This window comes from Neofelis nebulosa, chromosome 15, assembly GCF_028018385.1.
Source record: "Neofelis nebulosa isolate mNeoNeb1 chromosome 15, mNeoNeb1.pri, whole genome shotgun sequence".
Lineage (NCBI taxonomy): Eukaryota > Metazoa > Chordata > Mammalia > Carnivora > Felidae > Neofelis > Neofelis nebulosa.
In genome coordinates this window covers 6,307,827-6,379,345 of record NC_080796.1, presented here as the reverse complement: position 1 = coordinate 6,379,345, position 71,519 = coordinate 6,307,827, and the positions used below count along the sequence as shown (strand labels likewise).

The following is a 71,519-nucleotide window of genomic DNA, read 5'->3' as shown; positions in this document are numbered from 1 at the left end:
ATTCCTTCTGTGCCGTGTGATTGTGTGTGCATGAGTCTTGGGGTTGTTCTGTATCTCTGTATGTCACATGATTGTGAGTGTGTATGCGTGTGTGGGTGTGTGTGTGTGTTTTCTTGAGAGACTCAGAGACAGAGAGACAGAGCCACACACAGAAAGAGACAGACACAGTGAAAGAGAGGGAGAGAGAGAGACAGAGATGTGGGTTTGTCCAGAGATATGGGCCACTGACATTGGACAATGACCAATATGTACAATTCAGAGTCCTGGGAGGACTGGTGCTCGAGGGTCGGGGGGGGAAGGACCAACGTCCCAGGTGACAAACTAGGTGATGTTTCTACAGTAGAAGAAACATACTGTATCCCTTGTGTGCGGTGTAATTTTGTGTGTTGAGTCTGGGGGTTGTTCTGTATGTGGCTGTATGTGTCGGGATCGTGACAGTGTATGTCTGCGTGTGTGTGTGTTTTCTTGAGAGACGCAGAGAAAAAGCCACACAGAGAAAGAGACAGACACATTTCAAGAGAGGGTGAGAGAGAGAGAGCGACAGAGAGACAGACAGACGTGGGCTTGCCCACGAGATATGTGCCACTGACACTGAAAAATGACCAAAGTCTACATTCTCAAAAATCTCTGCATACTGCACACCTCCAGGAATACTGCTGAGCGTGGCTCTGCAGTACCATTCGGTCCATGCAGTTAACAAAAGCGTCCGTGTGCTCTCGCCCGTGTTCATATAAGGAAGAGTCCCGGAGGCGTTCTTGAGCAGCATCAAGAAGACACTGACATGTATTCTGTGTCCTTGTAGGTGTCGCTAAGGTGAAAAAGCGGCGGCCCCATCCTGATACGAGGCAGCAGGTTGGTGCTGAGGTGAGCTTGCCTGTCTTTCCCTGAGGAACACAATTGCTTTCTTAGAGGCTTTCCCATCAACCTCTGCTGTACATATGACAGTCTACATTTTCGATGATACTGTTACTTTCCCTGATGGGGACACTGGAGAGTGGTTGCCTCTTGCCAACGGTCACCTTGGTCAGGGGGACATTTACCACTGGCAGTGCCAAACCTGGTTAACAAACAGTGTCCTAGGATCTTTTCCGTCAGCAGCAATCTGTCCTGCTTGGGTGAAGAATTCCGTAGCAGGAATCCTCGGTGTTCTAGAGAGACACATCCCCAGGAGAAACAATTTCTGAAAGGCATCCCATTCATTTGCTTTGTGGCCTTTGACTCAACCGCTGTGTCCCATCTTGTATGGTCAAGACGCAAAGAGAACTGAAGAGTGGTGTAAATAGGGTATATCATGATCTCACGCTGATGGTGTTTTCTTTCCTAACATTCAGGTGGCTGTAGGAGCACAGGACAAAGGTATGTATCCTGGAAACTGTTTCTTGCTGAGAAAGTATTTAGATGGTGATGCAGGTGGGGCATTGTTGTTGTCTTCATTCTGGAGAACTACCCTAATCCCAGAGGCCTGGGGGGACGGGTGCTTGTGAGTTGGGGGAAGGACCTACATCCCAGGTGAGAAACCATATGATATTTCTACAGTAGGACAAAGATAATGTATTCCTCGAGTGAGGTGTGTTTCTGTGGGCATGAGTCCTGGGGTTGTTCTGTGGTGTGTCTGTGTGTCACGTGATTGTGACTGTGAATGTGTGTTGAGTGTGTTTTCTTGAGAGACACACAGAGTAAGCTACACAAAATGACACAGACACACTGCAAGACAGACAGACAGACAGAGAAAGATACATGTGGATTTGCCAGAGATTCTGTGTCACTGACACTGCACAATGATGAATGTCTACATTCTCACACACACCCCCTACTGCACACTTCAAGGAATACTGCTGTGCATGGCTCAGCAGTGACACTTAGTCCATGCAGGTAACCGAAGCCTCAATATGCTCTGGCCCATGTTCATATCAAGGAACAGTCCCTGAGTTATACTTGAGCAGCACCAACATGGTACTGACAGGTATTCTGGTCTTTGTAGGTGTTCCTGAGGAGGAAAGGCGCCGGCCGCATCCTGTCTTGAGTCACCAGGCTGTTGCTGAGGTGAGCTTCCTGTCTTTCCTTGAGGAACACACGTGATTTCTTAGAGTCTTGGCAATCAACATCTGTTGCAAATGTGACAATGTACCGTCGAGATGATAATGGTATTTTCCCTGTGGGGAGAAACATATGGTCAATTTCCATGGTTGTTTCTTGCCAACTGTCACCTTGGTCAGGGGCACATTTACCACTGGCAGTGCCAAACCTGGAAATAAACAACATCCTAGGATCTTTTTCGGCAGCAGCACTTTTTCCTTTTGGGTGAACAATTTTGTAGGCTGCATCCTCAGTGTTCTTTAGAGACACATCTCCAGGACAAACGACTTCGGACAGGCATATTGTCTTTCCTCTTGTGGCCTTTGACTCAAACACTGTGTCCCATCCTGAATCCCAAAGTCACCAAGCGAACCGAACAATGGTACACATACTGGACATCATGATCTCACCCTGATGGTGTTTTCTTTTCTAACATTCAGGTGGCCGTAGGAGGACGAGAAGAAGGTATGTGTCCTGGAAACTCTTTCTTGCTGAGGAAAATGTTTCCGATGAGGTGTAGGTGGGGTATTCTTGTTGTCTTCAGTCTGGAGAGTACCCGGATGTCAGAGTCCCGAGGGGACTGGTGCTTGAGTGTGGGGGGGAAAGACCGACATCCCAGGTGAAATCTATGTCCATGTTTCTATAGTATGAGAAAGACAATGTATTCCTTCTGTGCCGTGTGATTGTGTGTGCATGAGTCTTGGGGTTGTTCTGTATCTCTGTATGTCGCATGATTGTGAGTGTGTATGCGTGTGTGGGTGGGTGTGTGTGTTTTCTTGAGAGACTCAGAGACAGAGAGACAGAGCCACACACAGAAAGAGACAGACTCAGTGAAAGAGAGGGAGAGAGAGAGACAGAGATGTGGGTTGGCCCAGAGATATGGGCCACTGACATTGGACAATGACCAATATGTACAATTCAGAGTCCTGGGAGGACTGGTGCTCGAGGGTCGGGGGGGGAAGGACCAACGTCCCAGGTGACAAACTAGGTGATGTTTCTACAGTAGAAGAAACATACTGTATTCCTTGTGTGCGGTGTAATTTTGTGTGTTGAGTCTGGGGGTTGTTCTGTATGTGGCTGTATGTGTCGGGATCGTGACAGTGTATGTCTGCGTGTGTGTGTGTTTTCTTGAGAGACGCAGAGAAAAAGCCACACAGAGAAAGAGACAGACACATTTCAAGAGAGGGTGAGAGAGAGAGAGCGACAGAGAGACAGACAGACGTGGGCTTGCCCACGAGATATGTGCCACTGTCGCTGAAAAATGACCAAAGTCTACATTCTCAAAAATCTCTGCATACTGCACACCTCCAGGAATACTGCTGAGCGTGGCTCTGCAGTACCATTCGGTCCATGCAGTTAACAAAAGCGTCCGTGTGCTCTCGCCCGTGTTCATATAAGGAAGAGTCCCGGAGGCGTTCTTGAGCAGCACCAAGAAGACACTGACATGTATTCTGTGTCCTTGTAGGTGTCGCTAAGGTGAAAAAGCGGCGGCCCCATCATGATAGGAGGCAGCAGGTTGGTGCTGAGGTGAGCTTGCCTGTCTTTCCCTGAGGAACACAATTGCTTTCTTAGAGGCTTTCCCATCAACCTCTGCTGTACATATGACAGTCTACATTTTCGATGATACTGTTACTTTCCCTGATGGGGACACTGGAGAGTGGTTGCCTCTTGCCAACGGTCACCTTGGTCAGGGGGACATTTACCACTGGCAGTGCCAAACCTGGTTAACAAACAGTGTCCTAGGATCTTTTCCGTCAGCAGCAATCTGTCCTGCTTGGGTGAAGAATTCCGTAGCAGGAATCCTCGGTGTTCTAGAGAGACACATCCCCAGGAGAAACAACTTCTGACAGGCATCCCATTCATTTGCTTTGTGGCCTTTGACTCAACCGCTGTGTCCCATCTTGTATGGTCAAGACGCAAAGAGAACTGAAGAGTGGTGTAAATAGGGTATATCATGATCTCACCCTGATGGTGTTTTCTTTCCTAACATTCAGGTGGCTGTAGGAGCACAGGACAAAGGTATGTATCCTGGAAACTGTTTCTTGCTGAGAAAATATTTAGATGGTGATGCAGGTGGGGCATTGTTGTTGTCTTCATTCTGGAGAACTACCCTAATCCAAGAGGCCTGGGGGGACGGGTGCTTGTGAGTTGGGGGAAGGACCTACATCCCAGGTGAGAAACCATATGATATTTCTACAGTAGGACAAAGATAATGTATTCCTCGAGTGAGGTGTGTTTCTGTGGGCATGAGTCCTGGGGTTGTTCTGTGGTGTGTCTGTGTGTCACGTGATTGTGACTGTGAATGTGTGTTGAGTGTGTTTTCCTGAGAGACACACAGAGTAAGCTACACAAAATGACACAGACACACTGCAAGACAGACAGACAGACAGACAGAGAAAGATACATGTGGATTTGCCCAGAGAATCTGTGTCACTGACCCTGCACAATGATGAATGTCTACATTCTCACACACACCTCCTACTGCACACTTCAAGGAATACTGCTGTGCATGGCTCAGCAGTGACACTTAGTCCATGCAGGTAACCGAAGCCTCAATATGCTCTGGCCCATGTTCATATCAAGGAACAGTCCCTGAGTTATACTTGAGCAGCACCAACATGGTACTGACAGGTATTCTGGTCTTTGTAGGTGTTCCTGAGGAGGAAAGGCGCCGGCCGCATCCTGTCTTGAGTCACCAGGCTGTTGCTGAGGTGAGCTTCCTGTCTTTCCTTGAGGAACACAAGTGATTTCTTAGAGTCTTGGCAATCAACATCTGTTGCAAATGTGACAATGTACCGTCGAGATGATAATGGTATTTTCCCTGTGGGGAGAAACATATGGTCAATTTCCATGGTTGTTTCTTGCCAACTGTCCCCTTGGTCAGGGGCACATTTACCACTGGCAGTGCCAAACCTGGAAATAAACAACATCCTAGGATCTTTTTCGGCAGCAGCACTTTTTCCTTTTGGGTGAACAATTTTGTAGGCTGCATCCTCAGTGTTCTTTAGAGACACATCTCCAGGACAAACGACTTCGGACAGGCATTTTCTCTTTCCTTTTGTGGCCTTTGACTCAAACACTGTGTCCCATCCTGAATCCCAAAGACACCAAGCGAACCGAACAATGGTACACATACTGGACATCATGATCTCACCCTGATGGTGTTTTCTTTTCTAACATTCAGGTGGCCGTAGGAGCACGAGAAGAAGGTATGTGTCCTGGAAACTCTTTCTTGCTGAGGAAAATGTTTCCGATGAGGTGTAGGTGGGGTATTCTTGTTGTCTTCATTCTGGAGAGTACCCGGATGTCAGAGTCCCGAGGGGACTGGTGCTTGAGTGTGGGGGGAAAAGACCGACATCCCAGGTGAAATCTATGTCCATGTTTCTATATTATGAGAAAGACAATGTATTCCTTCTGTGCCGTGTGATTGTGTGTGCATGAGTCTTGGGGTTGTTCTGTATCTCTGTATGTCGCATGATTGTGAGTGTGTATGCGTGTGTGGGTGTGTGTGTGTGTTTTCTTGAGAGACTCAGAGACAGAGAGACAGAGCCACACACAGAAAGAGTCAGACACAGTGAAAGAGAGGGAGAGAGAGAGACAGAGATGTGGGTTGGCCCAGAGATATGGGCCACTGACATTGGACAATGACCAATATGTACAATTCAGAGTCCTGGGAGGACTGGTGCTCGAGGGTCGGGGGGGGGGAAGGACCAACGTCCCAGGTGACAAACTAGGTGATGTTTCTACAGTAGAAGAAACATACTGTATTCCTTGTGTGCGGTGTAATTTTGTGTATTGAGTCTGGGGGTTGTTCTGTATGTGGCTGTATGTGTCGGGATCGTGACAGTGTATGTCTGCGTGTGTGTGTGTTTTCTTGAGAGACGCAGAGAAAAAGCCACACAGAGAAAGAGACAGACACATTTCATGAGAGGGTGAGAGAGAGAGAGCGACAGAGAGACAGACAGACGTGGGCTTGCCCACGAGATATGTGCCACTGACACTGAAAAATGACCAAAGTCTACATTCTCAAAAATCTCTGCATACTGTACACCTCCAGGAATACTGCTGAGCGTGGCTCTGCAGTACCATTCGGTCCATGCAGTTAACAAAAGCGTCCGTGTGCTCTCGCCCGTGTTCATATAAGGAAGAGTCCCGGAGGCGTTCTTGAGCAGCATCAAGAAGACACTGACATGTATTCTGTGTCCTTGTAGGTGTCGCTAAGGTGAAAAAGCGGCGGCCCCATCCTGATAGGAGGCAGCAGGTTGGTGCTGAGGTGAGCTTGCCTGTCTTTCCCTGAGGAACACAATTGCTTTCTTAGAGGCTTTCCCATCAACCTCTGCTGTACATATGACAGTCTACATTTTCGATGATACTGTTACTTTCCCTGATGGGGACAGTGGAGAGTGGTTGCCTCTTGCCAACGGTCACCTTGGTCAGGGGGACATTTACCACTGGCAGTGCCAAAACTGGTTAACAAACAGTGTCCTAGGATCTTTTCCGTCAGCAGCAATCTGTCCTGCTTGGGTGAAGAATTCCGTAGCAGGAATCCTCGGTGTTCTAGAGAGACACATCCCCAGGAGAAACAATTTCTGAAAGGCATCCCATTCATTTGCTTTGTGGCCTTTGACTCAACCGCTGTGTCCCATCTTGTATGGTCAAGACGCAAAGAGAACTGAAGAGTGGTGTAAATAGGGTATATCATGATCTCACCCTGATGGTGTTTTCTTTCCTAACATTCAGGTGGCTGTAGGAGCACAGGACAAAGGTATGTATCCTGGAAACTGTTTCTTGCTGAGAAAGTATTTAGATGGCGATGCAGGTGGGGCATTGTTGTTGTCTTCATTCTGGAGAACTACCCTAATCCCAGAGGCCTGGGGGGACGGGTGCTTGTGAGTTGGGGGAAGGACCTACATCCCAGGTGAGAAACCATATGATATTTCTACAGTAGGACAAAGATAATGTATTCCTCGAGTGAGGTGTGTTTCTGTGGACATGAGTCCTGGGGTTGTTCTGTGGTGTGTCTGTGTGTCACGTGATTGTGACTGTGAATGTGTGTTGAGTGTGTTTTCTTGAGAGACACACAGAGTAAGCTACACAAAATGACACAGACACACTGCAAGACAGACAGACAGACAGAGAAAGATACATGTGGATTTGCCAGAGATTCTGTGTCACTGACACTGCACAATGATGAATGTCTACATTCTCACACACACCCCCTACTGCACACTTCAAGGAATACTGCTGTGCATGGCTCAGCAGTGACACTTAGTCCATGCAGGTAACCGAAGCCTCAATATGCTCTGGCCCATGTTCATATCAAGGAACAGTCCCTGAGTTATACTTGAGCAGCACCAACATGGTACTGACAGGTATTCTGGTCTTTGTAGGTGTTCCTGAGGAGGAAAGGCGCCGGCCGCATCCTGTCTTGAGTCACCAGGCTGTTGCTGAGGTGAGCTTCCTGTCTTTCCTTGAGGAACACACGTGATTTCTTAGAGTCTTGGCAATCAACATCTGTTGTAAATGTGACAATGTACCGTCGAGATGATAATGGTATTTTCCCTGTGGGGAGAAACATATGGTCAATTTCAATGGTTGTTTCTTGCCAACTGTCACCTTGGTCAGGGGCACATTTACCACTGGCAGTGCCAAACCTGGAAATAAACAACATCCTAGGATCTTTTTCGGCAGCAGCACTTTTTCCTTTTGGGTGAACAATTTTGTAGGCTGCATCCTCAGTGTTCTTTAGAGACACATCTCCAGGACAAACGACTTCGGACAGGCATATTGTCTTTCCTCTTGTGGCCTTTGACTCAAACACTGTGTCCCATCCTGAATCCCAAAGTCACCAAGCGAACCGAACAATGGTACACATACTGGACATCATGATCTCACCCTGATGGTGTTTTCTTTTCTAACATTCAGGTGGCCGTAGGAGGACGAGAAGAAGGTATGTGTCCTGGAAACTCTTTCTTGCTGAGGAAAATGTTTCCGATGAGGTGTAGGTGGGGTATTCTTGTTGTCTTCAGTCGGGATAGTACCCGGATGTCAGAGTCCCGAGGGGACTGGTGCTTGAGTGTGGGGGGGAAAGACCGACATCCCAGGTGAAATCTATGTCCATGTTTCTATAGTATGAGAAAGACAATGTATTCCTTCTGTGCCGTGTGATTGTGTGTGCATGAGTCTTGGGGTTGTTCTGTATCTCTGTATGTCGCATGATTGTGAGTGTGTATGCGTGTGTGGGTGTGTGTGTGTGTTTTCTTGAGAGACTCAGAGACAGAGAGACAGAGCCACACACAGAAAGAGACAGACTCAGTGAAAGAGAGGGAGAGAGAGAGACAGAGATGTGGGTTGGCCCAGAGATATGGGCCACTGACATTGGACAATGACCAATATGTACAATTCAGAGTCCTGGGAGGACTGGTGCTCGAGGGTCGGGGGGGGAAGGACCAACGTCCCAGGTGACAAACTAGGTGATGTTTCTACAGTAGAAGAAACATACTGTATTCCTTGTGTGCGGTGTAATTTTGTGTGTTGAGTCTGGGTTTGTTCTGTATGTGGCTGTATGTGTCGGGATCGTGACAGTGTATGTCTGCGTGTGTGTGTGTTTTCTTGAGAGACGCAGAGAAAAAGCCACACAGAGAAAGAGACAGACACATTTCAAGAGAGGGTGAGAGAGAGAGAGCGACAGAGAGACAGACAGACGTGGGCTTGCCCACGAGATATGTGCCACTGTCGCTGAAAAATGACCAAAGTCTACATTCTCAAAAATCTCTGCATACTGCACACCTCCAGGAATACTGCTGAGCGTGGCTCTGCAGTACCATTCGGTCCATGCAGTTAACAAAAGCGTCCGTGTGCTCTCGCCCGTGTTCATATAAGGAAGAGTCCCGGAGGCGTTCTTGAGCAGCACCAAGAAGACACTGACATGTATTCTGTGTCCTTGTAGGTGTCGCTAAGGTGAAAAAGCGGCGGCCCCATCATGATAGGAGGCAGCAGGTTGGTGCTGAGGTGAGCTTGCCTGTCTTTCCCTGAGGAACACAATTGCTTTCTTAGAGGCTTTCCCATCAACCTCTGCTGTACATATGACAGTCTACATTTTCGATGATACTGTTACTTTTCCTGATGGGGACAGTGGAGAGTGGTTGCCTCTTGCCAACGGTCACCTTGGTCAGGGGGACATTTACCACTGGCAGTGCCAAACCTGGTTAACAAACAGTGTCCTAGGATCTTTTCCGTCAGCAGCAATCTGTCCTGCTTGGGTGAAGAATTCCGTAGCAGGAATCCTCGGTGTTCTAGAGAGACACATCCCCAGGAGAAACAACTTCTGACAGGCATCCCATTCATTTGCTTGGTGGCCTTTGACTCAACCGCTGTGTCCCATCTTGTATGGTCAAGACGCAAAGAGAACTGAAGAGTGGTGTAAATAGGGTATATCATGATCTCACCCTGATGGTGTTTTCTTTCCTAACATTCAGGTGGCTGTAGGAGCACAGGACAAAGGTATGTATCCTGGAAACTGTTTCTTGCTGAGAAAATATTTAGATGGTGATGCAGGTGGGGCATTGTTGTTGTCTTCATTCTGGAGAACTACCCTAATCCCAGAGGCCTGGGGGGACGGGTGCTTGTGAGTTGGGGGAAGGACCTACATCCCAGGTGAGAAACCATATGATATTTCTACAGTAGGACAAAGATAATGTATTCCTCGAGTGAGGTGTGTTTCTGTGGGCATGAGTCCTGGGGTTGTTCTGTGGTGTGTCTGTGTGTCACGTGATTGTGACTGTGAATGTGTGTTGAGTGTGTTTTCCTGAGAGACACACAGAATAAGCTACACAAAATGACACAGACACACTGCAAGACAGACAGACAGACAGACAGAGAGAGAAAGATACATGTGGATTTGCCCAGAGAATCTGTGTCACTGACACTGCACAATGATGAATGTCTACATTCTCACACACACCTCCTACTGCACACTTCAAGGAATACTGCTGTGCATGGCTCAGCAGTGACACTTAGTCCATGCAGGTAACCGAAGCCTCAATATGCTCTGGCCCATGTTCATATCAAGGAACAGTCCCTGAGTTATACTTGAGCAGCACCAACATGGTACTGACAGGTATTCTGGTCTTTGTAGGTGTTCCTGAGGAGGAAAGGCGCCGGCCGCATCCTGTCTTGAGTCACCAGGCTGTTGCTGAGGTGAGCTTCCTGTCTTTCCTTGAGGAACACAAGTGATTTCTTAGAGTCTTGGCAATCAACATCTGTTGCAAATGTGACAATGTACCGTCGAGATGATAATGGTATTTTCCCTGTGGGGAGAAACATATGGTCAATTTCCATGGTTGTTTCTTGCCAACTGTCCCCTTGGTCAGGGGCACATTTACCACTGGCAGTGCCAAACCTGGAAATAAACAACATCCTAGGATCTTTTTCGGCAGCAGCACTTTTTCCTTTTGGGTGAACAATTTTGTAGGCTGCATCCTCAGTGTTCTTTAGAGACACATCTCCAGGACAAACGACTTCGGACAGGCATTTTCTCTTTCCTTTTGTGGCCTTTGACTCAAACACTGTGTCCCATCCTGAATCCCAAATTCACCAAGCGAACCGAACAACGGTACACATACTGGACATCATGATCTCACCCTGATGGTGTTTTCTTTTCTAACATTCAGGTGGCCATAGGAGCACGAGAAGAAGGTATGTGTCCTGGAAACTCTTTCTTGCTGAGGAAAATGTTTCCGATGAGGTGTAGGTGGGGTATTCTTGTTGTCTTCAGTCTGGAGAGTACCCGGATGTCAGAGTCCCGAGGGGACTGGTGCTTGAGTGTGGGGGGGAAAGACCGACATCCCAGGTGAAATCTATGTCCATGTTTCTATAGTATGAGAAAGACAATGTATTCCTTCTGTGCCGTGTGATTGTGTGTGCATGAGTCTTGGGGTTGTTCTGTATCTCTGTATGTCGCATGATTGTGAGTGTGTATGCGTGTGTGGGTGTGTGTGTGTGTGTTTTCTTGAGAGACTCAGAGACAGAGAGACAGAGCCACACACAGAAAGAGACAGACTCAGTGAAAGAGAGGGAGAGAGAGAGACAGAGATGTGGGTTGGCCCAGAGATATGGGCCACTGACATTGGACAATGACCAATATGTACAATTCAGAGTCCTGGGAGGACTGGTGCTCGAGGGTCGGGGGGGGAAGGACCAACGTCCCAGGTGACAAACTAGGTGATGTTTCTACAGTAGAAGAAACATACTGTATTCCTTGTGTGCGGTGTAATTTTGTGTGTTGAGTCTGGGGGTTGTTCTGTATGTGGCTGTATGTGTCGGGATCGTGACAGTGTATGTCTGCGTGTGTGTGTGTTTTCTTGAGAGACGCAGAGAAAAAGCCACACAGAGAAAGAGACAGACACATTTCAAGAGAGGGTGAGAGAGAGAGAGCGACAGAGAGACAGACAGACGTGGGCTTGCCCACGAGATATGTGCCACTGTCGCTGAAAAATGACCAAAGTCTACATTCTCAAAAATCTCTGCATACTGCACACCTCCAGGAATACTGCTGAGCGTGGCTCTGCAGTACCATTCGGTCCATGCAGTTAACAAAAGCGTCCGTGTGCTCTCGCCCGTGTTCATATAAGGAAGAGTCCCGGAGGCGTTCTTGAGCAGCACCAAGAAGACACTGACATGTATTCTGTGTCCTTGTAGGTGTCGCTAAGGTGAAAAAGCGGCGGCCCCATCCTGATAGGAGGCAGCAGGTTGGTGCTGAGGTGAGCTTGCCTGTCTTTCCCTGAGGAACACAATTGCTTTCTTAGAGGCTTTCCCATCAACCTCTGCTGTACATATGACAGTCTAAATTTTCGATGATACTGTTACTTTCCCTGATGGGGACAGTGGAGAGTGGTTGCCTCTTGCCAACGGTCACCTTGGTCAGGGGGACATTTACCACTGGCAGTGCCAAACCTGGTAACAAACAGTGTCCTAGGATCTTTTCCGTCAGCAGCAATCTGTCCTGCTTGGGTGAAGAATTCCGTAGCAGGAATCCTCGGTGTTCTAGAGAGACACATCCCCAGGAGAAACAACTTCTGACAGGCATCCCATTCATTTGCTTTGTGGCCTTTGACTCAGCCGCTGTGTCCCATCTTGTATGGTCAAGACGCAAAGAGAACTGAAGAGTGGTGTAAATAGGGTATATCATGATCTCACCCTGATTGTGTTTTCTTTCCTAACATTCAGGTGGCTGTAGGAGCACAGGACAAAGGTATGTATCCTGGAAACTGTTTCTTGCTGAGAAAATATTTAGATGGTGATGCAGGTGGGGCATTGTTGTTGTCTTCATTCTGGAGAACTACCCTAATCCCAGAGGCCTGGGGGGACGGGTGCTTGTGAGTTGGGGGAAGGACCTACATCCCAGGTGAGAAACCATATGATATTTCTACAGTAGGACAAAGATAATGTATTCCTCGAGTGAGGTGTGTTTCTGTGGGCATGAGTCCTGGGGTTGTTCTGTGGTGTGTCTGTGTGTCACGTGATTGTGACTGTGAATGTGTGTTGAGTGTGTTTTCTTGAGAGACACACAGAGTAAGCTACACAAAATGACACAGACACACTGCAAGACAGACAGAGAAAGATACATGTGGATTTGCCCAGAGAATCTGTGTCACTGACACTGCACAATGATGAATGTCTACATTCTCACACACACCTCCTACTGCACACTTCAAGGAATACTGCTGTGCATGGCTCAGCAGTGACACTTAGTCCATGCAGGTAACCGAAGCCTCAATATGCTCTGTCCCATGTTCATATCAAGGAACAGTCCCTGAGTTATACTTGAGCAGCACCAACATGGTACTGACAGGTATTCTGGTCTTTGTAGGTGTTCCTGAGGAGGAAAGGCGCCGGCCGCATCCTGTCTTGAGTCACCAGGCTGTTGCTGAGGTGAGCTTCCTGTCTTTCCTTGAGGAACACAAGTGATTTCTTAGAGTCTTGGCAATCAACATCTGTTGCAAATGTGACAATGTACCGTCGAGATGATAATGTTATTTTCCCTGTGGGGAGAAACATATGGTCAATTTCCATGGTTGTTTCTTGCCAACTGTCCCCTTGGTCAGGGGCACATTTACCACTGGCAGTGCCAAACCTGGAAATAAACAACATCCTAGGATCTTTTTCGGCAGCAGCACTTTTTCCTTTTGGGTGAACAATTTTGTAGGCTGCATCCTCAGTGTTCTTTAGAGACACATCTCCAGGACAAACGACTTCGGACAGGCATTTTCTCTTTCCTTTTGTGGCCTTTGACTCAAACACTGTGTCCCATCCTGAATCCCAAAGACACCAAGCGAACCGAACAATGGTACACATACTGGACATCATGATCTCACCCTGATGGTGTTTTCTTTTCTAACATTCAGGTGGCCGTAGGAGCACGAGAAGAAGGTATGTGTCCTGGAAACTCTTTCTTGCTGAGGAAAATGTTTCCGATGAGGTGTAGGTGGGGTATTCTTGTTGTCTTCAGTCTGGAGAGTACCCGGATGTCAGAGTCCCGAGGGGACTGGTGCTTGAGTGTGGGGGGAAAAGACTGACATCCCAGGTGAAATCTATGTCCATGTTTCTATATTATGAGAAAGACAATGTATTCCTTCTGTGCCGTGTGATTGTGTGTGCATGAGTCTTGGGGTTGTTCTGTATCTCTGTATGTCGCATGATTGTGAGTGTGTATGCGTGTGTGGGTGTGTGTGTGTGTTTTCTTGAGAGACTCAGAGACAGAGAGACAGAGCCACACACAGAAAGAGACAGACACAGTGAAAGAGAGGGAGAGAGAGAGACAGAGATGTGGGTTGGCCCAGAGATATGGGCCACTGACATTGGACAATGACCAATATGTACAATTCAGAGTCCTGGGAGGACTGGTGCTCGAGGGTCGGAGGGGGGAAGGACCAACGTCCCAGGTGACAAACTAGGTGATGTTTCTACAGTAGAAGAAACATACTGTATCCCTTGTGTGCGGTGTAATTTTGTGTGTTGAGTCTGGGGGTTGTTCTGTATGTGGCTGTATGTGTCGGGATCGTGACAGTGTATGTCTGCGTGTGTGTGTGTTTTCTTGAGAGACGCAGAGAAAAAGCCACACAGAGAAAGAGACAGACACATTTCAAGAGAGGGTGAGAGAGAGAGAGCGACAGAGAGACAGACAGACGTGGGCTTGCCCACGAGATATGTGCCACTGACACTGAAAAATGACCAAAGTCTACATTCTCAAAAATCTCTGCATACTGTACACCTCCAGGAATACTGCTGAGCGTGGCTCTGCAGTACCATTTGGTCCATGCAGTTAACAAAAGCGTCCGTGTGCTCTCGCCCGTGTTCATATAAGGAAGAGTCCCGGAGGCGTTCTTGAGCAGCACCAAGAAGACACTGACATGTATTCTGTGTCCTTGTAGGTGTCGCTAAGGTGAAAAAGCGGCGGCCCCATCCTGATAGGAGGCAGCAGGCTGGTGCTGAGGTGAGCTTGCCTGTCTTTCCATGAGGAACACAATTGCTTTCTTAGACGCTTTCCCATCAAACCCTGCTGTACATATGACAGTCTACATTTTTGATGATACTGTTACTTTCCCTGATGGGGACAGTGGAGAGTGGTTGCCTCTTGCCAACGGTCACCTTGGTCAGGGGGACATTTACCACTGGCAGTGCCAAACCTGGTAATAAACAGTGTCCTAGGATCTTTTTCGGCAGCAGCACTTTTCCCTGTTTCGTGAAGTATTTTGTAGGCTGCATCCTCAGTGTTCTTTAGAGACACATCTCTAGGAAAAATGACTTCTGATAGGCATCCTATTCATTTGCTTTCGTGGACTTTGACTCAATCGCTGTGTCCATCCTGTGTCCAAAGTCACCAAGAAACTGAAGAGTGTTGCACATAGTGTATATCATGATCTCACCCTGATGTTGTTTTCTTTTCTATCATCCAGGTGGCCGTAGGAACACGACAAAAAGGTATGTGTTTTGGGCCTTGTTTCTTGCTGAGGAAAATGTTTCGGAGGCGGTTTAGGTGGGATATGCTTGTTTTCTTCAGTCCGGAGAGTACCCAGATATCAGGGTCTTGGTGGAATGGTGCTTGAGTGTCGGGGGGAAAGACCGACATCCCAGGTGAAGTCTATGTCCATGTTTCTTTCGATGAGAAAGATAATGTATTCCTTCCGCTCGGTGTGATTCTTTGTGCACGAGTCTTCGGGTTGTTCTGTATGTGTCTGTATGTCGCATGACTGTCAGTGTGTATGTGTATCTCTGTGTGTTTGTGTGTTTTCCTGAGAGACTCACAGACAGAGAGACAGAGCCACACACAGAAAGAGACAGACACAATGAAGGAGAGGGAGAGTGAGAGACAGAGATGTGCGTTGGCCCAGAGATATGGGCCATTGACACAGGACAATGACCAATATCTACAATGCAGAGTCCTGGGAGGACTGGTGGAAAGACCTACATCCCAAGTGACAAACTAGGTGATGTTTCTACAGTAGAAGAAAGCAACTGTGTTTTTTGTGTGCGGTTGTAATTTTCTGTGTTGACTCTGGGGGTTGTTCTTTATGTGTGTGTGTGTCGCGGGATTGTGATTGTGTATGTTGTGTCTGTGTGTGTCCTTTGTTGAGAGACTCAGAGACAAAGCCACATACAGAAAGAGACAGACACATTGAAAGAGAGAGAGACAGAGAGAGAGAGAGAGATGTGGGTTTGCCCAAGAGATATGTGCCCCTGACACTGAAAAATGACCAAAGTGTACATTCTCAAAAATCTCTGCATACTGCACACTTGAAGGAATACTGCTGAGTGTGGCTCAGCAGTAACAGTCCCTACAGGTAACAAAAGCCTCCGTATGCTCTGGCCCATGTTCATGTAAGGAAGAGTCCCGGAGGTAATCTTGAGCAGCACCAAGAAGATACTGACATGTAATCTGTTTCCTTCTAGATGTCCGTAAGGTGGAAAAGCTGCGGGCCATTCTTCAAAGGAGGCAGCAGGCTTTTGCTGAGGTGAGTTTGCCTGTCTTACCCTGGGGAACACAAGTGCTTTCTTAAAATTATTTTTCAACGTTTTTTATTTTTTTTTGGGACAGAGAGAGACAGAGCATGAACGGGGGAGGGGCAGAGAGAGAGGGAGACATAGAATCGGAAACAGGCTCCAGGCTCCAAGCCATCAGGCCAGAGCCTGATGCGGGGGTCGAACTCACAGACTGCGAGATCTTGACCTGGCTGAAGTCGGACGCTTTACCGACTGCGCCACCCTGACGCCCCTCACAAGTGCTTTCTTAGAGTCTTTCCAATCAACTTCTGTTGTAAATACGACAATGTACATTTTAGTTGGTATTGCTACTTTCCCTGCTGGGGAGACTGGTGAGTGGGTGGCTCTTGCCATTTTTAACATTGGTCAGGGGGCATTTACCACTGGCCATGCCAAAGCTGGTAAGAAAGAGTGTTATCAGCACTTTTTCATCAGCAGCAATTTTTCCTACTTGGGTGAAGAATTTTGTACTCGGCATCCAAAGTGTTCACGAGAGACACATCCACAGGAAAAACAACTTCTGACAGGCATCCTATTCATTTGCTTTTGGGGCCCTTTGACTCAAGCACTGTGTGCCATCTAGTTTCCTAAAGTCATAGGAGAACCAAAGAGCAGTGCTATGAGTGTACATCATGATCTCACCCTGATAGTGTTTCTTCTCTCTACATTCAGGTCGTCCAGAGAGCGATGGGATATGGTAGGTATTTTGGCATCTGTCTCCTGCTGATGAAAATATCCATATGGTCAGGAATCTGGGGCAGGAATCTGGGGCATCATTCTGCAGAGCTACCCTGACTCTAGGTCCCTTGTAGGACCGAGGCTTTAGGGTGTGGAGACAAGACAGATTTCCCAGGGGAAAACCTATTTCCATGTTTACAATGTGAGAAGGCAATGTATTCACTGTGGTGTGTGTGTGTGTGTGCGCACACGCGTGTTTGAGAGAGACAGAAAATGAGGTACAGGGAAACACACAAAGAGAACGAGACACACTCATAACAGAGTGAGGTCAGAGAGAGAGAGAGAGAGAGAGAGAGAGAGAGAGAGAGAGAGAGAGAGATGTGTTTTTCCCCCGGAGATATGTGCCACTGACACCTCACAAGACGAATATCTGCATTCTCAAAAAAATCCTCATACTGCACACTTCAAGGAATAGTGCTGACGGTCGCTCAGCAGTAACATTCAGTCCATGCAGGTAACCAGAGCCTCCATATGCTCTGGCCCATGTTCATATCAAGGAACAGTCCCTGAGTTATTCTTGAGCAGCACCAACAAGGTACTGATGTGTATTCTGTGTCCTTCTAGGTGTCCCTAAGGAGAAAAAGCTGCTGGCCATTCCTGAAAGGAGGCAGCAGGCTGTTGCTGAGGTGAGCTTGCCTGTCTTTCCCTGACAAACACAATTGCTTTCTTAGAGCCTTTCCAATCAACTTCTGTTGTATATGTGACAATGTACATTTGAGATGATATTGTTACTTTTGCTGGTGGGGAGAGTGGTGAGTGGCTGCCTCTTACCAACTGTAACCCTGGTCAGGGGGATATTTACCACTGGCAGTGCCAAACCTGGTAAGAAAGAGTGTTATTGGATATTTTTCGTCAGCAGCAATTTTTCCTACATAGGTGAAGAATTTTGTAGTTGGCATCCTAATTGGTCTTGAGACACATCCCAGGGAAAAACAACTTCTGACACGCATCCTATTCATTGGGTTTTGTGGCCTTTGACTCAACCACTGTGTCCCATCTTGTATCCGAAAGTCACCAAGAGAACCAAAGAGTGGTGCAAATACCGTATATCATGATCTCACCCTGATGGTGTTTTCTTTCCTAACATTCAGGTAGCCGCAGGAGCAAGGGAAAAAGGTATGTATCCTGGACACAGTGTCTTGCTGAGGAAAATGTTAGGTGGTGATGTAGGTGGGGCATTCTTGTTGTCTTCGGTCTGGAGAGCTACCCTAATTCCAGAGTCCTGGGAGGACTGGTGCTTGAGGGTGGAGGAAGGACCGATGTCCCAGGTTAAAAACTATACGATATTTCTACAGTATGAGAAAGATAATGTATTCCTTGTGGGCGGAGTGATTTTGTGTGCATGACTCTTGGGGTTGTTCGGTATGTGTGTGTATGTCACGTGATTGTGTGTGTGTGTGTATGTTTTCTTGAGACACTCAGAGACAGACAAAAACACACACATAAAAAGACGGACACATTGAAAGACTGGGAGAGATAGATAGAGAGATGTGGGTTTGCCCTGGAGATATGTGCCACTGACATGGCACAATGACCAATGTCTACATTCTCAAAAACTCCTCATAGTGCATACTTCAAGAAATACAGCTGAGCGTGGCTCAGCAGTAAGATTCAGTCCATGAAGGTAACCTAAGCCTCCATGTGCTCCTGCCCATGTTCATATCAAGGAACAGTCCCTGTGTTATTCTTAAACAGCACCAACAAGGTACTGACGTGTATTCTGTGTCTTTCTAGGTGTCCCGAAGGAGGAAAAGGAGCGGGGCGCTCCTTTAAGGAGGCACCAGGCTGTTGGTGAGGTGAGCTTGCCTGTTTTTCCCTGAGGAACACAAGTGTGTTCTTAGGGTGTTTCTAATCAACTCTGTTGTAAATATTAACATTTACATGGTAGATGATATTCTTACTTTCCCTGGTGGGGAGAGTGGTGAGTATATGGCTCTTGCCAACTGTAACCTTGGTCAGGGGGACATTTACCACTGGCAGCGGCAAACCTGGTAACAAACAGTGTCCTAGGATCTTTTTCGTAGGCAGCAATTTTTCCAGCTTGGGTGAAGAATTTTGTAGTCGCCATCCTAAGTGGTCTTGGCAGATACATCCCAGGCGAAAAAAATCCTTTTACAGGCATACTATTCATTTGCTTTTGGGGACCTTTGACTCAAGCACTGTGTGCTATTTGGTTTCCTAAAATCAAGGGGAGAACCAAAGAGCAGTGCTATGAGTTTACATCATGATCTCACCCTGGTGTTGTTTCCTTTCTCTACATTCAGGTCAAGAGAGCAATGGAACATGGTATGTATTTTGGAATCTGTCTCCTGCTGATGCAAGAATCTATATGTTCAGGAAGCTGGAGCATTCCTGATGGCATCAGTCTGGAGAGCTACCCTGACGCCAGGGTTCTGGTAGGACAGAGGCTTGAGGGTGTGGAGAGAAGACAGATTTCCCAGGGGAAACCTATGTCCATTTTTACAGTGTGAGGAAGAAAATATAATCAGTGTGTGGTGTGTGTGTGTGTGTGTGTGGACGCACAAGTGTGTTTGAGAGAGGCAGAACCTGAGGGACAGAGAAAGAGACAGAGAAACTTACAAAGAGAATGAGACATGAGAGACAGAGACAGAGAGAGAGAGAGAGAGAGGTGTGTTTCCCCGGGAGATATGTGCCACTGACACTGCACAATGTCCGATGTTTAGTGTCTCAGCAAACTCCTCCTACTGCACACTTCAAAGATTATTGCTGAGTGAGGCTCAGCAGTCACATGCAGTCCATGCAGGTTACCAAAACCTCTGTATGGCCTGCCCCATATTCATATCACGGAACAGTCCCTGAGTTATTCTTGAGCAGCACCAACAATGTACTGACCTGTTTTCTGTGTCCTTCTAGGTGTCCCTGTGGAGAAAGAGCTGCAGTCCGTTGCAGTAAGGAGGCAAAAGACTGTTGCAGAGGTGAGCTTGCCTGTCGTTCCCTGAGACATACAAGTGCTTTCTTAGTGTCTTTCCAATCAACTTCTGTTGTAAATATGATAATGTGCATTTTAGATGATATTGTTACTTGCCCTGGTGGGGAGAGTGGGGAGTGCTTGCCTCTTGCCAACTGTAACCTTGGTCAGGGGGACATTGACCACTGGCAGTGCCAAACATGGTAAGAAACAGTGTCAAAGGATCTTTTTCGTTAGCAGCAATATTCCCTCCTTGGGGGAAGAATTTTGTACTCTGCATCTTAAGTGTTCTTTAGACACATCCCCAGGGAAAACAACATCATACAGGCATCTTATTCATTTGCTTTTGTGGCCTTTGACTCAACCACTGTGTCCCATCTTGTATCCTAAAGTCACGAAGAGAACTCAAGGGTGGTGCAAATACTGTATATCGTGATCTCACCCTGATGGTGTTTTCTTTCCTAACATTCAGGTGGCCATAGGAGCACGAGAAGAAGGTACGTATTCTGGAAACAGTTTCTTGCTGAGGAAAACGTTTAGATGTTGATGTAGGTGGGGCATTCTTGTTGTGTTCAATCTGGAGAGCTACCCTGATTCCAGAGACCTGGGACGTCTTAGGCCAAGTGGGGGGTGTGAGACCGAAGTCCTAGGTGAAAAACTATGTCCATGTTTCCACAGTATGAGAAAGAGAATGTATTCCTTGATTGCAGAGTGATGCTCTGTGCATGAGTCTTGGTGTTGTTCTGTATGTGTCTGTATGTAGTGTAACTGTGAGTGTGTGTACATGTGTACGTGTGTGTGTTTACTTGAGAGCCTCACAGACAGAGAGACAGGCACACACAGAAAGAGACAGACATATGGAAAAAAGAGAGAGAGAGAGAGATGTGAGTTTTGCCAGGTGATATGTGCCACTGACACTGCACAATGGCCAATGTCCACTTTCTCCAAAAGCTCCTCATAGCGCACACTTCAAGAAATACAGCTGAGCGTGGTCAGCAGTGACATTCAGTCCATGCAAGCAACCAAAGCCTGCATATGCTGTGGCGCATTTTCTTATCAAGGATCAGTCCCTGCGGTATTCTTGAGCATTACCGACAACATACTGTTGAGCATGTATTCTGTATGCTTCTAGGTGTCCCTAAGGAGGAAAATGTGTGGGCCATTCCTGTCAGGAGACACCAAGGTGTTGCTGAGGTGAGCCTGCCTGTCTTTGCCTATGGAAGACACGTTGATTACTTAGTGTATCTCCACTCATATTCAGTGACATAGGACTATGTACATTTTACATGATAGCATTCAATTCTGTCGTAGGGAGATTGGTGAGTGGTTGTCCCTTACCAACTGTAACTTGATCAAGAGCACATTAACCACTGGCAATGCCAATCCTGCTAAGAAACAGTGTCATATGATCTTTTCCTGAGTAGCTTTATTTCCTGCTTGGGTGAGGAATTTTGTAGTCGGCACCCTAAATGGTCTTCAGAGACACATCCCCAGTAAAGAACAACTTCTGACGGGCATGCTATTCATTTGCTATTGGGGACCTTTGACTCAAGCACTGTGTGCCATCTAGTTTCCTAAAGTCCAGAGGAGAATGAAAGCCCAGTGCAATGAGAGTTCATCATGATCTGACCCTGATGGTGTTTCTTTTCTCTACAATCAGGTGGCCGCGGGAGCAACGAAATATGGTATGTACTTTGGAATCAGTCCTCTGCTGATGAAATAATCTATGTGGTCAGGAAGTTGGGATATTCCTGCCGGCATCAGTCTGGAGAGATACCCTGACTCCAGGTTCCCTGTAGGACAGAGGCTTGAGGGTGAGGAGAAAAGACAGGTTTCCCAGGGGAAACCTGTGTACATGTTTACAGTGTGAGGAAGACAATGTATTCACTGTGTGTGTGTGTGTGTGTGTGTGTGTGTGTGTGTGTGTGTTTGTGTGTGTGTGAGTGCCTGTATGTTTGAGTCAGACAGAAACTGACAGACAGGGAAAGAGACAGGGAAACACACTAAGAGAAAGAGACACACACATTCATTAGAGAGACGGAGAGAGACACAAAGAGAGGTGTGTCCTTCCCTAGGAGATATGTGTCACTGACACTGCACAATAACCAATGTCTACATTCTCAAAAAACTCCTCAAACTGCACACTTCAAGGAATACTGCTGAGCGTGGCTCAGCAGCAACCTTCAGTCCATGCAGGTAACAAAAGCCTCCGTATGCTCTTGCCCATGTTCATATCACGGAACAGTCCCTGAGTTTTATTGAGCAGCACCAACAGTGTACTGACGTGTGTCTGTGTTCTTCTAGGTGTCCCTGAGGAGGAAAAGATGTGGGCCGTTCCTGTCAGGAGGCACCAGGCTGTTGGTGAGGTGAGCTGGCCTGTCTTCCCCTGAGGAACACAATACTTTCTTAGTGTCTTTCCAATCAACTTCTGTTCTAAATTTGACAATATACATGGTAGATGATATTGTTACTTTCCTTGGCGGGAGAGTGGTGAGTGGTTGTCTCTCGCCAACTGTTACCTTGGTGAAGGGGACATTGACCAGCGGCAGTGCCAAACCTGGTGATAAATAATGTGTTAGGATTAATTTTATCAGAAGCATTTTTCCTGCTTGGGTGAACAATTTGAGAGTCTCTATACTAAGTGAACTTGAGAGACACATCCCCCAGAATATACAACTTCTGACAGGCATCCTATTCATTTGCTTTTGTGGCCTTTGACTCAACCACTGTGTTCCCTATTGGATCCTAATATCACCAAGATCTAAAGAGTGGTGCAATCAGTGTGCCTCACCTTCTTACCCTTATGCTATTTTCTTTTCTATAGCTTCCTGTGGTCTCTGGAACCATGGAGAATGGTAGGTATTCAGGAATCAATCATGTGCTGTCTTTAGTCAGGGGAGTGCTTCTGATTTTGGGTTTCCAATGAAAGGAGGATCACAGACGTAGTGACAAAGCGATTTGTCGAAGGGTAAAACCATGTTCACGTGTTTACAGGCACTCGTGTGGCATTCAGGTAGTGAGTTTGTGTGCGTGGAGATGGGTGAGTCTCTTTGTGAACTGACGAGTGTGTGGAGTGAGCAGGTACGTGCTTGTATGTGGTCTCTGTGTGAGAAGTTTATGTTCCTCTAGATTAACATGTCCCTAAAGAGCACAGTTGCTGGTGTGAACTTTGCCATTCATAAGAAAAATCCCATCACCGAGCTTCATGTGTGTATGTCAAAGGATATAAATATGGACAATTTAAATACAGTTAGTATATTATACACCAAACATAGCTTGTTTAGGCTGAAAAAAGTCCTATTAATAGCCAGGAAAACATTCACAGGATTCTGAAAGGGAAATATGTTTTCAGAATCCATAGGATTCTGTGAATCATGACTTCAGTTCAAGGTAGACCTCAACTCTGAGGAGGCTGTTGCATTGCCTTCAGGGCACCTGGATCGATCCTGATTAAGGAGAAGGAGCCCTCATGGTATCTAATTGGCCTCTGAGGAAAGGAAGCTTATGGAAGTGATGAATCATGGAGGGGTTGGCACGGGCTGTGGGGATGGGGGCTGGACGGGGAGACGAGGCCCTTTAACCCCCAATTCCTAGTACTTTCTCTCACGCCTCTACTTTCTGAGGCAGACCCTGAATTTCTAGGCTGAGGTTGTCATCAGTAATAATTTCAGTCCTTGCTCCTGATCCTCCTTGTGTGGGGCACCCGCCAGTGCTGAGACTAGAGTGATCCCAGAGTCCTTGCTCCATCATACTTCAGCAGTAAAGAGATAATTGCCCCAGGGTTACTGCCTTCCTGCCCCTCCTATCCTTTCCAAAAAGGAGATTCAAGGAGCCTGAGAAGGGAATCCTCCCCCTCTTAGCTGGAGGGCTGGGGCAGGTGGCCCCTGGTGCAGGCGTGTGCCACACCCAGTTCTGGAGGGCATCTGAGAAGAGGATCCTCCAGCTTCTAGAAATCCTTTCTCTCAAGATCTTGGTATCCCAGGGGTGTGGAAGTTAATGCCTGCTGTGTGTGGTCAAATGCAGGAATGAAACCAGCAGCCAGGCTCTAAGGGCCCTTGCTCCTTCAAATACTTCAGCTTGAAAGGGTGAGAGCACGGTCCAAGGTCTTGGACTAGATGTTAAGCGGGAAATATTGATGGGTTGCAGAGGGAAGACATGAAGGACATCCAGGCTATGTGAGGGTGGGAGGGGACACCACGGTGGCAGGATTATTTGAATCAGTGTAGCATCAGCACCTGGGCCCAGCCTTGTCCTCACCGAGGATGACATTTGGGCTCCTTCTGGGTGGGATGAGGCAGGACGAGCCGGCATGCCGGGTGAGAGCACCGTATGGACATCTTCCTAAAAGCCTGGGGAGAGGGGCGTCCTTCCTGTGCCAGCCTCTTCTCCATCTACCAGACTCTTTCATTGGTGGACACTGGGGAGGAGCAGACAATGGAGTCAGGTCTCCTGTTCTCCCACCTGGGACACGCCAGCAGGGATGGAACCAGGGTCAGGCCAGACACAAGTACGTTTCCAGGCCTGATCCACCTGGGCCAGGAGGGACCAGTTTTCACTTTTCACCTGCTTCTGGCCGTCACCTGACAGCCAGTCCTTGTCTACACACTGTTGGCCAAGGGTTGTCTGGCTGGAAACACATTCATACAAAAGGGATCTCATCCCATGTGACCAGGGCAGCTGTAGAACATTCTAGTTGCAGGGGAGGTGAGAGGGGCACAGGCTCCAGTGCACAGGGAGCTCAGCAAAGTGGTGGGGGCTGATCCCAGAGTGGAGGTGGTCCTTGCTGTGCTCTTTCCTGGCCCGAGGACATCCGTGTGAGAGTTTGTCTGAAAGGTATGGGAACTGACAGGTCCAAATACTGTCTCTGACCTTCCTTCCACTCATGGGCACAGGAGCCATAGCTCTGGATGGTCACTGCAAGGGCACCGACAGTCTCTCCGTCATTGCTCGTCCCCCAGGGGCTCAGCCCTAGGCAGCCCATGTTTGGCCCCAATAAACGCCTGCTGTTCACAGCCTTGGGCTGGGAACTCGTTTAGGGGTGGAAAGGTCCCTCCTCAGCTCACCCAGGCCTGTTGGGCCCCACACTATGCTAGCTGTCTGCCCAGGCACTGGTCCAGATCAGAATGAGAAGGGTGGGCTCCTGAAGACAGTGAGGTGCTCCCCCTCTGCCCTGCGGCTCTGATTACATCCAGCATGAGTGTGGGGGTGTCATGCTCTTCACTCTGTTTATAATGTGCCCCTGCTGGGATTCCCCTCAGACCTGGGTGTTGACCTTCCACCAGAAGTGTCCCCAGGGTCTCACGCAGTGGCTGCCACATATGCATGAGCCCAGGGAGAACCGACAAAGGAATGGTCAGATCAGGCCAGCAAGCTCCTCTGCAGAAACCTCCAGGACTGGGAGGTCACGTCTTCCTCATGTGTACATCCTAAAGCTGTGCTATCCAGGGCAGAAGCCACTTGCCACATAGCCATTAGCCGCACTAGCCACGTTTCTGGTGCCCGGCAGACGCAGGTTTACAACGCAGAACATTCCCACCCTCACAGAGGGTTCTTCTGGGCAGCTGCTCTGAGCCGGGCACAGGGTCTGCTCGTGGAACCCGCCAAACCCTATGTATGTCTGTAACCGTTGGAATGTCAGGTTGCACAGGTGGCACCTTCTTGTGCGGGTGAGAGCTATCATGATCCAGTGCAGCTGGGGAAGTACCAGATGAAGGGGGATCCTTTCTCTTGCTTGAAGGTTTGCAACTGTGGTCAATGCCTTGTGGAAGGGCTCTGCCTTTGCCAAGCCCAGGGAAGGTCTGAGGACCCAGAGGAAGGGCAAGTGATGCCGGCTGAGCCAGCATGGCCTCAGAGGGAGTTACAGGAATGGTGGAGCCCCTGTCTCTAATAACCTGCTTGCTCATGCTTGTGTCTCTAAAGATTGGGTGTTGGAGAGCCTGTCTGACTCTGGAACCGATGATGAATAGTCGTCAGATAGGGAACTGCACTCAGGTAGGAATCAATGGGAGAGGGTTTCTGGAAACAGCTGGCTTATACCTGCTGCTTTGTAGACTTAGAGTGGGAGGTATGAAATCAGAAAGACAAAGCAAGGATGTGCGAAGCCTTGTTTTGTTCTTTTAATATAATAGTAGCGTCTTTTAATAGAATAGATGTGTTCTCCCTCTGGGCTTCGAATGTACTCTGTCTGTAATCATCTTTTTAAATTTTTTTTTTTTAAACCAAGTTGGTTAACATATAGTGTAATAATAGTTTCAGTAATAGAATTTAATGATTTAGCACTTCCATAGAACACCCAGTGGTCATCCACACCAAGTGCCCTCCCTAATGCTCATCACCTATTTAGTACATCCCTCTACCCAACACCCTTCCAACAGTCCTCAGTGTGTGAAGAGTTAATCAAGTCACTTATGGACTGTCTTCATCTCTGTTTTTACCTTATTTTTCCTTCCATTCTCCTATGTTCATCTATTTTGTTAGATTCCACACGAGTGAAATCATATGATATTTGTCTTTCTCTGACTGACTTATATATATACACAGATATATATATAGACAGATATATATATAGACAGATATATATATCTATATAGATATATATATATACACACACACACATATATATATATATATATATATATATAGATATATAGATATAGATATATAGACAGATATATACATCTATATAGATCTATATAGATGTATATATCTATATCTTCTTTATCCATTCATCAGTCACTGGACACCTTGGCTCTTTCCATAATTTGGCTATTATTGATAGTGCCACTATAAACACTGGGATGCATGTGCCCCTTTGAATCAGCACTCCTGTATCCTTTGGATAAATATCTAATCATGCAATTGCTAGGACGTAGGGTAGCTCTCTTTTTAATTTTTTGGCAGGCCTCCATACTGTCTTCCGGAGTGGCTGCACTAGTTTGCATTCCCACCAACAGGGCAAAAGTGTTCCCCCTTCTCCGCATCCCTGCCAACATCTATTGTTACCTGCGTCGTTAATTTGAGCCATGCTGACAGGTGTGAGGTGGTATCTCATTCTGCTTTTGATTTGTATTTCTCTGATGATGACTGCTGTTGAGCCTCTTTTCATGTGTCTGTTAGCCATCTGGTTGTCTTCTTCGGAAAAACGTCTGTTCATGTCTTTTGACCATTTCTTCCCTGAATTCTTTGTTTTTTGGGTGTTGAGTTTGGTAGTTCTTTACAGATGTTGGAAACTAACCCTTTATCTGATATGTCATTTGCAAATACCTTCTCTGATTCCCTCAGTTTTGTTGGTTGTTTCTGTTGCCGTGCAGAAGCTTTTTTTTATCTTGATGAGGTCCCAAGAGTTTTGTTTTTGTTTGTTTTGTTTTTGTTCTTTGCTTTTGTTTCCTTTCTCTCCTGAAACATGCCTATTAAGACGTTGCTGTGGCTGAGGTCAAGAGGCTGTTGCCTGTTTTCTCCTCTAGGATTGTGATGGTTTTCTGTCTCACATTTAGCTCTTTCATCCATTTTGAGTTCATTTTTGTGTATAGTAGGTAAGCGGTCCCATTTCATTCTTCTGCATGTCACTATCCTGTTTTCCCAATACCATTTGCTGAAGAGACTGTCTTTTTCCATTGGATATTCTTTCCTCTTTTGTCAAACATGACTTGGCTATACACTTGTGAGTCCATTTCTGGGTTCTCTATTCTGTTCCATTCATGTATGTCTCTGTGTTTGTGCCAGTACCATACTCTCTTAGTGATTATAGCTTTGTAACATAGCTTGAGGTCTGGAATTGTGATGCTTCCATGTTTGGTTTTCTTTTTCAACATCACTTGAACTATTCGGGGTCTTCTCCAGTTCCATACATATTTTAGAATTGTGTGTTCTAGCTCTGTGGAGAATGCTAATGTTACTTGATAGGGATTGCATTGAGGCTGTAGATAGCTTTGAGGAGTATCAACATTTGAACAGTATTTTGTCTTCCAATCCATGAGCGTGGAATGTCATTCCAATTCTTTGTGTCTTCTTCAATTTCTTCATCAGCTCTCAATACTTTTTAGCGTACAGATCTTTTACCTCCTTGGATACGTTTATTCCTATGTATCTTATGGTTTGGGATGCAATTGTTAATGGGATAGATTCCTTAATTTCTCTTCCTTCTGCTTCATTATTGGTGTATAGAATGCAATTGATTTCTGTACATTGGTTTCATATCCTGTGACTTTGCTGAATTCATGTAACAGTTCTAGCAGGTGTGTTTGGTGGAGTCTTTTCTTTTTTAAATATGAAATTCATTGTCAAATTGGTTCCATACAACACCCAGGGCTCATCCCAAAAGGTGCCCTCCTCAAAGCCCATCACCCACTTTCCCCTCCCTCCCACCCTCCATCAACTCTCAGTTTATCCTCAGTTTTAAAGAGTCTCTTATGGTTTGACTCCCTCCCTAACTTTTTTTTCCTTCCCCTCCCCCATAGTCTTCTGTTACGTTTCTCAGGATCAACATAAGAGTAAAACATATGGTATCTGTCTTTCTCTGAATAACTTATTTCACTTAGCGTAACACTCTCCAGTTCCATCCACGTTGCTACAAAAGGTCATATTTCATTCTTTCTCATTGCCAAGTAGTATTCCATTGTGTATATAAACCACAGTTTCTTTATCCATTCATCAGTTGGTGGACATTTAGGCTCTTTCCATAATTTGGCTATTGTTGAAAGTGCTGCTAGAAACATTGGGGTACAAGTGCCCCTATGCATCAGCACTCCTGTATCCCTTGGGTAAATTCCTAGCAGTGTTCTTCCTGGGTCATAGGGTAGATCTATCTTTACGTTTTTGAGGAACCTCCACACTGTTTTCCAGAGTGGCTGCCCCAGTTTGCATTCCCACCAACAGTGCAAGAGGATTCCCATTTCCCCGCATCCTCTCCAGCATCTATAGTCTCTGGATGGGTTCACTTTAGCCACTCTGACTGTCGTGAGGTGATATCTCAGTGTGGTTTTGATTTGTATTTCCCTGATGAGGAGTGACATTGAGTATCTTTTCATGTGCCTGTTGGCCATCTGGATGTCTTCTTTGGAAAAGTGTCTGTTCATGTCTTCTGCCCATTTCCTCACTGGAGAATGTGTTTTTCGGGTGTGGAGTTTGGTGAGTTCTTTATGGATTTTGGAAACTAGCCCTTTGTCTGATAGGTCATTTGCAAATATCTTTTCCATTCCATCGGTTGCCTTTTAGTTTTGTTGATTGTTTCCATGCAGTGTAGAAGCTTTTCATCTTGATGAGGCCCCAATAGTTCATTTGTGCTTTTAATTCCCTTGTCTTTGGAGACGTGTCAAGGAAGAAATTGCTGCAGCTGAGAGTTCAGAGCGGTTTTTTCCTGCTTTGTCCTCTAGGGTTTTGACGGTTTCCTGTCTCACATTCAGGTCCTTTATCCATTTTGAGTTTATTTTTGTGAATGGTGTAAGACAGTTCTCTTGTTTCATTCTTCTGCATGTTGCTGTCCAGTTCTCCCAGCACCATTTGTTAAAGAGACTGTCTTTTTTCCATTGGATATTCTTTCCTGCTTTGTCAAAGATGAGTTGGCCATACATTTGTGGGTCCAATTCTGGAGTCTCTATTCTATTCCATCGGTCTATGTGTCTGTTTTCGTGCCAATACCATACTGTCTTGATGATTACAGTTTTGTAGTAGAGGCTAAAGTCTGGGATTGTGATGCCTCCCATTTTGGTTTTCTTCTTCAATATTACTTTGGCTATTCGGGGTCTTTTGTGGTTCCATACAAATTTTAGGATTGCTTGTTCTAGCTTGGAGAAGAATGCTGGTGCAATTTTGATTGGAATTGCTTTGAATATGTAGATTGCTTTGGGTAGTATTGACATTTTAACAATTTCAGTCTTCCAATCCATGAGCATGGAATGTTTTTCCAGTTCTTTGTATCGTCTTCAATTTCCTTCCTAAGCTTCCTATAGTTTTCAGCATACAGATCTTTGACACCTTTGGTTAGGTTAATTCCTAGGTATTTTATGATTCTTGGTGCCATTGTGAATGAGATCAGTCACTTTATTTGTCTTTCTGTTGCTTCATTATTAGTGTATAACAATGCAACTGATTTCTGCACATTAATTTTCTATCCTACGACTTTGCTGAATTCATGTGTCAGTTCTAGCAGACTTTTCGTGGAGTCTGTTGGGTTTTCCATGTAGAATATCATGTCATCGGCAAAAAGTGAAAGCTTGACTTCATCTTTGCCAATTTTGATGCCTTTGATTTCCTTGTGTTGTCAGATTGCTCATGGTAGCACTTCCAACACTATGTTAAACGACAGTGGTGAGAGTGGACATCCCTGTGGTGTTCCTGATCTCAGGGGGAAAGCTCTCAGTTTTTCCCCATTGAGGATGATATTAGCTGTCGGCTTTTCATAAATGGTTTTTAGGATGTTTAAGTATGTTCCTTCCGTCCCGACTTTCTCGAGGTTTTTTTATTAAGAAAGCATGCTGATTTTGTCAAATGCTTTTTCTGCGTCGATTGACAGGACCATATGGTTCGTATCTTTTCTTTTATTAATGTGATGTATCCCATTGATTGATTTGCAAATGTTGAACCAGCCCTGCAGCCCAGGAATGAATCCCACTTGATCATGGTGAATAATTATTTTTAAATGCTGTCGAATTCGATTTGCTAGTATCTTGTTGAGAATTTTTGCATCCGTATTCATCAGGGATATTGGCCTGTAGTTCTCTTTGTTTGCTGCGTCTCTGTCTGGTTTGGGAATCAAAGTGATGCTGGCTTCATAGAATGAGTCTGGAAGCTTTCCTTCCCTTTCTATATTTTGGGACAGCTTGAGAAGGATAGGTATTATCCCTGCTATAAATGTCTGATAGAATTCCCCAAGGGAAGCCATCGGGTCCTGGACTCTTATTTGTTGGGAGATTTTTGATAACTGATCCAATTTCTTCGCTGGTTATGGGTCTGTTCAAGTTTTCTATTTCTTCCTGTTTGAGTTTTGGAAGTGTGTGAGTGCTTAGGAATTTGTCCATTTCTTCCAGGTTATCCCGTTTGTTGGCCTATAATTTTTCATAGTATTCCCTGATAATTGCTTGTATTTCAGAAGGATTGGTTGCTGATCGCTTAGATTCCACCCACATCTGCCTAATTTACCCCAATAACCACCAGAAGCCTAGCAGAACAGACTCTCTGGAGCCAAGCATAGACAAGAGGCCCACGGAAGAGGGTAGGAAGGGTGGAGAGGCGGCGCGCGCTACACGGACTGGCGGGAGGGAGCCAGGGCGGTGGAGGGGCAGCCAGCCCACCCGGCAAGGCAGAGCCCCCGAGTCTGGCTTGCAAAAGCGGAGGGGCCGGATGGAGTGTGTTCTGACAGCCAGTGGGACTTAATATCTGGAATGTTATAAGTCAACTGCTGTGCTTGGAGAGCGGGAGGGAGAGTTGTTGAGCCCCGGACAACGGAGCTCAGCTTGGCGGGGAACAAAGGCGCTGGAAGTGCCGTCTCCCTCGCCCACCCCCCAGCCAAAATCCCAAAGGGAGCCGGTTCCCATCACGGAACTTGCTTGCACCGCGCAAACACCCAACGCTGTGCTCATGCGGATCCGTCCCTCCGACAGGTCTGTCTCCCTCCCGTTGCCACTAGGCCCCTCCAAAGCGGACCACCGAAGTCAAAGCGAGCTGAGCCTGCCCCTCCCGCCCCTGTGCACCTTGCAGACCCACCCCGGCTAATACGCCAGATCCCATCGAAGCAGCACCACAAGCCTGGCAGTGTGCAAGTAGCCCAGACAGAGGCCACACCACTCCACAGTGAGTCCTGCTCCTGGGAGAGGGGGAGATAAGGTACACGCCAGTCTGACTGTGGCCTCAGCGGTGGGCTGGGGGCAGACATCAGGTCTGACTGCGGCCCCGCCCACCAACTCAAGTTACTCCAGACAGCACAGAGGAAGAGCCCTGCAGTTCCGTGCCACTCCAGGGACTATCCAAAATGACCAAACGGAGGAATTCTCCTCAAAAGAAACTCCAGGAAGTAGCGACAGCTTACGAACTGATCAAAAACGATGTAAGCAATATAGCAGAAAATGAATTCAAAATAATAGCCATAAAATTAATCGCTGGGCTTGACAAAAGTATAGAGGCCAGCAGAGAATCTATTACTACAGACATCAAGGGACTAAGAAACAGTCAGGAGGAGCTAAAAAATGCTATAAATGAGCTGCAAAATAAAATGGAGGTGACTACAGCTCGGATTGAAGAGGCAGAGGAGAGAATAGGTGAATTAGAAGATAAAATTATGGAAAAAGAAGAAGCTGAGAAAAAGAGAGATAAAGAAACATGGCCACTTTGAAATGGTCTTACCACTCTGCTTCTTTGAAGAATTCTTACTTCTTTCATAATTCTTCCTGAGAAGGACACGAAGTTGGGGTCAAATTTCAAATCCCAAAGTTGGAGTTCCTTTTGTGCACTCTTATTTCTGAAAGTTAAAATGTCCACAAATCAACCCAAATGAAGTACGCAAAGGCAATGATCCACTTATAAAATTCTCCTCTAATCTAAAGATGTCTTCTATTGTCCTCTGTGCTGACATGGTACAAAGAAGGTCCCTGGTACCCTGAAATCATGATGTCTTCGCTCTCACATTTGCACAGGGTCTTAGGATCTTTCTATATCATTCTCCCCCTCCAGACTTGCCCTAACTTTGCACTGACAGAAAAAAATAGAGTTGTTCCCTCCAAGGTATCGTTTTCGTCCCAACTGTCACATTTTAGTTGGAGCATGTGAGATGCCAGGGGTTCTACGCAGTCTCCGCTTCAGGACACACACACACACAGAAAAATAACACTTACTTTTGTCCAATATTCGTGAATCTTTGTAATTCATGCTGCCTTTTTTTCTGGATCCAACCTTGTATGCACAGCCATGTCTCTCTTCACTCTGTAGTCTTTATGCAGTTCATCTGTTAGACCTTTCCAAAGACAAAGTTTAGAAAAGATATAGCTAAAGAAGCAAGAATAGTGTAAACTCTCTCGTGTAAACGAGAGAAGCCTTGACCACTGCACCTGCAAGAGGAAGAACCAGCAGAGAGAATGCAGCTCTGGGCCATATGGAGCATTATGAAACGCTGGTACTTCTACATCCTAACACCTGGGGCTCAGAAGGGGTGGACTTCTCTGAAGACTGCACAAATCTGTAGTACCTGTCAGGTAGCACAGCTCGGGAACCAGCATTATAGGCTCATGGGGCGTGTCCTGTTGGCTCTTTTTCCATTTGCCTTTGCTGACCAAAAGTGGCTGAGTTAGGGCAGTGACCACTAGACCATGTTGCTGCTCAACAGAAACAAGAAAGAACACTGCTGTAACTATCGGTGAAGCCTCAGCAGAGTCACGTAAATATGTACAGAAGTGCATTTTGGGGTCACCAACAGAGGCCTGGGGGTGTGCTGGTGATACGGTTTCCTCAAGGTTAAGAACGCATTAAAGGTTCTCTTCATATTCTCTTAGTTAGACGTCCCGCAGATGGCCTCTTTTTTTTCTCTGTCAACACACGTAGCCAAGGAGAGCGGGATGCTCACAGACATTATATTGGGGGTCATTGTACGATCCTTTCACTACATATAAGTAAACGTATGACAGACTCTTAGGATCTGTATTTCTCACTACAGCACTGTCTTAAAGATTCCTCAAACATACTTGAGCACTTTCAAGACGATTCCCAAACGGAGGGGTGGGCAACAAACCCAGTCAACTTTTTAGAGTTGCAATTCCACATCTATTCCCAACATGCCTCTTGCATCATTTCTCCTAAACTCTCAGTCCCTGCTTCCAGGAGGAAGAGATATTTGCCAAGACATCCTACCCCTGGGCTGCAATTTCCGTGCCACAAACTGCCTTTACTCTCCAACACACAGCAATGGTTCTTCATAGATCCTTCCATGCCGATCAGGAAGGTCCTCATCAGTAGGAATTTAGCCACATCAATTCTGGTTTTATCTGACTGCTAAACATCCCGAGAACTTCAAAGGAGTTCCTACCCGCGACAAAACTTCACATCCAGTGTTCATGGCTCTTTTTCTCTTAAGCTGAACTATTAGTTTTATTTCGTATGATCTCATTGCAGACTATACATGGTTTTTTTTCACCCTTAGAGTGGTCTTTAGTTATTTGAAAGACAGCTGGGATTCACCCCCATTTTCCTGGTTCTAGAGTCTTAAGGCCCAAGCTTGTGCAGGTGTCTACATGTGTGTAGAATCATGGCATCCTTTTAGGGCCTCATCTATCAAAACCTTTGGACGAGCTATTCTTCCTGTCAAAAACTTTGGGAAACACGCCTCTTATTTCCCATAGCTGCCATGCAACATCCTAGAAGGATCTCCTCCTCTAACATCAACTTCTGCACCTAAACAGGAGTTCTGTGGTCCTTCTTTGCAGCATTATGAAACCTTTTTTGAAGGCCAGGATTGTACTTTCCTTCTAAGGGCTCATCGATCGATTCCAGGATTTTTCTAGATCTCATGACAACAGGGCAACTAAATTGCCATCTGTCATTAGACTGAGTTCCCACCAGGGCATCCCAAGATGACTCAAATCGTTTCAAATATTTCAGCCCGTCTGTTTTTTTTTTTTTCTCAATTAAACCTGCTGAAACCACAGTCTTAGGTTTCTTTTACATCCAAGGCTCCTGCCTATCAACTCGTGCCAAGAAGGTAGTTTGTCTTCATGTGACAAATCCTCTAATTATTCCCAAACCCACTGCTCTGTGATGCCAGCATGTGTGAATTTACTACAACCTATATATATTTCAACTTCTATGTGCTAGTCATGGTATAAGACAGGAGAGGTATTTACAAGGAGCAAAACCAACACTGTCATGCCCTGGTGGAACTCTGTCTACAGAGAGGGGAGAGATTCATAAAATAACCACTCAAATACAGAATTCCGAATTGGGATAGATGCTATGAAATGCAAGAGCACAACAGAACAGGGGGACCCCACAGAGGCCTGAGGTTGCAGGTTGGTGTGGGGGTGGGGTGGATGTACTCTGGATACCCAGCATGGCTCTTCTCAATCAATGACATTTGAGGTCAAATTTGGAGAATGAACAAGCAAATATCAGCCAGGTATCTCCATCTACCACCTCCATCAGAGCCTAAGTCAACCCCAAAGTCCCCAATCTTCTCACACCGACTCCCCCGTTGTAGTAAATGACTCTGGCATCCACTCACTTCCTACCTCTCCCACCCTAATCCCGGTCACCATTATCATTGACCTAAAATGACTTAGCCACCTCCTCACTGATGTCTCTGCCTCCCTTTTTACCCACATACAGCCCGTTCCTTGTAATTAGACACATCTCTGTAAAATAAAATATATCACTTCATCCATCTGTATAACATCTGACAATATCTCATTTGTCTCAGTGGACAGCACTTTATACAACGTGGCCCCCACTTCATCCTCTGATTTCATATCCTACATCCAAGGATGTCCTCCCCGCAACCATGTGCACTTCTTCACAGAATAATCTAGCCTTGTTTGGGATCTGGATACATCTCGCCCATCTGGAAAGTGGGGTCTTTTCTCTTCTCCCTCATTTGCACACAGCTTGCTCCTTTCAGACATTCACATACCAGCTTCTCAGAGCTTCCCATGACCACCTACTCTGAACCACCAGACACCGTCCATAATACCTCTCAATTTTAATTATCTAGATATATCCCTCATAACCCTTAGAACAGTCTTGTCTGCCGTCTCTCTTCCTGCCGTAAGGATGCAAGTTCCTTAAGAACAGACAACTCAGTGGTCTTACCAATGTATACCCAAGATGTGTAATGGGCACTCATTAAGTGCTTTTTTGGATTGAATGAACAAGAACTAAGTATGAAGCACAAGTGAGGATAATGTAATAGCACCACCCCTTGAAGGGATGCCAGAGGGCTGTGTAGCCTTGGTGGTTCCAAGTAGCCATGGTTTGGATTCCAGTATAAAAATACAAGCTGTTCTTTAAAAAAAATATTTGTAAGTTCTTTCCATTTGTTACAGATATCTGTAATTCCTTTCTCTCATCTGCCAAAGCTAGAAAACTAATCTCCTCAACTAGTGTATCTTTGTGCACCAAGCTAAGTTTACTTATGTCTTTGTGAACAGAGATTGAGGAATCCATGAGTTCTGAGATTCAGCATACAGCTGACATCTTTCCAGATGGTAATTGGTCATTTGTTTCTTCTTTTCAAACCAAATTCTATAGGGCTCAACCTTCTATATAAGGAAAGTGGTCACATATGAAGTCTTGCCATATTTTCTACCCAATGATCCATCAACATGTTTCAAAGTACCATAGCCTCCTCTTAGGCCCACGGGAGAGGCCATACCGGAGCCATTCTAATCATGTGACATTACCCTATATATGAGGCACTCGAATGCATGGATAATACATCTGTCAAGTTACAATACCACTAAGGAGAAATTTTATAATAGATTATATATATGTTATAGGCTAATAGGTGATGTTATATTATTATAATCTAACATACAGGACTCTATATTGCACATGTATTTTTAGGAGACATATATTTGACTACATAATAAGAACAAAATGAGATTTAAATACATTGAAGGACAGGACATTTCCTACCTCCTTGTAGTAGTCTATGAAGGTGATTTCCTCACCACCTGATTTCTTAAACGTACTTCTGGGAGTCTCCTCCCAATTAATAGCATCCACTCGATAGGTTCTATTGTTATACCTGTGGAATGGTCACAACACATAGTAGTATTCCTAACATATTTATGGCATGGGATCATGTAAGAAGTGAGAAGCTTTAAATCCTACAAGAAGTTTCAGGATATATCCACTTTAGTAAATTCATATGACATATAATTCACCTACGGAAGGCTACAATCCAATGGTTTTAGTATATTCACAGAGTTGTAAATCCTATACATTTGCCTACCCACCCTATTTCACATGAATTGAATGATACAGTATGTGACCTTTCCTGACAGCCTTCTTCCACTTGGTGTACTACTTTTCAAGGTTTATCTATGCTGTAGCATGTATTGGTATTTCATTCCTTTTTGTTGCCAAATGACACACTATTTTATGGATGTACATTTTTATTTTTCCATTTGTCAGTTGATGAACATTTGAGTTGTTAACACCTTTGAGCTATTATGAATAATGAGATTATGGACATTCATGTATCAATTCTGGTAGACATAGGTGTTCATTTCTCTTGGGTATAAAACTAGGAAGAGATTGCTGGCTCATATGGTGACACTGTATTTAGCATATTGAAAAAGGGCCATCCTGTTTTCCAAAGAGACCACACCATTTTTACTTCTACCGGCAGTATTTGACGGGTGGTTCCAACTTTTTCACATCCTTGCCGACACTTAGTCTCTGCCTTTTCAAATTTAGCCATCATACTATGAAGGGGTATTTCACTGTGGTTTGACTTTGCATTTCCCTGATGGCCAAGAATATTGAGTATCTTTTCATGTGATTATTGGCCATTTGTATATTTTCTTTGGAAGCCTGTCTATTCAGATCCTTTGCCCATTTTTTTGAAAGTTGGGTTGAAGAAATAAGTAAAAGTTCGGTTCTCTTTTAATTATTGACTTGTAAACATTTCTTACATATGTAGAAGCAAGTTGTTCTGGAGATATGTGATTTCAAATGTTCTCTCATTCTGTTCCTTTTTTTTTTCTTTCTTTTTCTTAACTTTAAATTTTTTGTAACGTTTATTTATTTTTGAGACAGAGAGAGACAGAGCATGAACAGGGGAGGGGCAGAGAGAGAGGAAGACACAGAATCTGAAGCAGGCTCCAGTCTCCTAGCCATCAGCCCAGAGCCCGACGCGGGGCTCGAACTCAGACTGCGAGATCGTGACCTGAGTTGAAGTCGGACGCTTAACCGTCTGAGCCACCCAGGCGCCCCCCTTTTTTTTCACTTCAAAGAAAGAAAGTTTTCAATTTGGTGAAGTCCAATTTACGTTTTCCTTCTGTCAACCCTTCTCTGTTGGCATTTTATTTTATAAGGTTTTCTCTAAGCCAAAGTCAAGAAAATTTACTCCTAGATTTGCTTCTAGGAATTTTATAGAGTTTTAACGCTTACATTTAGGTCTATTTTTAGTTAATTTTGGGGATAAATTGGAGTTAATTTTGTATCTTCTGTGAGGAACGGCCAGGTGGATATCCAGTGGTCCCAGCAATATTTGAGGAAACGAGTATTCCTACCCCAAGAAAGCGGTCTTGAAACTCTTGCTGAAAAAAAAAAAAATCAATGGACTATAAATGTGAGGGTTAACTCCAGGATTCTCAATTGTATTCCATTGATTTTTAGGTCTATCTTCATACCAGTATCCCACTGTCCTAATTCCTAGAGCTTTGTAGTGAATTTTGAAATTGGAAAGCAGGAATAAAGTTGAGGACTCCTACGATGATGCTGGCCAAGCAGCTTTACATCCACGCTCTTCAGCTTAAAATGTCTGGTCTAGAAGAAGGTTAGAAGTAAAACACTTCCGTCAAGTGGACATTTGCTAATGGATGATAATTAAGCCCTGATTGTTAAAAATAGTTAGACACAAAGCAAGGGAAAAGAAATTTGGAAGGAGCATATTCTGTTACATGTGAGAGAGGGTTCAGAGCAGGTGACTGGATCAACATCAGGAATCACAAGAACAGCAAAATCTACAACTGAAACTTATCTTTCTCTCATGCTGTATAGCCAGATGAGAAAAGTGTGGATGGATTCTCACCATTCCCATGCTATTTCTGCCTCTGACCTTTAATGTTTATTGATTCAAAAACTATAGGACCATCTCTTATGGGGGGAAAAAGTTCTCAAAGTGGTTGGATAGGTTTTTAAATAGCAGACTCACAGGACACCTGGGTGGCTCAGTTGGTCAAGTGTCTGACTTCAGCTCAGGTCATGATCTCATGGTTCGTGGGTTCGAGCCCCACATCAGACTCTGTGCTGACAGTGCAGAGCCTGGAACCTGCTTCGGATTCTGTGTCTCCCTCTCTGTCTCTGTCTCTCTCTCTCTGCCCCTCCCCACACTCTCTCTGCTTCTCTCAAAAAAAATAATAAGCATTAAAAAAGTTAATAAACACAGATGTAAAAACAATTGATCCAACTAATTCTTAAAAATTTCCATAGCATCTTTCCTTTGGGATTTGTTATCAACATGCATTAGATCATAAGCAGTTTGCATTCAGAGCAGTTTGTGGTTCACATCAGCACAGAGGGTAATGCTGGTTTCATACTCAAGAATAGAAGCACTATATCCAGGCCAGATTACCAGCCTGCAAACAGAAGACATTAGATGTAAGGGTCAAAGTCCAAGCTCTGAACAAGGAAGCAAGCGTCCCAGTGTTGGAACTTGGGATCTAAAATTGGTGCTTAGGAGTCAAGCAGTTTCAATTTCTTATTTTTAGTAAGAACTGATCTTTTGAAGGACCTTTCCAATAGAGATTTACCTGATGGGCTAGTTATAACTCTTACACTCTTTGTTAAACCATATTGTTACCACCCACAGGCTCACACACCTATAGCCACACACATGCGTATGTATGTATGTGAGAATATATAGGATATAGGTGTATGAATTATAAACATATACACAATATATACACATACATACATGTAGCTATAATTACTATGATTGAAAGTATTTAAGAGAAATCTACTATCCAAATTTTAGAAGATTTAGACTTCTTATGAGGTTTATAGAACTACCGAATACCTCAAGGTTTATGCTTATCACTCTAGGACTGTAAGAGTGAATCTTTTCACTTCGTTCCAAATTTACATGAAATTCTAACTGAATCGTTCATGGCCAGTGGGTACCACTGAAAAGACCATCACTTATAAATCCTACTGCTTCAAATGAGAGTCACTTTCTCAAATGCTTCTATGGTCAGGTCTGTAGAATGTGAAACTTTCCACTGTGTACTTATGATTGAGGAACTCCGTGGCCTCATTCTCGTTGTAATAGTTGCGACCAACTTGCTTCAAATCCATCATCTTCGAAATTCTAGAAATTGGAAGAATGGATTTCGTGGAAACCGCAGTGAATATTATGAAGATTTACTAACAAACACGGAGATACACTGGGGGAAAGAAATCGATCAGTGACTTTGTTTTACAAACGATTAACAGGAAGTGCCTGATACAACAAGGAAATGACATTGTAAGGTAGATATTAAGGCCCCTTGAACCTCCATTTTTCCCTCCTTTACATAATCTACAACAAAGGGTCATGGGAAGGTCATCAGAAGGTCCTTCATCCCCAGAAATGAACTGAAACCTCTTTTGCAGACTACGTGCCTCCAATTTTCATTTTCACTATTTGTGCGTCACCGTAAGTGTAGAACACCAAACAAATGTAGGGGTGCCTGCTTGGCTGAGTCGGTTAAGCACCAGACTTTGGCTCAGGGCATGATCTTGCACTGAGGGCTCAAGCCCCGCACTGGGCTCTGTGCTGACAGCTCGGAGCCTGGATCCTGCTTCAGATTCTGTGTCTCCCTCTCTCTGCCTCTCCCCTGCTTCTGCTCTTTCTCTCTCTCTTACAAAAATAAACAACCATTAAGAAAAGAAAACAAATGCACCTTTACTCCAGGAGAAAGAGGCATCGCTGTGCACAGCTGACATCTGTCCCTCCCTAGACAGGGAGCAGGCACGGGATGTGGGGGTAGGCAGGAAGAACAATGTCAACAATAAGCCACAGAACTCAAGCACATCTAGGTGAGGTTCAAGTGCCGATGCATCTCAAAGATCGCTTGCCCTCCCAGAACACGAGGAGACCTCGAGAACACAAATTCTAGGACCAAACAGCTATGTACAGTGCCACTGACACACTAACATGCAACCAAATCTCAAGGAAATGAAATCTCAGAAACACATTTGCTAGAGAGTATGTTGTAATAACGTAAGCAGTCCAGTGAGGTGGGTTTGAGTTCACTGAAGAATTCAGTGATCACCTTCACAATCTTTTTGCCCCACCGGCTGACCAGTTCTGTTTTCTGAGGTAAAGAAACAACAAAAAGGTCTAGTGCTCCTTCCAAGGAGAGGACGCTCATTACTGGACCACAAAACAACAGGTCACTTGGGTGTCTGGCAGGAGCAATCTTAACCCCCAGAGACACAGGCAGGTAGAAAATATGATTTAGGAGACCCAAATGAGGGTCCGAATCAAATAGTTACAGTGATTTTTTTTTTAACTTAAACAAACTCCTGTAAACTATGCACTTGCTAAATAAATACAGAAGTTTACTGAAGTGGGGTGTCTGGGTGGCTCAGTCGGTGAAATGTCTAACTTCAGCTCAGATCATGATCTCACATTTTATGGGCTCTAGCCCTATATCGGGCTTTGTGCTGACAGCTCAGAGCCTGGAGCCAGCTTCAGATTCTGTGTCTCCCTCTCTCTGCCCCTCCCCCGCTCACACTCTGCCTCTCTCTCTCTCTCTCTCTCTCTCTCTCTCTCTCTCTCAAAAATAAACGTTTTAAAAGAATAGTTATTCAAGTTTATTGAAGAGGGTCAGCTGGGTGGCTCAGTCAGTTAAGCCTCTGACACTTGATTTCAGCTCAGGTTATGATCTCATGGTTCAGGGGTTTGAGCCCCACTTCAGGCTCTGTGCTGTGTCAAACCTGCTTAAGATTCTTTCTCTCTGCCCCCCCCCAATTGCTCCCTCTCAGAAATATTAAATTAAGGAAAAGAAATGGAGTATTAAGTCCTTCCAGTTCTGTGTGTGTATGCGTGTGTGTGTGTGAAGTTTTGGAACAAGAAATAAAAACTTTTTCAATACTTCGTCAGCATTTGAGCCCTATTTGCCATTGGAAAGGTAAAAAATATATATTTTGTTCTTAAATTCATTTTAACCACCAAAATGAGGCATGAGGGAACATCAGTGATAGCCAAACACGGCATGTGGGTTTTGTTACAAATCCTATGGGCAAGAGATCGAGAGGTGTCCATGAACCATTGTATGAAAAAGGTGTATTTGCTATAATACAGGGAGAATGTGAGAGAAAGAAGAAAGGTCAAGAAAATGTCCACTAACAGGAGTGCCTGCATGGCTCAGTTGGTTAAGTGCCCAACTCTTGACTTCAGCTCAGGTCATGATCTTGTGGCTTGTGGGTTCAAGCCCTGTGGCCCTGCACAAACAGTGCAGAGCCTGCTTGGGATTCTCTCGCCCTTGCTCTCTGCTCCTCCCCTACGTGTGCTTTCTCTCTCTCAGAATAAGTCAATAAACTTAAAGAGAAAGAAAGTGTCCAATCACATTACTTACCCTGCTTTTGTAGTTTATGAGGCAGTAATAAAGAGTTCCCATCAAATGTGGGACACTCTTCAATTACGTGTTTATGCTGGCAGAGCAGATCTGTACGAACTTTTCCCTCTTCAACCTCTGGCATGTAATCAATGTTGTACTTATACGTGAGGGGTTCAGGGCGAGAGGTCACTCGGAAATGGTTGGGGAATAGCTTCACCACTCTACCTTGCATTCCTGCAAAAACCGAGGCACAGGTCAATAATGAAACAAGTTGACCAATCGCTCCCCAAACAATGGAGACACCACAATCTTGAGAGCTTAAGTTAGGCCAAACCAAGACATGAACAAGTAACGAACACTTATACACACCTGATGCCCAGAATATGTACCGGCCTTTTAGAGGAATCCTCACACAAACATACATTTAGAGTTAAAACAGGAGATTAAAATATTAAATTAACAGTAACAAGAGATCAAAAGAAAACCTCTTGTAGCACAACGCTTCCAAAAGGGGACGGTGAGTGGGGAGCCACTGTTTGTAATAGTGTTTAGCATTAAAAAAAAAAAAAAAAAAAAAGGCTCAGCACAACCAAAGAACTGCATCATTTTAGTTGCTATAAAAGGAAAAGAAAACTGGAGAGTACATCCAGGCCCCTAAAATAGGTCTCTATTTCTGCAAAGGTGGAGGTTATTAAATCATGAGAAGGTAGGAAGGTACCTCCACTCACAGTGATGGGGTGAAGCTCTAAGATTCTCAAACACAAATGAACCTCAGAACAAGATCAACATGAACAATTCCATAACACTAGGTTGTTAAAGGCCAGCACACCTGTTGTGGAGTCTTTCACATGTTCCAAGTACTGTCGGGTATTCACCACCTGGTCTTGAAAAATGGCTCCAAGACCACCTCTGAATGGTGTCCCTGCTCAGCGCGGCGATGACTGTGTCCATCTTCCCCTCGTCTGGGAGGATGAAGAAGACGGTCCCGTTGCCCGTGTATTCCAATTGTACCAGCTGGCAGGGGAGCACCCGGTCTTTCAGGTACTTGGTGGGGCTCGACTGGAACATCATGGGCACGGTCACCACGGTGCTCTCGTTCACATAGAAGTTCTCCTCCCTGGTGCTTTCCGGGTCGAAGGGGTGTGCCCACATGCCTGGGAGAGGAGGGAGGGGGAGGGCAGGAGACAGGCCCGTGAGAGTGGGTGACACGAGAGCTCTAGGCCGGGTCGCGGCCCCCACCAGGGAGGCGGGAGGTTCCCGGTAAGGTATGAAATCCCCGGCACTTTTGAGCCTGTTGTATTCTCCACCTCTTGGCACGGACTGAGGGTTCACTCTGTTCCTGAGCTGCTAAAAACAGGAGGAGGGGGACAGAGGAGAATGCTGGGCCTTGGATTTGGGGGTCGGATTCAGGAAACCAGATTTTGCCTCCCACCCGAGCCCGGAGTGGATCCCAGATTGGAGGGCTCTGAAATCGTGTCGAATGGAACTCGGGCTGTGAATTCGAGGTCAGGGGTGGGGGAGGTTTGGAGCAAGGGACCGCCCGCCCCGTCCCCGCGCCTTGACGTCAGCCACAGAAGCCCAGCAGGCCCCCTGGTCCCCCGTGGACCGTGCCCACTCCCCCGAGGGCCACACCCCATCTCCTGCGGGCAAAGTCAGGATAAGATGCCCTTGAGGTCACAGGCTCACACCAGCGGCCGGACTCGAAGCCCTCCGCCGTGTTCCGCGATGGCATCCCGTAGCCTCTCTGCCTGCCTCGTGATGGGGAGCTCACTACCTTCACGGACCAGACTCTCCACCACTGGTCAGCTCTTAACGAGAAGAAAATTGCTTCGAGAGCCAAAGCCCGCCTGATCGTGAGGCCTGTCTGCTGAGCCCCTTCGACCCTTCTGGGCTCATTCCAGGCAACCGTGAGTGCTCTCCCAGGTGACAGAACTCTGGATATTTAAAGACGTGGGCAGATCTCGCCAGGGCCTCCGGTGCTCTCCAGGCCTGGAGATGACTGGGGACCCTGCATCCTGGGGGTCCCCGGTGTCTTGGATGCCTTCGGCCCAAAAGCCCCGGTGCCCTTGTGAGGTCTCTGTGTCCCAACTGAGGCTGCCTGGAGGTGGCGGCCAGAGCAGAGGTCCAGGCAGGCCTCTCTCCATCCCGCCGCCTGCAGGATCTGCGGACCACAAGGCCAGAACTCTTGTTCTGTTCAGCCTCAATCTCCGTGAAGGGCTCCTAAGGGAGGCAGTAGGGAGAGGTGGGTGGAGGTGGGGAAAGGGCCGGGTGGAGGTGGGGCCTGGAGCCTATGCCCCGCCCCCTCCCTGGTGCCTGAATGTGACATCGCAGCCTGGCTGTCTCACAGCAAGTGGGATCATTTGAGGGCTTTCAAACCATCCTCCAGGGGAGGCCTGGGACCCCCTGGACTGAAGGCAGTGGTTCACTTACTAAGTGGTCACTTAGTTCACTTACCTGTCCGACTTCCAGCAAAAAAAAAAAAAAAAAAAAAGTGAATTTTTTCAGGGTTAGGTTTTTCCTTGGGCACAAAACAAAATACAGAATGGGGCCCGACCTCTATTTTAGGGGATTTTTTTTTTCCTTGAAAGTTCTCGGGCCATGAGAACTCGGGGTCGGGAAACTTAAGAATTTATGGGGGTGAACTGGGGAGAGCAAGGATGATTCCTGCAGAAAACCTTCTAACGATATTTTTAGTGTTCTCAAAAAAAAGAAAAAAAGCTGTCGAGAGAGTCCACTAAGTAAGGGACATGCCAGGGACACTTTGCCTGCCCTAAGTTTAGTGACGGATAGCTATGCCACTGCTCATTGCTACTTATTATGCCGGCCTTCTGGAAACATATTAGGGTAGCCCCAGCTTAAACAGGGGCTTGCCACTTAGTTTGGCTGTGTTCCAGAAAATCTGTATACAACAAAGCAGCACATGCCCCTGTCAGCTCTCGCATTCAGATTTCTATTTCCAAAGCCGTTTGGATTTTATCACCAGAACTACTCTTTTCCATCAGCTCAGTCCCACTGTGGTCATGAGAACATTGAGAAACTTCCAGATGACGTCACCAAATGACGTCACCAAATGACGGCTGTCCCACAAGCCCCCTCGTGGGCCCCGGAGCACCCCTTCCTCCGTACCTGGGTTTACTACCCTCTGCTTCCAAGGAAGTGCTGTCAGAATCTCTATGCAACCACTGTTGAGCTCCTGCCATGTGCCAAGCACTGTGCAAAGGCACTGGGGCCTCCAAAGAGACAAGGATACCAGGCAGGAGCACACAGTCTGTGGGAGAGATGGCCTGTGGAGTTTGGGGGAGCACTCAGAAACCTTTCTGGGCAAACATTTCCAGAGTCCTTGACCCTCCCGCGATTGAGTGTAAAGAACACGAATGGAAACACCAAAGACCCTGAAGGGCCAACTAATATTTGACAAGGGAGCCGAGATAACTCAATGGAAAAAGATAGTCTCTTCAATACCTGGTGCTAGGAAAACTGGGTGTTCATGCAAAAGAATGAAGCTGGACCCACATCCTACACCACATGCAAAAGTTAACTCAAAGTGAATTAAAGATCGGAAACCATAGGGCACCTGGGTGGCTCAGTCAGTTAAGCATCCGACTCTTGACTTCGGCTCAGCTTATGATCGCGCAGTTTGTGAGTCTGAGCCCCACATCAGGCTCCGTGCTGACAGTGCAGAGCCTGCTTGGGATTCTCTCTCTCTCCTCTCTCTGCCCCCTTCGTCTCAAAATACATAAATAAATGTAAAAAAAATCTGAAACCATAAGGCTAGAAAACATAGGGAAAAAGAAGCTCCCTGACACTGATTTTGGTGCTGACTTTTTGGAGATGACTCCAGAATCGCAAACAACAAAAGGAGAAATAAACCAGAGGGACACCTCAAACTAAAAAGCTCCTGCACAGCCAAAGATACAATCAACACAACGAGAGGCGGCCTACAGAATGGAAGAAAACATTTGCAGACTGCATATTGGATAAGGGGCTACTATCCCCCATATATAAGGAGCTCATATACTTTGATAGCAGAAAGCAAATAATTCAACTAAAAAATGAGCGGAGGCCTTGAATAGGTATTTTCCCACAGAAGACGTACGAATGGCCAACAGGTACATGGAAAGGGGCCCCACATCCCTCATCGCCAGGGAAATCCAATCAAAGCCACATGAGCTATCACCTCCCACCCGTGCGTGTGGCTAGTGGCAAAAAGACGAGAGAGAACAAGGGTTGGTGAGGATGTGGAGAAGAAGGAGCCCTCGTGCCCTGCGGGCGGGAACGCAGATCGGTGCAGCCGATTTTACGTGGAAAACGGTAGGGAGGTTCCTCAAAAAGTTAAAAACGGAAATTCCATATGATCCAACAATCTCACTCCTGGGAATACATCAGAAGGAAATTCACTCACCATCTCAAAGAGATAAAGACATTATCTGTACTATGTCCGTCACAGCGTTATTGACAGTAACCGAGATGCAGAAGCAACTTAGGTGTCCACTGATGGATGGATGGATGGGTAAAGAAAACGCGTGCACACACACACACACACACACACACACACACACACACACACAGGGATATTATTTAGCTACAGAAAAAAGAAGGAAAACCTGCCATTTGTGACCATATGGATGAATCTTGAAGGCATTATCCTAAGTGAAATGAGTCGGACACAGGAAGACAAATACTGTATGATCTCACAGGTATGTAGAATCTAAAAACCTAGAACTCCTACCACGTGAGGGGATGTGGGTGTCAGCTCGCCTCATCTTGGGGGTCATTTTGCAGTTTGTGCGTATATCAAGTCATCACGCTGTAGGTCTTGAACGCAGGCAATGTTATAAACTAATTATGTCTCAGTAAAAGTGGAGGGAAAAAAATTGCTGCCTTGGCCGGGTCAGCCTCACACCCTCCCGGGAGGGACATCGCTGCCAGGTGGGCCTCCAGGCTGGTGCGGAGGATGGAGGACAGAAGGAGGGGGGCTTAACATGACGGTAAGTCTGTCCAGGTAGCATAGAGCTGGGAGGGGGGGGTGCGGTTGGCTAACGGGGGGCACTGAGTAGGAGTTGGAGAGAAGAGAAAAGGGCAAGTGAGGATTCTTTCTGGAGACTATGATCTGGATGAGCTTTGAGGTTGTTGAGAGATACATATTAAATGTGGTTATTACCTTTAAAAAAAAAAAAAAAAAAAAAGAAAAATGGCTCCAAGACCCCTTTTCCCCTCAGCGACAGTGCCTGCAATCCAGCCCCCAGCTGAAGTTCCTCTGCACAGAAACAAATGCAAAAACCATGAATTTTATAGGATAAACAACAAATGGAAACGTAAACAAAGGACAATGTTAAGTACAACTTAAGTGGAGGTGGTTGGAGGTAGAAAAGAGGGTTGTCAAAGGATCCAAACAACAGTAGTTCGGTAATGGATCACCAGAGAAGGTGAATGTTACCCAGAAGCCTTTCTCAACAAGACCCCATTCCATGTCAGCGGCTACCCTAGCACCGCATTCATTGCTGCTATGGCGTTGCCTCCTTTCATCCGGTATTTGTTCAGAGTGCAAGCTTCTTCTAATCAGAAACTTTGTCCTTTCTCTACCTTTATAGGCTAATCACCTGGTACCAGAGTGCCCTCTACTGGCATCAGAAGATGCTGACTAAATAAACAGTCCTTTCAAAAAAAAAAAAAATGCATGAGAGGTGTTTGTTTGAGTGGCCTCAGTGGATGAAGCTGAGGACTCTTGCTTTCAGCTCAGGTCATTATTTCACAGTTCCTGAATTCGAGCCCTGCATCAGAGCTCTGTGCTGACAGCATGCAGTCTGCTTGGGATTCTCTCTCTGCCCCTCCCCTGCTCTTGCTCTCTCGGTCTCTCTACATAAACAAACTGAAAACAAAATTTATCAAAGGCCAGTTTCATGATTTTTTTTTTTAAAAACAACTGATCGATTTTTTTTTTACAGCAACTGGGAAAGGCTCTCATGTTATTTTTATCACATTGTAATATTCATCTAATTTAACTATTTTACAAGGTGAATATTTGAGCACAGTGCAAGGCAATCTTTCACAAATTATGAAAGAAACCTCGTAAATGGGTAATACAGTCCATGCCTTGGGTTGCACAAACTGGTTTTCTTCAAAATGTTACTTCTGGAAGCTATTATCCCTAGCTTATGATGCTCTTATAAAAACACAGTCTGAATTTCCTTAATAGAAAAACTTATTTCATTTTACACGTAAGTTTTTAAATGATTTTTATCAAACTCTCAACTAATTCCTGACACGCCCAGCAATCAAATTTATCATATTCAAACTTCACTGAAAGAAAACACCAAGCATCATTCATTAGTACTTGCTACATACAGTGTACTTACATTAAATATTAATAACCCCTGAGATGCGACATAGATGATAAAAATAGGTGTCTTAAGGGGCGCCTGGGTGGCGCAGTCGGTTAAGCGTCCGACTTCAGCCAGGTCACGATCTCGCGGTCCGTGAGTTCGAGCCCTGCGTCAGGCTCTGGGCTGATGGCTCGGAGCCTGGAGCCTGTTTCCGATTCTGTGTCTCTCTCTCTCTCTGCCCCTCCCCCGTTCATGCTCTGTCTCTCTGTCCCAAAAAAAAAAAAAAAAAAAGTTGAAAAAAAAATTAAAAAAAAAAATAGGTGTCTTAATATTGTATATTCATGTTTATCACGTCGTCTTACGGGGTCTGGATTTTGTCTCAGTTTATTATAAAAGTATCTACAACAGAGGATACCAAAAGCAGAGGAAACAGGAGCAAAATAGACAAGTGGGAATTCAAACTAAAAACTTTCTGTACAGCAAATGAATCAACAGAATGAAAGGCAACTTACGGAATGGGAGAAAGTATTTGCAAACCACGCATCTGATAAGGGGTTAATTTAAAATATATAAGGAACTCCTGCTACTCAATAGCCAAAAAACCTAATAACCCATCTTTCTTTTAATGGGGAAAGGACCTGAATCGGCATCTCTCCAAAGAGGACATATAATGGCAAACAGACATATGAATTTAGAACCAAGCAAAGTACAGAAAACTGGGTATTACCGGAAGGTGGGATGTGAGGGGGCTGGTTGAATTCATGGGGGACAAAGCAGACCCTCAGTGAGAAGTTGCCACTGAATCAAAGACTGGAAAGAGGAGAGTGAGTTACAAGGTTATAAGAGCCATAGGTAGAGGAAAGAGCAAATCTTCTAATGTAGAAACGTGCAAGAAAGAACAAGGTGGCCGATGTGACTGCTGCAAGGTGAGCACGAGGTAGACAAGCTTAGGTCAGAGACGTGGTGGGAGAGAGGCCATTTTTTTCAATGTTTATTGTTGAGAGAGAAAGAGAGAGAGAGAGAGAGAGAGAGAGAGAGAGAGAGAGAACAAGCAGGGGAGGGTGAGAGGGTGGGTGAGAGAGAGAGAGAGAAAGACAGAGGATCCAAAGCGGGCTCTGCACGGTCACACTTGGGGCTCAAACCTACAAACCGCGAGATTGTGACTTGAGCTGAAGTCAGGGCTTAATGGAATGAGCCACCGGTGCACCCCAGGAGGGAAGCCACCTCAAAGAATGTGCCTCTGACTGAGAAAATGGGAATCTTTACAGGATGTCGGGCAGAGGAACTGCATGGACCGATTTATATGGTTCTGTGTGCTGGGAACCAGGCAGAAGGAAAGACCAGGGTGGAAGCAAGAAGACGAGCTTGGAGACCGCTTGCCACGTGCAGCAAGGGATGCTGGTGGCTTGGACCAGAGGGCAGGAACAGAGGTGGTGACACACTGTCGGATGCCAGATAGTTTTTGGACAATTGGGAGACGACAGTGTTTCCTGGATGTTGGTGTGCAGGAAGAGTTTGGGGTCGACAGAGGAATCTAGGGCGGCTGCAAAGACTTTCGCCTGAGCGACTGGAAGAATGGAGCTTCTTCCAACGAAGCAAGCCAGACAAGTGTGCGAGGGAGAATCAGGAGCTCAGAGATGCCTGTGGGGTGTTAGGTGCCCGTTTTGAAGTCACTTTCAAAGAGGGGTCATTGGCTAGGGCCAAGCTCTTTAGAAACCTTTCCATCCACTCGGGTTGAAGGGAAGTCTATTCGCATAGGAGAAAACGCATGAGAAGGAAGTAGCAGGGGAAGAAGATAAAGCATCTTTTGCGCCAAGGAGACTGAACAGGCTGTGGAGGCTCCAGGCGGCGGAGGTGCGGCGGCTCCCTGCGGCGGGGCGCGTTGAGAGGGCGCCCGACCTCGCCCGCGGCCTCGGCCTCAGGTCCTGGCCCGACCTGCCATTGCTGCCCGGAAGGGGACAGACCCTGGAAGGGGGCACAGTTACGTTCGACTTCTCTAGGTAGTTGTCTGGTCACCTTTTACAAACCAGGACTTTGAAGAAGGCATCAGCTTGCTAACTACACGTGTTTTCCAATCACGCCCCAAACACTGCTAACTGCCAAGTTGCCAGAGAAGGATCCTGTGGTAACAGGGAGCCTGGTAAAACATTCTTAGAGATGTGCAGAAAATTACTGACTAGGATTCTTTTCCCCCACACCAAGTGACAGGTCACTGTGGGTTACCCTGCTTGCTTGTAGGAGTCCGGTGTGCACGGAGTTCACACCTACCGCCTAGCCCCATGGCGCGCGCACGCGCGCACACACACACCCCCCACACCCACCCAGGGCTACCGCCACCCGAACGGGTCACCCACCCCTGACTCCGCTGACACAACTCACCTTCGTTCCTGCCTCCTGAAGCATTAGTCTGATCTGTGGGGTGTTTCAGTTGCCTTCTTTCACGCCCTGTCGCCTAGGGTTCCTCTTCCAGCCCCGCAGCGCCTGAGCGCTGACATCCGCGGGGTCAGAGGGCCAAAGCTCCTCTCTGAAAGGGCCGGCCTTTCCCGGGACTGGCCCTGTACCTGTACCTCGCCGCGGTCACCGAGGGGCAGTAGGACTAGCCTGGCCTCCTTGCGGGACGCTCCCACAGTCAGCAAGGCTGGCCCCGACCAGCCCCCACCCTCATTTCTAGTTCAACCCTGCTGGCCCAGCCCCTTCAGGCACCGCCTCCATCCGGGCCCAAATGAGGCCTACCTAGTGGTGCACCTGGCGGTTTCAAAGGTGCTCGGAGTCTCAGGGGGATGGGCGTGGGCGGTTCTGCCCGCTCTCCTGCCCGGCCCAACCTCCCCCACCAACCATCCCCCGATTAACCTGCCAGTGACTTCACCAAACGAGGTACACATGGAGCTCCAGAAACTTAGGGCCTTACCACTTAATATTTTAACCAGTTCCCCACGGCTCCCAATAAAACTACACTGTAACCACTGCGACTATCCTTGGATCCAAATCTAGGCTCCTTCATCATCCTCTCCTTGGCCTAGATCCCTACAAGTGGGTTTGCAGTGATTTCTAAGCTTTTCAGCATTGGCGTAATTAAAAAAAAAAAAAATTCTTGTTGTTGTTGAATCAGGCTTTTTTTGTCCATTGCTTCCGAGTTTCTGTCACTCTTTGACTTTGCCACTTAAAATTGTTTTTTTAATTCACGAATTCTTTAATTGTTGTAATTGCATTGTCTTGCATTTAAATCCTTGATGCACACACTGGATACCCATTTCATTGTTTAACTTTTTTAGTTTAATTCCAGTTAGCGTAACAGCATTGCATTAGTTTCCAGTGGACACTCATTTTAACTCAGAGAGAGTTATCTGACACCATTTCTAAAATAATCCTAACCTTGCCCCTGCTTTGAAGTCCCATCGTAATTCTGCAGAAACCCGTGCGTTCCTTTGGCTCTAACTCCAAACTCAGTTCTGCTTTGTCTGGTGTACCAGTAACACGATGTTTTGTTCGTTGATCTTCAAAGTATTCTGAACACTAGAAAAGCCTAAATTGGCTAAGCACCTGAAAATCCTTGGCTGTTCCTTCAAATGAGTTTTCGAGTCAGTGCATTAAGTTCCAGAATATAATAAGCACTATTGCCTGGTGACCTGAGGGTGGATTGAATTTAGACATCGATTTAGTTCTTCTGAGTTGCAGAGTCTTCACTAAGGTTTTCCTGGAAAATCCTTGTGCTCATAAGTGATTCCAAGGAAGATGTTTGGGGGTATCCAATTGCTGTATAGAGAGCACCCTGGAAACTGGCTCAGGTGCCCTCTGGTGGGGGCCATGTCAATTGAGTGTTCTGGTTTCAGATTCTGGTTTCTCTGATGAAGGTAGCCTGAGAGGGTGTAGGGAGAAGAAGAGGAGAAAACTCTGGAATAGCACATTTTAATATTTTTATATTATATATGATCTGATATACATACAAATGTATCTACTTGTCAAATGGAGGAAATTACCTTATGGTAAACATTTCTATTTTCATATTCCAAGCACCACATCAACTATGATTTTACATATTCACATAGGTGAATGACACTGCTATTCTCGTGATTATAAAACTGAACATGCTGTTTTCAGTGACCACAAGATACTTCATGGAACAGTTTGAGAAGCAGGATCTTAGGTAGGAGCCAGAATGCCTGGGTCTGAATTCCCAGTTCTGCTCGTTATGAGCTGTATGACCTTGAGCACACTACCTAAAGCTTCCGTGTCTCAGTCTCTGCATCTGTAAAATGAAGGTAATAATAGCACCTACTGGGGCACCTGGGTGGCTCAGTCGCTTCAGTGTCTGGCTTTTGATTTCGGCTCAGGACCTGATCTCAGGGTCACGTGATTGAGCCCCACAGCGAGCTCTGTGTGGACAGCGAGCAGCCTGCTTGGGATTCATTCTCTCTCTCTCTCTCTCTCTCTCTCTCTCTCTCTCCCCCCTCCCTCCCTCTCTGTCTCTGCCCTCTTTCTCTCTCTCCCTACCTGCCCTTCCCCAAAATTTCTCTCTCTCTCTCTCTCTCTCTCTCTCTCTCTGAAAACAAATAACCTTATAAAAGTGATCTCAAAATAAACAATAATAGTATCTACCGCACTGGGATCTTGGGAACATAAAATTAGGAAATAATACATGAACAACTTAGAAGGGTACGTGGCACATAGTCAGTTCTAAGTGTATGCATTTAGCCTGATTACTGTTGCTGTATTTTGCGTTCCAATACAATGTGATAGTTCAGGCAGGTGGCATGCCAATACAAGTGGTCCCCATACAAATTATACTGAAGTTATTCTTCATACCACCGCAAGTGGCAGCAAATGGGGAGCATGAGGCCCAGAATCTCTCCTCAGTACTTCACACAACTTTCGCCAATGCCACTAGCCAACAGTACTTTTTTCCCCTTCTAATACTTTTAACTTACATCCTCTCTATACTACTCAGTGGACGATGCTCACGGACTACAGTACAAATAGCACCTCCTAGATTGAGTAGTAGATCCTTTACATGACCATCAGAGGCAAGGGAAAGCCACTGACATGGAAATAAACGAGTCTTGCTAAACCAAAGTTCCTCAATCATTTCATGTCCATACTGTTTACGTTAGGCTGCTTTAGCAGGTACTCTGATGAAGAGATTAAGGCTTTGGGGTAAAAGCTTATCAGAAGAGCTGTCCCCAGAGCTTTGCAGTTGGTAAAATGCTATAAATGTGTAAATCCCAGTTCTGGCTCCATAAGGAAGAAAGACTGCAATTTCTCCTTTTCTACGAACCATTTGCTTAAGTTTTGAAGCCTTGTCCATCTATCACCCTGCTTCTCCCCTTGCAGTGGACTCGAACATTCTTTAATGTATCGTCTCATCCACAGATTCAACTTTTCTTCACTTATTTCCTTCTTTTACACTAAAATCTAACTTTCATTCCCATCATTCCACTAAGAAATTTTGAGGGTCATCAGGGACCTTTGTTTTTTTGTTTTAATTTTTTCAAGTCTTTATCCTGCTTCACTTCTCAGCAGCAGCTGATAACAATGCCCATACCCTCCCTCTGCTCTTTGAACCCCACCTTATTTCTAAAGGACGGCAACCCCTGACATTGAGTTCTTGCCCCTTGCTATCTGTCTTTTGAATAGCACTTAAGGCTTCAAAACCAGATTCTCCAATTCACATTTCCAGCTCTGACCCCTTTACCTAGGCCATGTGTACTTTTTGCTCTATCGTCTAGGTGTTCATAGACAACATCCTCAACTGCACACTCAAAAGTCATTACTTGACATGGATTACCTTTGTAGACAGTGATTCATGTACATTTTATTGGGACTCTTTTTGGTGTTACTTTGAGTGTGTCTTTCTTATTGAGTCTTAGGAGGCACCCTTACCCTTAGGATGCTGACCAGCATACTTTGTCTCGCTTTTCATTTATAACACGATACTTATCACAAGGGCTGGGTGATCACTGGTTTGCCTTTGTTTCCTTTTGAGTAATTTCTTAGTCCATAGAGATCTCAACTTATGGAAGTCTTCTGAAGTTCCTTTCAGACGCACACTTGACTATATTGTTAGGAAGGTTAAGTTGGCTAGAGCTACCTCTTCTTCCCAATCCAGATTCTTCTCCTCAAAACTGTGTGCATCAAATATCTTAACCCAGGTAGCCCCTGGTTTGGGGATTCAGGAGATAAGGACCTTCTAGAGAAGTCAGAGCTATGGACTGAGTTGGCTGAAAGCTATCTTAACTTTTTGATTCACAGGGAACACCTTAAAGTGGCAGCTAATTTCGTGCCATAACCCTAATTCCTTTCTATAGGGATCTACAGAAAATCCCTCCTTATTCTTTAATAAGCTTCATCAGTTTCAGATATTCTTACAAATTTTAGTTTTTGAGACCTTAAAGATTTCTTTAGGACACAGTAGCAGGACAACGCCTAGCACTCTCATTCACGGAAGACTGATCAACAGAGTGTCATGTTACTTGCATGAAAGTACCCTAATACAATGTGATTCATTTATAAGAGATCTAGAAAAGAAAAGAATTTTCAATGTCTCTTCAGCCACAAAAAGGACCAGTCAACAGAATGTTCTAGTTCCCCTGACGGGTATAGCTGTCTAATGAAACTTGCATGTATATTACACAGCTTGTGTGACTGACAGAAATGAGTTGGTCAGTGTATCTACCCCATTGCACCCACTTAGGATTTACAGTGTAAATCCTACAAAGGAGGGTGAGAGTGCGATCACATTAACTGTTCTGCTTGGAAAACAGTTGGGGTTTCACTACATATCAATAAATTAGAATCTTGAATGGCACATTAGTCTCTTCTGAGATTGAATTGTGAAATCTCTGAAAGGCTGATTAACTCAAGTGAGTGGAAAAAGAAAATGACTTTCTGAACTTGCAAAGGTAGGAGCACTATGTTACTAGATAAGGCCCTGACAGAGCAGACATGTCTACTATTTTACTGGCATTTCTTTTCCTTTACAAATCCAACAAAGAGAAAACTCCATTCCTTTGAGAAGGACGTCTGCATAACGACCTGCTAGTCATTCTTGATAAAGACAATAAATTGCAAACTTCTAATTACAAACTACAACAAATCGTCATTAAAATAACCCGTTCGAAAACTGTCACTAAAGGGATGAGATTACAAAAGAAAGTCAGAATTCAAGATCAAATGATCACTCAAAGTTTGCGCAAGTTTGAAACACCCTGAAAAATATTAGCAGGGACTCACACCTCTGTATGCCAACATTCACAGCAGCATTATTAACAATAGCCAAAAGGTGGACTAAACCAAACGCTCACTGTGGTATATATAAAATGTTGTTTTACTTAGACTCTCAATCAACTTCATCTCTATAGAAGAATTACATCACTAGTAGCAAGTAGGAACGATATCAACCTAACCTTTAGATCAGTGAGATTTTCCATATGAGCCAAAACATTCTCATGTACTACTACTAGTGAAATAAGGATTCCTTTTCAGTAGGACAGACATTAAGAGACCCACTTACCAAACTTGTCCTTAACAAGTTGCTCTGAAGATCCTGAATTTGGGCCACTTGATGTTTAATGGTTTCTTCCTGTCTGGCATTTTGAACTTTTAGCCGAAAATGCAGATCTTAAGATAATTATTCTCACACATAAATTTTAAAAAATACCATATAATTTCTGAACACATGAGGGTATTATTACACAAATTCTTAAAATTTTATCAAGAGGAAGATTTGGAAATTGTGCCATTTTCTTTGTGTTTTGTGGATAAGGTACAAAATTGAGAGATAAGATGCCACGATTCTGCATTTCAAAATAGCTCAAAGCTGGAATCTGTATCCACTTAACAATGATATACTGGCATAACTAATACATTTCTCATACTACACTGCTTATCTGCTCTATAAATACTCACGCTATTTTCTCTGAGGGCAAAATTCTACTTTTGCATATGATCTTTCACCTTCTCAGCATGTCTTATGGCCTCTGCATGTCCATCCTGTGCTTCTTGCAACTAAAATAAAGAAAACAAACAATGCTCACTACTGACAATCTAATAGAACACCATCACCTATTTCTGTAACTAAATTATTTTCTTTTTTGACTTGAGAGAGAGAGAGAGAGAGAGAGAGAGAGAGAGAGAGAGAGAACATGCACAAATGGGGAAGAGGGGCAGAGGGAGAGACAGAGAAAATCGTAAGCAGGCTCCAAGCTCAGGGTGAAGCCTGATGTGGGGCTCGGTCTCATGACTGGTCTCATGATGTGAGGTTTGGGATCATGACCTGAGTGGAAATTAGGAGACAGGACGCTCAACCAACTAAGCCGCCCAAGTGCCCCTGTAACTAAAATCTTATTGGACTCCGCCGCACTCTCCCCTACATGCTGATGATGGCTACTTTGAGGTCATAACAGCAGAGTTGAGCTGCTACAACAGAGGCTATGGCCAACAAAGATGAAACGTTTCAATACTCTTACAGAATAGTTTACCAACCTTACTGTACTACAAAAACATAACGTTTTTAATGACTTTAAATTATATATGATCAGATAACCGTACAAATGTATCTACTGGTCAAACAGAGGAAATATAGGAAATTGCCTTATGGCAAACATTTCGGTTTTCATATTACAAGCACTGCATCAACTATGATTTTAAATATTCACATAGGTGAATGACATTGCTATTCTCGTGATGATAAAACTGAACATGCTGTTTTCAGTGACAACAAGATACTTCATGGAACAGACTGAGAAGCAGGATCCTAGTAGGAGCCAGAATGCCTGGGTCTGAATTCCCAATTCTGCTGGTTATGAGCTGTATGACCTTGACTACACTACCGAAAACTTCCGTGTGTCAGTCTCTGCATCTGTAAAATGAAGGTAATAACATCACCTACTGGGGCGCCTGGGTGGCTCAGTCGCTTCAGTGTCTGGCTCTTGATTTCGGCTCAGGACATGATTTCAGGGTCATGTGATTGAGCCCCACAATGAGCTCTGTGTGGACAGCGAGGAGCCTGCTTGGGTGTCTCTCTCTCTCTCTCTCTCTCTCTCTCTCTCTCTCTCTCTCACTCTCTCTCTCTCTCTCTCTCCCTACTTGCCCTTCCCCACAACCTCTCTCTCTCTCTCTCTCTCTCTCTGAAAACAAAAACCTTATAAAAGTGATCTCAAAATAAATAATAATAGTATCTACTTCACTGGGATGTTGGGAAGATTACAATAGGAAAAAACACATGAACAACTTAGAAGGGTACATGGCACATAGTCGGCTCTAAATCTCTGCATTTAGCATGATTACTGTTGCTATATTTTGCGTTCCAATACAATGTGATAGTTCAGGCAGGTGGCATGCCAATACAAGGGTCCCCATACAAATTATACTGAAGTTATTCTTTATTCTACCACAAGTGGCAGCAAATGGGGAGCTTGAGGCTCAGAATCTCTCCTCAGTACTTCAAACAACTTTGCCAATGCCACTAACCAACAGTACTTTTTTTCCACTTATAATCCTTTTAACTGACTTCCACTCTATACCACTCAGTGGACAATGTTCACAGACTACAGTAGAAACAGCCCCTCCTTGATTGAGTAGTAGATCCTTTACATGACCATCAGAGGCAAGGGAAAGCCACTGACATGGAAATAATAGAGTCTTGATAAAATAAAGTTCCTCAATCATTTCATGTCCATACTGTTCATGTTAGGCTGCTTTAGCAAGGGTTACGGGCTCTGATGGCCATGCACTCGAAAATCCACAAATATCTTTTGAATCTTCAAAAACAAAATCCAAAAAAAAAAAGTCACCTACTAAATTTCCTACTTTAAAAGCAATTACACATAAAAATCAAAAAGTATATATATATTAAAAACCAGAACATTAAAGCAGAAGCCCTTGTACATGCTCTCTGGATCTAAACTACTTTTCGGCCTCATTTGGCCATTAAGTCTATAAACTGAGCATGGAAGTTCAGGGTTAGGATAATGCAATGCTGACCTTACCAACAATATAAACAGTCGATTAATGCATGTTTTCTCTGTTATATATATATATATATATATATACACACACACACATACACAGGTATATATATATACATATATATAATATATATGTCACATACTGTCTTCTTACCCTATAAACTAAAGAAAAGGTTACTAAGAAAATCGGAAGGAAGGGGTGCTGGGTGGCACTGTCGGTTAAAGGTCAGGCTCTTGCCTTTGGCTCAGGTCATGATCTATACTTCTTGCGTTCAAGCCCCATGATAGGTTCAGCACTGGCAGTGTGGAGCCTGATGAAGATTCTCTCTCTGCCCCCACTTCCCCTACTAACATCCTCTGTCCACTCTCTCTCTCAAAATAAATAATTTAAAAAAAAGAAGAAAAATAAAATCATAAGGAACAGAAAATACATTTACAGGATAGTACTCTATTTATTGAAAAATATCTGTGTGTAAGTGGACTCCCACGGTACAAACCCACCTGGTTCAAGGGTCAACTGTATACCTGTATGATGTCTCCACTAAGAGATTACCGGAACTTAACATAGCGCCAAATTAGAAAATCAAAACCCCGTTCCTACTTTCCCATTCTTTTCTGGACACTATGGCCATTTTATTGGCCTTCAGACATCTTCACATTTAAAACAAGTATTTTCTTGGGGGGCCTGGGTGACTTAGTCGATTAGGTGCCCAACTGTGGCTCAGGTCATGTTCTCAATTTCATGAGTTCGAGTCCTGCATTGGGCTCCTTGCTCTCAGTGCAGAGCCTGCTTCGGATGTTCTGTTCCCCCCACCCCCCTCTCAACAATAAACAAACATTCACCAAACAAAATATCCTCAATATATAGTAAGTCACTAAAAGCCACTGTGATCATTTTGTCTTCTATTTCTATAGCACGCTTTACAGTTTACAAAACGTTGCCACATTTGTTCATTCCACATAACCAAGAGGTGGGTATTAGTGCCATTTTTAGGAACGAGGTCATTGACATTCAAGCAAGTTTTTCCAAGATCCCACAGCTAGGAAGTGACGGAATCAAGATGCTAGCATGTCTTTTGATTTCAAATACAGTGCTTGTAGCATTGTGCAGCAGCTGCCTGAGCCTAAGAGATCAGGACCTTTTCACCTCCTTCCCTAGTTGTCACCTTAGAATAGGTCATCATTACTTTAACCATATTACTACAAGTAGGACTGCGAAGTTATTTTAATTATCCAAAATGGGTTTTACTTATTGAAGCACCACTAAACCAAACTGTGGTCATCATAATCCCAATGTTCCTTGTAGATCTACTTGACAATCCAAATATATTATTATCAAGTCCCAGGCCTTATCTTTGGAAGGTTCAAGTGGTAAACACCATAATCCAAACTCTTTCTGGATGTCAGTAGGAGTTTGACACATCTGTATACACCACAGGATCATACACTTGGCCATAGGTTGACCTAGAGTAATTCTTTAGTGTTTCAGATAACTTAACTCCAAAACCCAAACTCATTGCCTCCAAGCCTTCGTTTTCTGCACTAATACTACACAACTTTCATTATGTCTGCAAATTGGCAGAACTCTACTATGTTGTGTGGTCATAATTAACACATAATTATTTTATCACATATAGGAAAACATACAAGGAAATCGTTTCTGTGGGCAAATGCAGAGATGAGAGAGTGAAGTCAAAGCATCTCTTGGACGTTTTAACATCACTCCATGCTTATACTTAAAAATAAGAAGAAGACAGTACCTCAGGAAGAGAAGGTGATTCTACATCTTCCTCTTCTCCTAGTTCTAATGCTGACATCGTATCTAGAGAATACGGTCACAGATAAATTAATGAAAACATGTGTTACTATGAATTTTAAACACATACACAAGTCTATCTCCATTCATGAATATTTCAATAAAATAAAAGCAATAGCAGAAAAGATGTTCAGGGGGTTCAAGATTTTCCAGAAGTAAAAGGGGGTCATACTTGGGATACTTATAAAGAAAGATAGCAAGAGAAAAATATCTTCGCGAATAAAGGATAATATATTTGGATCTACATACTTTCAGATTTTTCTCGTACTAGCATTTAATCATAGGAAAACAACTCACAGAGATTCACTAGCTTACCACTTCTGTCATTTTTATGCACTCCACCAGCAGAAGTCAAACTGCCATTAACTGTTTGCTCTGGTGGCACATTTTCAATAATACCAACACCATCTTCCTTTGCTTCCGTTGCTGACTTTGCTGTTCCTTCCTAGAAAAACAGCACAAAACAAAAACCCAACTTCAGAAAAATATCACATTAATTCATTTGGTCACACACTCACCCACTCAGAAAGACAGGCACATCCTGTATCTGTCAAGTCATAGCCACGATCCGGGGCAGAGCTGGAAACAGAAATAAAAGACAGAGTCTCTTCTATATGCTAGTAGCGGTAGAGATGCATGAAAACAGGTAAGGACAGAAAAATACCATCCACTAGTTCTGCAAGGGAAGTGAATAACGTACAGTGAAGGCACAAAGGAGGAAACACTTACATTTGGGAAGCTCAGCAAACACTGGGAAGATAGGGCTGTATCTTAAAAGACACACAAAGTGCACAGGGAGGGTGTGAAGGGCATTCTAGAAGGAGCAAAAGGATCAAGTATGAAATAACATAGTAAGTGACAACACCTATGCGATATGGCAAAACTGGAACAGAGTTCTTGGCAATGGGATAGATAGAGATTACTGGAACATGAGGACGAAACAAAAAAAAAGGGGGGGGAGCAGTGTTATGCTAGAACATGAATTTTCTCCTTCAGATAATGGGGATCCATTGAATAAGCAGAAGAATGACACTGTCACAAGTATATTTTAGAAAGGTCACTCTGGAAGCAATGTAGGAGGAATGTCAAGGAAGCAAAACCAGAAGAGTACTGCAAAATTATAGGTGAGAGACTGAATTACAGGACTAACATATGAAAAATGGTAAGCAGGTACAAACTATCGAATGTGGTGAGTGACAGCATGCGGTCATTTCAGGGAAGTTCGGAGTCCAGGACTTTTCCTGTTTCAGGGATGCTATTTATCAGACTAGGGAACACAAATGACAGAGCAGATTACAAAGAGTCAGGAAAGAGGAAAGGGAAAGCATCAGAAACAATGTCTTTAAACTAGGGCGTATTAAATTTAAAGTACCCAGGGGACGTAGGAAGAACATGTTAGGGCCGCCTGAATGCCTCAGTCAGTTAGCACCTGACTCTTGATTTTGGCTCCGGGCATGATCTCACAGTTCATGGGTTCAAGCCCCCCATCTGGTTCTGCGCTGACAGTGCAGGGTCTGCTTGGGATTTTCTCTCTCTCCCTCTGTCTCTCTGCCCCTCCCCACTGGTGCTCTCTCTGTCTCTCTCTCCAATTAATAAATGAATAAACTTTAAGAAAAGAAAAAGACAGAAAATTCAGATCAATACAGTCCAAGTAAGAAAAAAGCCCATCATAAATATCTATAAAACATATTAAACTGATATAATGCAAACCTACACAGAACTCTGAAGTTGTGAAAAGGAAAGTAAAAGGAGGCGGGAGGAGTTAAGATGGCAGAGGAGGGGGATCAGAATTTCCCTTGTCCCTCAAACACAGCAGTATTGAGGTCACAACACTCGGAATACCAGGAGTACAGGCTGCAGAGGGACAGAAAAATCTCCACAGGTGCAAACAGACAGCTTGGCGGGAGGACAGAAGGGTGTGTATGCGAATTGGGAGACATAAAATGGGCAGCACAGGCATGGAGTGGGGGAAGCCCTTTGGTGGAGAAACCAAAGGAAGATAGAGAGAGGGGCTGCGGGAAGTGCATTTGGATATGAGAAAGCCTGTCTGGACCACAGACCAAGGAGAGGTCCAGAGAGCCAGTTTCTACTTTGCAAAACAGCCTTAGAGGCTAAAAAACAGAATTTTCAAGGTTGCCAGACGTTCTCTAGAAAAGAGCTACCACCTCCCATGCCTGGTGGGGAGGGAGCCGCCCCTAGGCTTGGTAGCAATCTCAGGGCTACCCTGGGAGAGAACACCTTGAGTATGGTGGAAAGGGGAGGTATTGCCCTGCCCAAGGGAAAAAGACCCTGCAGGCACGAGCCAGAGGCCCTCTGTCCACTGCACAGAGTGGCGCTACTCCAGAACCAGGTCCGAGCAAAGCGGGATCCTACAGGGTTTTGAATCCCAACTCAGTGCTCAGGGAGCACAGGAGACTGTGCAGCAAGGCAAGCCAGCCCCCCAGGCTATTCCGTGAGGACGGCCTGAACAGTGAGTTTTGAGACACCTCGTGTGGGCAGGAGAGATTGGGGTGTCGCCATTTCTCTCCCCATGACCTACATCGTGGGGCATCAGGGAACGGACAGTGAGCCTCAGTGGAGGCAGGCCCATTACACCAAACCCTGCCTCTCTGTGCCTGGTAACTGCTTCTCTATGGGAGTGACACTGACACTGATGGGACCAGACAGCCCCTCCCCTATACCAGCACAGCCACCAGTCCCAGGCACCAACAGACAACTCTCCTCTGGTTTCGTATCTGAGTTTGTTTGTTTTCATTTGAATTATTGTTCTTTTCATCTTTTCTTTTTTAATGTTTATTTCTGTATTTTGAGAGAGAGAGTGAGTGATCAAGCAGGAGAGGTACAGAGAGAGGGAGAGAGAGACAGAATCCGAGCAGGATCCATGCTCTCACTGCAGAGGCTGGTGGGGGTATCGAACCCACCAACAGCGACAACATGACCTGAGCCAAATTCAAGAGTCAGACACTTCATCAAATGAGCCGCCCAGGCGCCCATCTTTTCTTTCCTTTTCTGTCCCTTTCTCCTCTTTTTCCCTTTTTTGTCTTTCTACTCTCCTCTTTCCTCTTCTCCCGTTGGAATCAGCCTAGTAGTCTCGAGTTGATTTTCAGTCAAAGCTAATTATATATATATTTTTTTCTCTTTGTTCCTCTGTTCTGATTGTTTGTTTGTTTGATCGGGCATTTTCTCCATACCTTTCCAGATCTCCTTCTTCCTTTTCCTCCTTCTCTTTCTGCATGAAGCCATAGAGCTCCTTTGAGTCACTGCCTGGTCTTTTTTTCCACTCCTGTCATTTCTCGCTTTGTTTGGGCTAAGGATTCTTCACCACCCTCTTCTCCTTTTTCCCAAGATTACATCAACAAACAAATCAAAGCACACCGGGTGGAAGGCCCAAACTACCACTCCAAGTAGTATGAGAAGCAAGCAAAGATGCACCAAAAGAGTGCACACAACACACTCCAAAAACACTCGTTCGACCGCCAGGTCCTGGACAGTGTATGACCCCTTTTTATTATAGTAGTACTCACAGGTGTGGGACACAGAACAAGCTATTACAACACATAAAGGACAAGAAACTAGCCAAAACGACAAAACGGAAGAATTCTCCTCAAAAACAATTCCAGGAAGAAAGGACAGCCAGAGAAGGGCTCAAAAGAGACAGAAACAATATATCTGATCAAGTTTTTGGAACTGTCACGTTGAATGCTGAAAACGAAATGTTGTCAAGGAGATACAAAATAAACGGGATGCAGTGACAGCAAGGATGGGAGAAGCAGAAGAGAGAATCGGTGAAACAGAAGATACAATTGTGGACAAAGAGGAAGCAGAGAAAGGAAAGAAAGGAAATTACTAGACCACGAGGCAGGTACTAGAGATCTAATTGACTCGGTGAGATGAAATAACAGCCACATCATAGGGGTCCCAGAAGAAGAAGAGTGAGAGAAAGGGGCAGAAGGTTTATTTGAACAACTTGTAGCTGAGAGCTTCCCTCATCTGGGGAAGGAAACAGGCATCCAAGTCCTGGCGGCACAGAGAATTCCCTTCCAAATCAACAAAACCAGGTCAACACCACGACATGTCATAGCGAAACTGGAAAAATACAAAGATCAAGAGAGAATTCTGAAAGCAGCTAGGGACAAACGGGGCTTAATCTGCAAGGGAAGACACATAAGGGTAGCAGCAGACCTGTCCAATGAAACTTGGCAGGGCAGAAGGGAGGGGTAGCAAACGGTCAGTGTGCTGAATGGGAACATATGCAGCGAAGAACGCTTTCCCCAGCAAGGCTGTCATATGAATAGAAAGAGAGAGAAAGGCTTCCCCAGACAAACAACACCTCATGGAGTTCATGACCACTAAACCAGCCCTGCAGGAGATCCTAAGGGGCGACTCTGTGAGTGGAAAGCAGCAGAGACGACAAAGGACCAGAGGCCTCACCAAAAGCATGAAACCTTCAGATAACACAATGACACTAAATCCATATCTTTAATCACTCTGAATGTCAATGGACTCAATGCCCCCATCAAAAGACACAGATAATCAGAATGGATAAGACACAAAACAAAACCAAAGAACAAGATCCATCTATATGCTGTCAACAAGACACTGATTTTAGACCCCAGGACACCTCCAGATTCAAAGTGAAGGTGTGGGGAACAACCTATCATGCTACTAGAAGTCAAAAGAAAGCTGGAGTCGCCATACTTCCACCAGACAGACTAGATTTTAAACCAAAGACGGTAGTAACAGATTCAGAAGGGCGTTTTATCATAATTAAGGGGTCTATCCATCAAGAGGACCTAACAATTGCAAACGTTTATGCCCCCAAAGTGAAACGCCCACATATATGAATCGATGAATCACAAACATGAATAAATGTATACATACAAATACCATGATTGTAGACGACTTTAAGACTCCACGCATGGCAATAGGCGGATCGTCAAGGCAGAATATCAGTAAGGAAACACAGATCCTATGTGTCACTGGACCAGATGTATTCAGATATACATACATATATATTGGCCTTAAGATATACATTTACATACACGGATATCAACACCGATATATTGAGATCTTTTCATCCAACAGCAGTAGAATGCACATTCTTCTTTTTTTTTTTTTTAATTTTTTTTTCAACGTTTTTTATTTATTTTTGGGACAGAGAGAGACAGAGCATGAACGGGGGAGGGGCAGAGAGAGAGGGAGACACAGAATCGGAAACAGGCTCCAGGCTCCGAGCCATCAGCCCAGAGCCTGACGCGGGGCTCAAACTCACGGACCGCTAGATCGTGACCTGGCTGAAGTCGGACGCTTCACCGACTGCGCCATCCAGGCGCCCCAGAATGCACATTCTTCTTAAGTGCACATAGAACATTCTCCAGTATAAGTGACATCCTGGGTCACAAAACAGCCCTCCACAAATATAAAAGGACTGAGATCGTACCTTGCATATTTTCAGATCACAACAACGAGCACTTGCTCATTCTTTCTCTCTCGCCCTCCCTTTCCAAGAGAAATACAAACATTACAAAAACATTTAGCTCACCTCCTTTCAAGAAAGAGAAGAAAAGAACAATAAACCTTGTGGGGCAATGAGTCATGGATGAAAACCACACACAGACAGAATTCCATAACCAATATGTTGACAATGGAGTTGACAGAAAGTGATGTACTAAGAGAACAGACACTAAAGAAATGTTTTCTGCAAGGAAATATTAGGGTAGGGGTAAACCATTAAAAAAGAGCATGGTGGGGGGGGGACACGTCGGTGGCTCAGTCAGTTCAGCTTCCAACTTCAGCTCATGAGTCATGATCTCACGGTTTGTGGGTGTGAGACCTTCATTGAGCTCTGTGTTGACAGCTCGGAGCCTGGAGCCTGCTTTGGATTCTGTGTCTCCCTCTGTCTCTGCCCCTACCCCACTTGCTCTCTCTCTCTCTCTCTCTCTCTCTCTCTCTCTCCAATATAAATAAACTTTTAAAAAATAAAAATTACATTAAAAAGTATGGGGGGATAAGAGGAAAAAAGGAAACAATAGAAGACACGACCAATCAATCAAGCATGAGCTTAAGACAAGGAAGAAAAGGAGAAAGGTGAGTAAAATAAGGTAAGTGGAAACAACATACATTTTTCAGCAGGTACATAAGTAGGATTGGGAATATAATATGAACAATAGTCTCTTTGAAAGCTTTTCAAGATATATATATATATATATATATATATATATATATATATATATATATATATATAATCTATACGTAAAACAGAGGCTTTGATTCACAGTATATCCCTAATAATACTGACTTTTATCACTCTACAGTTATCTGGTTATAAATACTGTAATATTTAAGTTTTGTCACTATAAATTGTTCAATTACTGGCATCTATTGCTTCCTAAAAGCTATAAATTATTACTAGACTAACGAAAAAACAGAAAAAGAAAGGTTTCTAACACATCAACTGTCACTATGGAGAAAGAATTGGGAATGAGAATTCTAGAAAGAAATGTGAACCTTCAAAAGATGTATGTAATGGGACACAGATGGGGTTAAAAAAAAACAAAGACTGAGGAATTTTTATTTGCAATTCTAAGCTCACAATGGGAGGATACTAAAAATATACGGTAATCTTCTTTCGTATGTAACTCCTGATTTCCTCAATAGAATTCATTTGCGTTTATACGTATGAAACACCAAAACAGAAGATAAACTGACCTTACTTTTTAAATTCACATATTTAATTGTGCCATATCATGCGTATTTCATTACTTTTCAAATTCCATTCTACGGAATTCCATTTCCCTACTCCTTTATTCACATTCAACAACTATGACATTGCTTCTTACAAGCAAGACTTCATTCTAGGAGCTCCAGGAGTCAAACAAGTGTGTTTCCTAACCTCCAGTAGCTTATAATGATTTAGGGGCTTTGAAATGAATATTTAACTAAATATCAGATGTCTGAAACTTAAATTTTAGAATCTGACACAACGATTAGGAGGAGATATTTTTAAAAGCTAGAATATCAAAGATTTCTGAAATTAGAAATTTGACAACTTGGCTAAGAAGAGCCTCTGCTCATAGAGCTACTCTTCTCAGCAAAATACGTATTCTTCAGGGAGATGCACAATTTTAACTTAAATACAGGGAAACACCTTTGTAAGGTAAATGTTGAGAAATAATGTAAACATCTAAGTTTCTACATTTTCTAATATTATTTTAGACTAAATGTAGAACAAAGGATACAGACAAAGGGAAATCCTGTATCTCTCTCTCAAAATAAAAATTGCCCGGGGCGGGGGCAACCTACAATAGATAATTAGATCCAATAAGATTTCATTAGGCTTCAGTATTATCAGTCATGTTAGTATCACAGTAAGAATCCTTATCCTTAACCAAATGTCATGTTTCCTCCATTATGGGAAAGCTTTGCCCAATATAATTTGACGGTCATTATATATTTTCCAGCCCATTCTTTTCTCAGCCTCCACCTCTAGGAATTACCAAAGTAAAAAAAACAAAACAAAAAATTCAACGTGTCATGTATCTGTCAAGGGGTTTGTTCTTGCTAAATTTCCATTACACACATAAAATGATAATGCACAGGCTACTCTTAAATTTTCCGAGTAAATAAGGGAGAAAACTAAATTCAGAGCAGGAAAGTGACTTTCACAGGAGGGTACTTTACCTTGGTACCGAAATCTAAGTCTTGGCTAGCTGATGTAGGCCATGAATCATCAGGACCAGGTTTGTCAGAAAGCCTTTAGAGCAAAAATATACAACAAAAACATGTTCATTTTTTTAAAAACAAAATTTTCAAAAATTATGGGAAAGGTCAGCTATCTGTTTATTCAACGAAGTTTCTTGTTATAATTAGAAGTTGGCCTCTGTTTTTTCTACTAAGTTTTATTTTAATTCCAGTAATAGTAACATCCAGTATTATATTAGTTTAAGTTGTACAATACAGCGATTCATCAACTCCATACTCACCCCGTGCTCATCATGACAAGGACACTCACTCCATCATCCCCATCACATCCTTCACCCCGCCCACCACTCACCTCCTCTCTGGGAACCATCTGTTTGTTCTCGGCAGTTAAGAGCCTGTTTCTTGGTTTGTGCCCCCCTTTTTTCTCCCTTTGCTCATTTGTTGTTTCTTAAGTGCTACATGAGTAAAATCATATGGTATTTGTCTTTCCCTGACTTTGCTTAACTTACTACTCTCAGGCTCCATCCAGGTGATTTCAAAAGGCAAGATTTCATCGTTTTATGGTTGAGTAATATTCCTGTGTGTGTGTGTGTGTGTGTGTGTGTGTGTGTGTGTGTATGGATATACATATACACACACGCACATACATATAGGACTTCCTTTTCATTCACTCATTTGTCAATGGACCCTTGTGCTGGCTATTGGAAATAATGCTGCAATAAACACAGGGGTGCGTGTGTCCTGTGGAATTCGTGTTTTTGTATTCTCTTGGGTAGTATCCAGTAGTGCAATTACGGGATCATAGGAGAGTTCTGTTTTTAATTTTTTGAGGAACCTCCATACTGTTTTCCACAGGGGCCGCACCCATTTGCATTTCCACCAACGGTGCAAGAGGTTTCCTTTGTCTCCACATCCTCGCAAACACTTGCTTCTTGTGGCTTGGAGTGTAGCCATTCTGACAGGTGTGACGTGGTATCTCGTTGTAGTTTGGGGAGCATCTTTTCATGTGTCTGTTGACCATCTGTATGTTGTCTTTGGAAAAGTGTCTGGTGATGTCTACTGCTCATTTGTAAACTGGGCTTTTTTGGAGGGGGGTGATGTTGACATGTATCATTTTTTTAGACATTGTGGATACACAGTGGACATTGTGGAATATTACACAGCTATAAAACAGAATGAGATCTTGCCATCTGCAACATCATGGATATACCTAGACGATATGAGGCTAAGTGAAATAAGTCAGAGAAAGACAAATCCTATATGATTTCACTTCTATGTAGAATCTAAAAAAGGGAACAAAAGAGCAAATAGAGAAAAAGCAGAAACAGACCCATAAATGCAGAGAATTGGCTGTTGCCAGAAGAGAGGGCTGGTGGGGGGTTGGACAAAGTGGGTGAAGGGGAGAGGGAAGTTCAGGGTTCCAGTTATAGAATGAATAAATCACAAGGCTCAAAGGTACAGCATAGGGAATCTAGTCAGTGGTATCGTAATAGCATCATACATTAACAGATGGGAGCTACGCTTATGGCGAGCATCGTGGAACATCCAGAGTTGTTGCATCACATATTACATTGTGTGTCAGGTAGACCTCCGTTTAAGTAAATATACCAAAGTTAATGTTTCTATGATATGAGTGGAAGTACTAACTAGAGATTAAAAGACAAAAACTTACCAAGGCCAACTCTTTTCCTCCACTGGTCTTGCCTTATTTAGGTCCATAATAACTAGCAAGACCTTCCAAGCCTTCAGGGGCATTCAGCTACCCAAGGAGAGAGACTGCGAACAAAATGGTCCTGGTAGTTGTGCCTCTATTTCTCTATATGCTGCCTGAATATTTTCTTCCCGATGAGCTCCCACTCCTACATCACTCTTCGACACGGTTCAGTGGCATTCTCCAACCTTTCAATCTTTAGCCTATGAAGGCACACACTCCTACAACAAGGATGGGCTCAAATGACCGAGGGTAGGAGCCATGTCCTGCTCCTGGAAAACAAGCTAATTGGGAGTCTCAGTCATCCGCACAGTCACCTCAACATAGGCATGTTATCACCTATCCAGATGAAGCTCCCTTACTGGTTTGACAAGTCAGTCCTACCCCTGCCCAGCCCTACAGGTACATGGGAAAGGCATCACAGATTTAGGAAAAGAGGTGGAGTGAGGAGACAGCTTGCCTTGGGCCATACATCTCTGTTGTTCAGAATCTCCACCACCCACCCCCAATTCCTTGAGAGGATCTAAGCCATCCTCCCTAAGTTGGGGTGGAAGTCGATGATATCATACTTCTATTTGCTGTAAACAGACTGTCCCAGCAGCGCAAATGATTTTTAATCTCTCTCATCAGAAAATCTGAGGTATGCTCACACCTTCAATGAAACCAACACACACAGGAGCAGAAACCTGGTCAGGACCCTCTTGAACTCTCTATTTGAATATGCCTTTCTAAACAACTCCCCGAATCCTGGGTCCTTCATTTCTGTCATTTACCTATATCTCACTGGGCAAAAACCCCCATATTCTGACATCTCTTCTAAAACTCTTATTCCCACCTAACTCAGTGTTGTTCTTCTTGAAACCCGGTCTCCTCTGCTAATTCGATGTTTACCCTCCTTCACTGTATTCATTAGACCCACTCCCCAGCTTTCTATTATTTAAATTTTGCCTGCAAGGTGAAGAAAAAAAAATGAAGAAAAGAAAGAAAGAAAGAAAGAAAGAAAGAAAGAAAGAAAGAAAGAAAGAAAGAAAGAAAGAAAAGAACCCAAATTGAAATCTCATTTCTGTCACTTATCATATCCAAATAGGTCACTTCAATCTCTTTTGAGTTTCAAATTCTCCATGGAAACAACCATTGGTCAAGGAGGTTAAATGTAGGTTGACGTACCAGAGGGTATTTTGATGAATCAATCTCTGAGGTTCCTTAAATCATGAGATTCTAAGTGCTTTTGCTTTGACCTCTGGAAAAATGGAGAGTCCTTCGCTGGCAGAAGTGGAAAAATGAATGGAAAAAAAAAAGGAATACCAAGAAAATCAGAGAGAAAGTAAAAAGGCAAAAACACAGTACAGAAAAGTCATGGGAAAAACATCTCAAAAAAAATAAAAGCTTCCTAGAACTAGTCAAGGGTACTAGCCCAAAGGGAAACCAGACTGGGAACTTAGGCAACAGAGAATCATATAGCAATATCCTCGAAAGAGAGGCTGAATTTAATTAACATAACATGGTCTACAACTAGATATCCTTCCCTTACAGAAAAATGATTTGTCTCAGAAGAGGAGATATCACCATATCTAAGGCGCTGCCTGAAGAGACCTTGCTTATTATGTGAAAGCTGTGACACCATGGCCACAGCTGACATCCACCCTAAAATCTCTGATGGCAAAAACATGGCAGTAGTTACCACTGCACTAATTATTTTGTTAGCACTAGTAGTCAAATATATAAGGGCAAATGCTTGGACTAACCTGGGTTCTTAAGAAAACCCTAAATTAGAGTTCCGACACCATTACCTTTGACATTCTGAGTTGATCTGCCCTAGGATCCGGATCTTCATCTCAGTGCTGCTGAGGAACCAAGGAATGGATGTGGAAGCTTCACGGGCTGATGGGCAAAGCCCCTCAGCTACCCATTAACTATGGAATCATGGGGCGAGTAATCAACTTCCCTAAACCACACTTGCCAAAGAAATAAAAAGT

The 71,519-nt window shown here is 44.6% G+C and overlaps 2 protein-coding genes and 1 long non-coding RNA gene across 5 annotated transcripts; 1 reads left to right on the top strand and 2 right to left on the bottom strand.

Annotated features, from left to right (window-relative positions):
* The first annotated feature begins 16,786 nt into the window (after positions 1-16,786).
* Positions 16,787-17,972, top strand: LOC131495992 (uncharacterized). Its single transcript, XR_009254247.1, has 3 exons — positions 16,787-16,813; positions 17,419-17,480; positions 17,946-17,972. It is a non-coding gene; the product is annotated as an uncharacterized LOC131495992 (long non-coding RNA).
* A 14,183-nt stretch (positions 17,973-32,155) lies between these two features.
* Positions 32,156-42,935, bottom strand: LOC131495917 (piwi-like protein 3). 3 transcript variants are annotated; one of them, XR_009254180.1, is made up of 7 exons: positions 42,860-42,935; positions 42,049-42,264; positions 39,714-39,870; positions 37,874-38,018; positions 36,392-36,503; positions 32,608-32,726; positions 32,156-32,234 (listed from the first exon to the last, which is right to left on the bottom strand). XR_009254180.1 is itself a non-coding variant. In XM_058701098.1 (5 exons), coding segments are annotated over exons 2-5 (330 nt in total). In that variant the 5' UTR covers positions 37,876-38,018; positions 39,714-39,829; the 3' UTR covers positions 32,608-32,637. The 3 variants fall into 3 exon arrangements, 2 of the variants coding, with proteins under 2 accessions (XP_058557081.1, XP_058557082.1); XM_058701098.1 differs by lacking the exons at positions 32,156-32,234; positions 42,049-42,264; positions 42,860-42,935 and adding an exon at positions 32,958-33,084 and having other exon boundaries at positions 39,714-39,829; XM_058701099.1 differs by lacking the exons at positions 32,156-32,234; positions 39,714-39,870; positions 42,049-42,264; positions 42,860-42,935 and adding exons at positions 32,958-33,084; positions 38,116-38,752 and having other exon boundaries at positions 37,874-38,022.
* Positions 42,936-51,603: 8,668 nt separating this feature from the next.
* LOC131495910 (ankyrin repeat domain-containing protein 26-like) lies at positions 51,604-70,818 on the bottom strand. Its single transcript, XM_058701090.1, has 7 exons — positions 70,711-70,818; positions 69,505-69,815; positions 67,812-67,884; positions 60,447-60,576; positions 60,056-60,137; positions 56,256-56,354; positions 51,604-52,209 (listed from the first exon to the last, which is right to left on the bottom strand). The coding sequence occupies exons 2-6, from the start codon at positions 69,585-69,587 to the stop codon at positions 56,318-56,320; spliced, it is 405 nt and encodes a 134-aa protein (XP_058557073.1). The 5' UTR covers positions 69,588-69,815; positions 70,711-70,818; the 3' UTR covers positions 51,604-52,209; positions 56,256-56,317.
* Between the last annotated feature and the right edge of the window lie 701 nt (positions 70,819-71,519).

Coding starts and splice junctions, on each gene's coding strand:
- LOC131495917 (XM_058701098.1), bottom strand. Junction 33,085..36,391: donor TCATAGACTACTACAAGGAG/GTAGGAAATGTC, acceptor TCTGTTGAGCAG/CAACATGGTCTAGTGGTCAC. Junction 32,727..32,957: donor CGAGCTGTGCTACCTGACAG/GTACTACAGATT, acceptor GTCTTTGGAAAG/GTCTAACAGATGAACTGCAT.
- LOC131495910 (XM_058701090.1), bottom strand. CDS start 69,587: ATGCCCCTGAAGGCTTGGAAGGTCTTGCTAGTTATTATGGACCTAAAT. Junction 67,885..69,504: donor GAGGAAAAGAGTTGGCCTTG/GTAAGTTTTTGT, acceptor TTTGCTCTAAAG/GCTTTCTGACAAACCTGGTC. Junction 60,577..67,811: donor ACTTAGATTTCGGTACCAAG/GTAAAGTACCCT, acceptor CTGTTTTTCTAG/GAAGGAACAGCAAAGTCAGC.